Source organism: Acomys minous (assembly GCF_964271855.1).
Source record: "Acomys minous genome assembly, chromosome: 18".
NCBI lineage: Eukaryota > Metazoa > Chordata > Mammalia > Rodentia > Muridae > Acomys > Acomys minous.
The window spans coordinates 10,164,963-10,237,051 of record NC_140501.1 but is presented as its reverse complement, the minus strand read 5'-3'; the positions used below and the strand labels follow the sequence as shown (position 1 = coordinate 10,237,051).

The following is a 72,089-nucleotide window of genomic DNA, read 5'->3' as shown; positions in this document are numbered from 1 at the left end:
TCAGATAAAGCGAATCAGTCAATGCTATAAGAACAGAAGATATGAAAGTTTGAAATTGTTCATGCAGCAAAGACATAAGATCCGAAGTCTTTGGCTGGATGATAGCACCACCTTGAGAAACACCTATTCTCTTTTGACTTTTGCTTTAGTTTGCTTTAGTAAATATCCTACATGGCAAAGGTTATAGTGAGTTTTCTCAACTTTCAACCTTTATGGATACTGCAGAGATCTCTTTATTTACATATTTATATAAAATGTGTTTCTATTTCGTGCTGCAATCTAAACATAATATTACATGAAATCAGGATAAATTTACATGCAGCATAATAAAGTTCATTAAGATACATTTTTGAAATATTAAAATAAGAATAATATATCTGATTCTTAAGGAAAATAAAATGAAGCCTTGCTGAAGATTTTCAACTGCCCTTTCTGAAGCTTGCATCTTGATATAGAACAGAGGTAAAAATCAAGCTATAACAACAAAATTGTTTTGCCCTCAAAGATCACCTTTCCCTGTAGGTTTTCTCTAAAGCTATTTCTTATTTTAAGTAGGCACCTAGCTCTGCTACTTCTACTTCTCCGGGGAAGAAAGATGCACCATCCTGATAAATTTAACATTCCTTTCTGAGAATGTCTCCCAGGAGACACAACCACTAGCAGCATCAGATACCCAATCCTAGTAAACATCCTGTGAAATCAGCTATTATAGGAAAGCAAAGGATCAGCATAAGCTACTTCCTCTCCTCTAAAGCCTGTATTTGACTTCCAGCACTCCAGCCTCCTAAGGGCTGCAGAGGATTTATTTGCCAGTATAGATCAGTTTGCAAATGTTAATCGAGCCATTCATGATAAAACTTTTGATGGTTCTTGTTTACTTTGTTGTTGGCAAAACGCGACTTTTCAGGATCCTGCTGGAACTACCTGGGAACCATATGTAGGGATGGCCCTACATACAGAATCAGCTCATTCAGAAAAGTCCCCCTCCCTTTTTAGAAACTCCCTTGGAAAAGACAGTCTGAAATTTTGTTATAAACAAAAAATTATTAAGTATCAGAGTGCTTATAATTCACCTAAATAAAATATCGAATAAGGAAATTTACAATGTCAAGATGCTGCTCAAAGTAGGATGCAGGAACTCCTCATATCTTAACATCAAATAGTTGTGCTGACTCAGCACAGATTAAAATTGTTATCACTGAAAATGTTCAGAAACAGAGTGACTGAATTGCATTTCTGCTCCTTTCAAGGGATAACTGAAAGCAGTGAAATTTAGAAGGTATTAAGTAACTCTGTTTTTCTTTTTTCCATATTCACACACAATCACACACATATATGTATTTGCATATCCATATTTCTAATGAAAAATAGACTTGTCGTAAGTCTCCATAAGAATCACAGAAAAGATTAGCAATGTTTCACTAACTACATAAATATCTATCCATGTCCCAAGTGAAGGATATTTTCAAACAGCCATTATCAGATGAGTGTGTTAGGCTTCTGCCTCAGTCTTCCTAGCAACCTGTGATGTCATTGCCTACCTGCTCCTAGGCATAGCCCTAGGACAAACCCACCTACCTTTCTTTCTTTCTTGTTTCCCTCCTCTGCTTCTGTCTCCTGTTTCTCTCTCTGTCTTCCTTCTCTCCTCAGGCTCAATAAATAAACTTCTTAATATAATATCTGTTGTGTGGTGCAGTTTTCATATTTTATATTATATTTAATATCTCATATTTCCTTGCTATTTTAAAAAGTGAAAGTTTCTCACTCTGTGCATGCAATATAAACATTTATATTATTTCTAGAGTTATTTCAGTAAAATGACTCTCATTAATTCAAGAAGTTGACTATATTCATGATATCTAGTTAAAGTGGTGTCATTGATCAATCTCTACACTGTCAATTATCTGACACCATAAAATAAAATCTTTGCTCTAGACCAATGGTCATACCATTGAATTTTCATGTGGATACATACCTACTTAGTGTAATGATTTATTCTGCCAAAAATCCATGATCTGTGTGAGATTTTTAAAAAATTATATTAAAAAATTCCATCATGTTATAGAAAAACTATTATTTAATTTTAAATATTTAAGATTTATAACTTTAAAGACACTACTATGTTCTAAAACATAGATTAATGATAAAGTAAACTCATATTTTAAGTTGAACTCTAAAAATAATGTTTTATTTAAGTACTTTTATTGGAGTATAGAAAGACAAAAACTTAACCTTCTGTAAAAATGTTTGGTTAAAAAATAGGTATCACCAGATACTACAGATGAGACCAGATAGGCTGAGGTCAGATGTTAGGGGAGGAGGGCTCCTTTTTTTGAGGACTAGGGGAAGGAGGGAGAGGGAATGAAGGAGGGAGGGGGTTTGGGAGTCAATGAGGAAGGGTGCTACAATTGGGGTGTGGAGAATTCAAACTGCAGAACAAACAGATAATTTATATTGCTAATCCCACTATATGGAAATAGCTCTGAGACTGATTGAGACATGAATGTCTAGGCATAGACAAGGCTTCTTGTTGGTTACCAAATACCTGCTATTTAGTTAGATAAGGTCTTCAAAACTTCAGAGACTTACACAGTATGGCATTTAAAGAGGATTTTGTTATTTTAAAGATTCTTTGACAACAACACAGGTTAATTCTTGGCAACACTCAGTCTACCTTAAAAAAGAAGATAAACATCAAAGAACCTCTTTAAGGAGATGGTTTCAAATGTGGCAAACCAGCCATTGGGAAAAATGTCTTCGTTTCTGTTACAGACAGAATTGTGCCTAAAAATGGGCAAGCTTGGATGCAGGCAGAGTCAATGGCCAAACTACCAAGACAAAGTAAACAAATCCTCAATAATAGTTCCTTCCTCACAAATATCTCTGCCGGATATATTGGGCCAGAAGTCTGAAGATGATGCTCCAACATTATAGAGAGTTTCGGGTGATTATTCAGACAGCAAACTGTTTCTGTCATTTTGTCATTTTCTCATTTTGGAAGCTGCTAACCTGCACTTCTGACTCACTGAGGTAATCAAGTTTATTCCTTCTTAAGTCTCTGATGATGCTGAAGACTAAATAGTTTAGTTTTACAAGGAAGCTTAGATGTGTAGGAGTTAATATGTTTTTAGGTCTAGATGGATGTTTTAAGTTTACAATGATGAAATATGATAGATATTTATTTACATTCGCTATTTGAGACTCACCAAGATAGGAAATATATTTTATTCAAGGTTGCCAAATACAAATAGCCAAAACACTATGGATGTAACATTTACATAATTTCCTGATGATTTCCTGGTTCTTCTTGCTGTAGGCAGTTTATTATATATGTGTGTGTAATAATATAATTTTATATGTAAATATTAATAAAAATTTAAAAAGTGTCATTCATACTTATTGAAGAAGTCTATACCAAAAATGTAACAATGAACTAAAATTGCTTGACTACTTCATCCCTGTATATATTAAGAAAAATCTTTAATTTATTTGATAAAGTAGAATAATTACAGTTAATTCATATACTGAATTACACATACACACACCACCACCACCACCACCACCACCACACGACAACCATAAAGTCAGCAAACATTCTTCATTGATATCCCTTAGTATCAACAGTCTCAATTGCCTAAAAGAGATGGACACACTTACAGAAAAGATGGAAAACAGGATCCATCCTTCTGCTGCACCCATGAAACTCACCTTAACATCTAAGACTGGCATCACTCCAGGGCAAAAGGATGGGAAAAGATATCCTAAGCTAATAGATTTAACATGCAACCTGATGTAGCCATTGTAACAACTGACAAGATAGACTTTAAAGCAAAACTAATCAGAATAGATAGGGAAGGACACTAAATTATCATCAAAGGAAAAAATCCACTAAGTGGGCATTGCAATTGTTGATATGTGTGCACAAATACAGAGTCACACAATTTCAAAAAGAAATATTATCACAGGGTCACAAAAGAACCCTAACATACTGATAATGGGAGTTTTATTACCCCAGGTCAACAATAGGCAGGTCACTTAGCCAAAAATACACAGATAAATCCTAGAGCTAACCGATGTTATAAACCAAACAGACCTAACTTATTATCAGAACATATTTTCTAAAGCAAGTTTCAACTCATATAAGAAAATTGAAATAACACCCAGCATCAGAGCTGACCAAAACAGGTAAAGATCAATATAAGAAAAGCAAGCAAGCAAACAAACAAACTAACAAAAGGAAAAGCGAACAAAAACCAGAAACAACAGAAAGCTACAACATCAAGGAAACTGAACAGGTCAATGTAGAATAAAAAATAAACTAAAACAGGAATTAAGACATTAAAAACATTATAGTACTTAATGAAAATGGATACACAAGATAACCCAAATATTTTTATTGGTATTTTAAGTCAGGACTTCTCTGTGTAGCCTTGGCTATCTGGACAGCTAATCTTTGAGTAAATCAGTAAGATTGAAAACTCATCTCTTAGATTAGCTAAAAAGCAGAGAGAGAACACCCATATTAACAAAATTTTAAAAATGAAAATGAGGACAAAATAATAGGCGTTGAGGATATCCAAAAAGTCATAGGGATATTCTTTAAAAGCCTGACTCCATCAAAGTGCAAAATCAAAAAACATTGATAGTTTCTTTTTACATATAACATACCAAATTTAAATCATTATTGGGTAAGTAATTTACCTTGCCTATAACCTCTAGTGAAATAGAAGCAGTAATTAAAAATCTTCCAATCAAAAAATCCCAGGACAAGATTGCAAAAGAGCAAAAAGGGAATACAGGAAGATCCATCTAAAATTAAGGGTTATTTGATGCTTAGTATGGAAACCTAATACAGTAGAAGAATTCTAAATTACATGCATGCTTCAAGGAGATCTAAATGAAATTGTCAAGTACTGGGGAAGGCAGAGTCCCAACTGCATATCACTTGTCACCAAATGAAGCTCTAAGTGCTGAAATTGTATAACATCTAATTGAGTTGTTGGCCAAAGGGGTCTCATGGGAATCCCAAACCAACTTCGGCTGTGTAAGGACTATATAGGATGCTTTCCACAAACTGACAGAGAAACACCATTACTGAAGACCATCTATACAGTTCAGTGAAATGGAGAACTTGACCTGTACCTAGAGCCTTCATCTCTTCAGTTTTGGGTCTTTAGAACAGGAAGCTACTCTGTAGATCACTAAAAGAGAAATGTAACCTCCAACCCAGCTGCAAATCTTTGATGTACAAAACCTGCAAGGTGTGCTCTTGTAGTGCTGGCACAAAGCTGTGGGAGTAATCAAGCAACCCCTGCTTTGTTTTAAGAACCACTCACCAGTATGTAACCCATATCCAACACTCTGTAGGTGACCAAGAACCAGAGCTTAGATAGCCCAGAAATGACGTGTCTAGAGATGCTGTATGGCAGGGATTTCACTAGCACACTTCTACGTAAGACTATAGCTCTCTAAATTTAAAGAAAACATTGAAACCAGCCAATGTTGCCTATTTCACTGCTTTTCCATTTAATTTCATATTTCTTACCACAAGCACGGAGCGTGAGTTTGTGAAATTAAACTCTATTTTTATATTCTGCCAGAAATATCTTCCAGGAGTAGGAATTTGTGATAACACCTATTACTCCATCTTGGCAGTAATTTTTCTATTTTATATATTTTGCCCACTGGCATATTCATTGCCCTAGTATGATATAGGCAATTTTAATCTATAATTATTCCTTGTTATCCAGTGCCCTTTAGACCCTTCCACCATTGTTTCCAGCAGTTCAATGTAGCTAATTCCCTCAAGAAACAGGATCTATCTTCAATATTTTATTCTGTTTCTCTTCTGTTAATTCACATTTAGGATTGTTAAATAAAGTTGTAGCTACTGATCCTTTTCAGCAGCCTTTCAGGGCATAGCTGCACACTGGAACAATTCCTAGGCACTTGGAGCTGTAACCACCATGTCTCTTACAGGAGAAAGAATGGCAATTATGACTGGAAATTAAATTAGTGTGAGTGAGTTTTAGTTACATAATAGATAATTGAAGCAGCCTTCTTGTCAAATCTTAAAAAGTAAGTACCTCACTGAAATATTTTTAAATGTTGCTTGTTATAAAAGTTTTATTTTCTTATTTTATATTCCCATTAATAAAATCTTTCATCAACATTTACTTTTTCTTATTCCCTGGTTTAATAAGCTGCCTCATTTTAAAGTGAAATAAGATCATTTTGTATCCTAATCATAATGAATCACAATGGCATCAGAAAAATAAAAAACTATGATATGGTATTTTTTCTTAACCAAATTATAATTTATTGGACTCTTGAAACTAGATTTCCTGAGTGCCCACTCATTGCTCTATGGCTTGCAGTATGGACTTAGGTACAAGGTGTTTATTAAGATATCAACAAATGAAAATATAGGTCAATCAATTCAATTAGCAGAAAGTAGTCAATAAGAATGTTAAAAACATCACTTACTACAGATCCTTAGGAATTTTCTGCTATGTTGCAGTCCACTTGAATTATTGAAAGTTGTTGGGCTAGTACATTTTTTCTCTAGCATTTTGTTTGTTCATATTTATTAGGTAACTTTAAGATTTATTGTTCAAACTACACATTTCTGTTAAAGAAATGGATTCTTACAATAATTACACCATAGAATATGAATTGTCATCAAAAACTTCTGGCCAAACTAAATGCATCAATAACTTATAAATGTGAAGTTTCTCAAAGTCCTACAATATGTGTTTCATCTTCAAGATAGATTAAGACAATCACTCACCAGGTTCTGTCATGAAAATGTATAATGAAGCCAGTTAAGCTCTTGTACATGGATAAAGGAGAAAAAGTGCAAAGCCAGTAACATGAAGATAAAGCCAGCAAAACACAGCATAACAGAAGCAAGAGGAACAAAAACAGGTGCTGTCAAATTGCTCCTAACTTTCTAGTGAGTATTGCCTGCTTCCTTTAGCTTGGTTCTTCAAAATTAATTGTTTTTGAATTAAAAAAAAATAACTTTACCTATTTATAGAGAACAGTGTAAATTTTAGGATTACAATTTCTTAGCCGAAAACATCATTCACAAAAGGAAAAGCAGAATAAAAGAAAACTTCTGAAAGAAGACATTTTTTAAACATGAGGACAAATCTATGAATGAATCCAAAATTGTTCAATAAAATTTCCTAAACTCGCTCTGTAAAGGATAACCATCACACCAGGAGGGACATATAGTTCACATGTGAATGAGATGGGTAAACTATTGATACCTTCCTTCTCAGCACTCAGTATTGGCCTTCTGACATAGTCGAACCCAGATAGTAAGGACACAGTTTCTACATCAGCTTCACCTGTAGTTTCTGCCTGACATCCAATGTATTGCTATGAACCAGTTCTGATGGGCAAACAGAAAGATACAAATGAGCCTGGTTTGTTTTGGAAGCATCTGGGATATTTGTGGCCAACAATCATAGGAGCTGTCTTTTTTTAAAAATAGCCCATGTCTGTAATACAACACTGTTCACCTAGGCAGACTACTATCATTGTATCTAGCTCCTATGTTGACTTCAGTTACAAAGCCATAGGATTACACATAACTTTTCCAAACATTTTCCAATCACTTTCCATTTGAGTAAACAGTTATATTTCTAATCCCATCCTATTTAAGCCAACCTTTCATTGTTTCTTGATATTTAGTTTTGATTATCTTACTGCAAAGAAATAGATCAGTTTGTTACTTTACTATTTATTTGATATTACATTGTTTGAGATTCATTTGTCATTTGCAAACAACATGTATTTAAGTAAAAACAGAGTTAAATTATTTATGTATTGCTTATTCTATTTTCTTGATTTACAAAGTCACAAAATAAGAACTCAATAGACTTAGAATCTCTTATATTCTGAAGGACAAACTAAGAACAGAGAATGATCTCGAACTATGTGATACTTAAATACTAAGCATAAAATATTTAAGCCCTTTCCTGTGGCCTCTTGCCCATGAATTCTCGTTTTTAATATAGTTACATTTTAGTAACTATTTTCCTGTACCCTAGAGGATGAAAAATATGGCCTGAAATGTCTTGGTCGGAGAAATATTGAGTCATTTGATAACCAGTTCATAATTTGATCCATGGCTTGAATCAATGTCATGAATTCTTAATTCATCCCAGCAGAAATAAAGTTGGTATTAGGATAATTCTTATGGCATAAAGCACATCACTGCTGAAGAGATTTTTCAAATGCCACATCACTAAATCCATCAGAGTCACTTTTTTTTTTTACATGATGAGAACTCTGCGTTGAGAATTATTTCTTCTGTCAGCATTTTTTCTTTTATCACAGGAGAGGGTTAAGTCAGATACATCCAACTCTAAAAATAAAGCATGTCTTTACCCTCAGATGGGAAGGTTGCAAAAAAATCAATAATATTTACAATCAGATATAAGTAACCAATAAAAATATATTCTGTGGGGATTAAAATATGAAGGTTAAGGGTAATATGCCCCTCACATGTCATGTCTTTTCATGTTCTCTTAAAAACTCTAAGCCAATATAAAGATAAATACATTTAAGAGAGAGGAGACTTTCAGTAAACTTCATATAAATTCCTAGGAAGGAGTTTTTCTATATATATAAATTCTTATAGTACAACAATCTCCCACATTATATCAGAATTTCAATAAGGGAGTTGTTATTGCTAAATAGAAAGATCATTTACTCTACTTACATAAATCGTCTATGGACAAATACTTTTATATATATTGGGTTTCCATAATATTTGATTTTTAAAGACTTATTTTTAAAAATTCATGACCAAATGCAATATTAGTAAAGTAATTTTAATTTAAAGTGACTCACTCTTATGTAAGAAGCATCTTTTGGGTAAAAGGAGGAAATTAGAATGTTAAATAATATATCTTATTTTATTAAACATTTTTTATTTTTAGATATACATTTACATTATAACACATATAAACAATAAACTACCGATAGAAAAAAGAACCATGGCACAATCAGGAATTATATAAATGTTACATTATTAGTGTTTGGCTATTTGCATTTGACAGCCTCGAAGAAAATTTCTTTCCTATCTTGGTACATCTAAAATCTGAATGTAAATCAATATCTATCATATCTCAACATTATTGATTTAAACATCTACCTAGACCTAAAAATAACTTAACCCCTAAACAACAAAGCATAATTTTAAAACTAAACTATCTGGTTTTCAATCTCTTCAGAGACTTAAGGAATAAACTTGATTACCTGAGTATACCTAGAGTGCATGTTAGTAGCTTTCCAAATGAGATGACACAGATATGTTGCAACCTCATTATTCACCCCAAACTCTCTATATTGTTGGAGCATCTTCTTCAGCCTTCTGTCCCAATATATCTGACAGACATATTTGTGAGGTGGGAACTACTGAGGACTTGCTTACCTTGTCTTGGCAGAGTTTGGCCATTGACTCTTCCTGCATCCAAGCTTACCCTTTTTTAGGCAAAATACTGTCTGTGTTACAAACAAGGACATTTTGCCCAGTGGCTTGTTTGACACATTTGAAGCAATCTCCATAAGGAGTTTCTTTGATATTCATCATCCTCTTAGAGATAGGCTGGGTATTGCCAGGAATTAAGCTGTCTCACTGTCAGTGAATACTTAAAATAAGAACATTTTAAGGTTTTTGAAGACCTTGTCATTCTATAGAATCATATCTATCTGTCATGCCTAGGTTGTATGTTCTTGTGATAAAAATAGACTAGAAATTGTTATGACCATGATTTGATCAGGTAATAATTAACCTGTATAACTTATTTATCCTAAACAGCCTGCATTAGCACTATCCAAGTATTGGAAATAAAGTTTGTATTATAATTGAGTTATATGGTACAATACCTCATATTAGGGTAGAAATATATCTAATATATGTGAAGAATAATAATGCTACATTTGAGTTCTATACCACTGTATCTAAAATTAAACCTATTTTGCATCTATATATAAAAAATTCAATACCAGTGAATTAAAAATAACCTTGTGAGTGACAATTGAAGCATTAAGTTGAGGAGTAGATTAACTTATCTACTTTTTTTCTATCATATATATATTTTCCTTTCTTTTCAACACCTATCTCAGAACCTAAGAATGGGAGATAAAGGAAAAGAAAGACATCCCTGAGTCTAACCTTGTTTTCTCTCTAAATAAGACCAATAATAACTTATCACCAACTCCCCTTGACAATAACCCTTGATAGCCCAAGAAAGCAACCAAAAACCTACCCAACCCACCTTAAAGGAAATGGGGTGTCATTCTCTTCTGGCTATTTGGGACAAATCATACCTTTGTACAAGCCCAGATAAAATTGGGGGAAATGTCAAAGAAGCTAGTAATAGCATTTGTATTCCAGTTTGTAAATGTTGAGAAATTCCAGGCTTAATTTGAGTCCTGTGTGGGATAGTCTGAAATGCTGTATCAACTGGGATTGGAAGCCTTCTTCCAAGCTGTCCTGGGAACTGTCCTGTTTTAGGGAGGAACAGCAACTGAAGCACTTGGTGCTGGGAATCAGACCACTGGTGTATTGGAGCTCTCAGTTTGGTCTTTAGGTCGCTACGCAATCCTGGTTGTCCTGCTAATCAGACTTAGTGTGTGATTGGCACCGCCATATTGGATCCCCCATAATATATCTTCTTAATGCAGGTATTTACATATTTAATTAGGATAAGAAGGGAGATCACATTCAATATTCAGCCATTAATAACAATTTAGTTACTGGATTGTGAATCCTTGTATCATACCATACATGTAATTTGAGTTCAATAATTACTGTATATTAATGCTAAATGAAAGTGATACAGGAATATGATGGTCAGTGGTTTTGAAGCTTGTGAAGCACAATTACTGGGAGAATTTGGATAAGGTATCATTGAGCAAAAGGTAATTTCAAAGGTGTTTCAGTGGTCTGGCAAGAATAGTCCTGATATTTTAATAGACCTGAATGATTCTAACTTCCATGCTCTGTTATGGCCCACCATTTAGAAGTCTGGAATTTGAAAGAATATTAACCTGTGCTTTCTTTTCAAATATGGTTTTTATATACCAAAATCAAATAAGCACTTTAAGACAAATTTTCTTGACAAAAAATGGCAATTATGTGGTAAAATTTTTTTTAACTGCCAAGAAATACCTATAAACCTCTTCTTTGTTAGCTTCCTCCCAAACTAATCTTCTCCACACTCTCATAGGAAAGTTGAATGTTAATGTGATATCTGTCATCTGTATCTCTCTGTCCTCAAACCCAAATTCTCTCACAGTCTTTTCCCTTATGTGTAGATTAGCCACATAATTAATTAGCACTATCATACAGTTCAAATTTGCCAGTACCACATAAGACACAAAGAATCATAATGAAATTACATGCTGATGAAGTGGAAACATACACTTTTAGACTTGGAGGATGTACCTTTCCGATCATTACAAAGAATGGCCATCATGTCAAGCCAAAGAAGAAAATATGAGTTAATAAAGCATGAGATCGCAAGCCGGCCTCCTTAGCTTTTCATTGTTCACGCTCTGTGGTGAGCTATGAAGCTATATTCACTTTCACTGGGAAAACAAGATCTCAGTGGACTATGAAGTCAGAACTCTCTGATGTTACTGCTCTTAAGGATCATCAGAAGAAGCTTCCAAGATGGAGCAAGGTCTTTTCTAGGAAGTAAAAGAACAGCAAATGAAGTGAACTGTCTGTTTTTCCTCTGGTCCTCTGAAAATTACAATAACAAGCATCTTTGTACATTATTCAGTAAGTAGCCTTCATTTGTAAGAGCGGGTCATATACAGTTGTCTTCTGAAAGCAATTTCATCAAACTCATCTCCCCAAAAAAACCAATAATTCTTTTGTACAGCCCCACATCTCTTGAGGAGACAAAGTACTAAGAAAAAAATGTAAAGCCACCTAAACACCATTGTAAAATAAAAATGTTGGTTATTAAATGTGTTCCAAAGCACAAATTTCTTTGAACATAAAAAAATAAACACTAAAATGTAATTGTGTTGACTTCAGAATAGAATTTAATGCATTCTTTCTATTATATGTGTAGTTCAACAGCACATTCTATGACATGTATTCCAAGTAACCAGGACACTTCATTTCTACATGAAGCCTTATAGATACAATGATTGATCGAATCTCATACTCCTTTTTCTTTACTGTTACTGAATTTTTCACTTCCATACACTTTTGAGTTTATCTTTCTGACCAGACTGTGTTTTTTTTAAAGTAGGAATATTTACTAAGTTTTAGAAAGCAATTTTATCTTAATTTTTACACATTTATACATATTCAAGCATAACAATTAATTGATATAATGAGCTTTTCACAGTTTCTCTATGAAATCGTCTGAATAATGTAATAATATTACCACTACAAACAAACAATGCAAAAATGGTTGGTACCTAAGAAACCTGAAATATTTAAGGAAACCTAAAAATACAGAACATTTTTCCAGAGTTTTGGTTCAACAAACTTATTTGTGGAGAACTCATAGAAATCACAATTGGAAAACTTAATTTATATTTAAAACTCTATGTTGATGACACTTAAAATAGAAGCTTTTAGTTCTGTTCAGACTTTTAAACTGTAGAGTTGTGTTGAAGAAGGAAATTACATAAGCTTATAAAGAAAGTACTATAAACAAGATTGATATTGCCTTATTCATAATTTAAAATTCAAATTTTTATGTTACCATCTTTTTGAGTGTGTGCTTAAAATGAGAATGGCCTCATAGGCTCATTTGTTTGGGAACTTGGTCCCCAGTTTGTGGAACTATCTGAAAACAACTAGAGCATGTGGCCTTTCCCAAGTTGAGTCACAGGTCGTGGGTTTTGAGGTTTCAAAAGACTCACACTGTACTCAGTGTTCTGCTTCTGACTCCTACTTCTGAATCAAGATGTGAGATTTCAGCTTTTCAGATCATCGTGCCTTTTGTGTTTTCTCTTCAAAGTTGCATTGATCATGATGTTCTGTCAGAATTTTACAAAAGGAACTGATACAGGAGTTAGTAGCAAGAAGCATACTTTTGCTGTGCACAGCTAATTCTGTTTTTTTTTCCCCCGTTGGAGTGCGTGAGTGGAATGTTGAAGACTTTAGGACTTTGGTCTTGAAAAACAGTTGAATGCAAGATGGTAGTGGATGGTGGTGGCAAAATCCTTTAATCCCAGCCCTTGGTGGGCAGAAACAGGTCGATTTCTGAGGTCCAGGCAATCCTAGGAAACAAGGTAAGTCTTGGGCAGTTAGGGATACAAAGAGAAATGCTGACTTGAAACCCAAACCAAAACCAAAAACCTAAAAAACAAAAACAAAAACAAAAAGCAGTTGAACACTGTAAACAGAGTGCAACAGGCCATCCTAGTAGCAGCTTGCAAGACAGTAGTGCTGAGAATAACATGGATTGTGGAGGCCTAGACCAAGAGGTTTCTTAGTCAACAGTACCATGAGATGTTCACATTTATTCAAGTGGAAAACGTCAGAATTAGAAGGGAATGTTAGGACTGACAGAGTGAATTCAGGAACACTAACAATGAGAAACAAAGAAGCATGCCACTTGAGACTGAAGCAGCCAAGAGGACCTGAAAAGACAACAGGGTCTCTAAGAACCAGGATCAATGTCAGTGGCCTATCTGGGAAATCTCCATGCAAGTCCCTGGGAAATATGGGTGGGATAATTTTAGGTTTCTCTTTGTTTGGTTGGCTTTACATATTTTTGCTCCTGAAGCAGATAATTTATACCCAGGATGGCTTCTAAAATGGCAGCTGCCACTTTATATAACAGACACTAGAATCTTCCATAGACAAGGAGAACTAAGAACACTGCAGCTAGTACTTCACGGCACATCACCCTGGAAGGTGATAGGCAGCAACATCACCTAGTGAATATATGTAAGCAGATAGTCATGGCCAACAGTTAATGAATCTGGATTCAGAGATACAAAAGATGGTGCTTAAACACCTTTGGCAGGGTGAGAGCCTGCAGAAAGAAGATGACTCTCTGGTTGGAGCAGGAGAGCCTGGTTTTAGGAAGTAAAGTGTTCTAAATGGCTGATAATTACCATACTCTTCTGTCTCAACTCCATATGAAGCTTCAGAATTATTTTATTCTGGCAAGCAATTCAGGTCTATCCTCACTAGTGATGAAGGTTTTACTTTATTTTTTTAAATAAATGTTTGTATCTCAGTACCTTTATTATTTTTCCTTAATTTCCTTTTTTCTATAATCCTCATTAATAAGTACTACATTTACTTTACCCAGTTTAGTAAACACTGGTGGCTTTAGTCTTTATGGCTGTGACAATAAACTGACTCAGTGTCCAAGATAGACCAGTTTCTAACTCTTGGCATAAGAAAGTGACTCTTCCCATGACATGGTGTAATCTTTTCTAGAACCTTAAAGGCTTGCTAAAGAATAGTGAATGAAATTCAGAAAGCAAAAACTGACTCAACAATTCCAAAGTCTACAACTGAATCACTAAACTATGTTATTCATAGTGTGGCCCACTATGAAGTCAGGCTTTGTTTTACACAAAGCACCTCAACTTTCTAAGCAATTATCATAAGCCATGCATGAATCTTAACAGTGGAAAGGTATAAGAATCCTAAGGTGGCCAAATGCCTCACTGAGGCTCAAGATGTTCTTAACAAGTTTCATAATTATTTTGTTAATAGCTAATTTTTTGATTAGGAATTTTGATTATTCTTTTGGTCAAAGATCTTTCTTCATGATGCACTGCCTCTTAGACCATAATTCCATTTTCCTATCACATTTATGATACAAGGAGCTCAGTAATCAGCTCAGTAGTTCTAAAAAACATTGGGAGATTGTTGCCATTTATCCTGTTATTAATACTGATATAGCAATGGGAAACTCGGAAATTGTTGTAGTTGCAAATAAGAGGTAACCAACATATACAAACCTTGACTTTGATTAATCAAAAATATATAACTAAATAAGAGTCAGATGTCACCGGCACACCAAGAATTGAAATATTATACCCACCACCAAAATGGTATTTCAATGATTAAAGTGAGCAAAATTCCAAGTAATATAAAAGTTGATTCTGTCTCTTTCTGTCTGTGTGTGTGTGTGTCTGTTTGTGTGTCTCTCAGTCTGTCTTGCTCTCTGTCTTGAAAATAATTCTCTGAAAAACAATAGAATTATAATTGCAGCTTAACAAATACATTTACTAAAAAGAAGCGGGTGTCACCACTCTGGATAAGAGATTGATAGGAAGATTCATTAACAAAAGTGGATGTAATAGGATCCTTCTCCAAAAAATAATTAATTGTCATTTATGTTGTTCTCACAAATGTTACAGAACCACTATTGTTCATTTCATTTTTACTATCATGACCTTCATATTGATGTAGAATGCATAATGATTTCATATTATAATGGACACATATATGACTATTTTCTCAAAGTCCAGCATATTTTCTGAAACTACAATGTACCTTATTCAAAAAAGTCTTTCATTAGCCCCTTGCATTTGTGATGCTATATAGACATTTTGAATGACATAGATGCTACTTCTTTATTATGTAGATAGGTGTCCATTAAATCCATGTCATTCTTGGAAAAAGAAAGTACATTCACTAGACATTTTCCTTTGTCTGCTTTCTAATGCTTTGGGGTTAAATGACTAGGTTGATACTTTCATAACTGTCCTAAAGTGAATGGAATGTTAAAGGCCACGGTAGAAGGCTCATAATTAATAAAAACATGGTTAAAATCAGAGTGCCTTATATGCCTATTTTGTTCCTTGTTTCTGTAATGAGATAAATAAGAGAAAGTTTATTCATGGAGCCTAAACCGTTAATTCAGATACTATCTCCAGATAAAAAATTCATCTTAAACTCTGGAAGATATAAATGGCTTCAAAGACAGTGATCTTTATTCCAAAGTATGAAACATGAGAGATATTAAATCAATGAAAATTAGATAAGAAGTAAACTCATGCAGTTATATAGGATGATTAAATTGCATAGAAAATTTGAAATTTAAGTAGCTAACCTTTCCATTAATAAAGATATCATGAAGAATTGTATCCTTGGAATTACACGGGGCTCAACATAGGTCTAGCATCTCGAGAGTCACTATCTTCAGGAGCACTATATGCATCAATCTATCATCTTCCTGTGTGGTAATAAAGGAAGGAGATGACTATGTTGAAACTAAAATGAACTTTGGAGACTTCTAAAGATCAAGTAAACACTAAACATAGGAACAAAATTTGGAGTAGAATACAAACTCTGCTTATCATTTAAAATTGATTTTTGAACTTTTCTTTAAAAAAAAATCTGACTTGAGCAGGCTTTTTTTGCCTTCCTGGAAACCGGATGTGCATTTAATTCTTGGCCAAAATGCTTCCTGGGATTGTGCCAGTTACATCACCTTAGTGAAGTTCAAAACATTTTCCACCAATTACTATGGAATTGATAAAATCATAAGTTTTTCTATTAAATATATTCAATTTTACATTATGATGAATCGCAAATGTGTCAAATACATTAGAAATCAAGTGATACATACTATCTATGGGCACATCATTCCCTTGTTCACTGTCTTTAGCCCACTCATAGCACTCTAAGCTAAATAATATATGTTACATAAAAGGAGAAACTTTATTGAAAGATATTTTGGTTATATTGTAAAGGAAACTTTAAGAACAAAATTTGACATAAATACTCTTTGGTCCATTCAGTCTCCAAGCCAGAAAACAAGCCTACCCATAGGGCTGTGTTTGAGTTGTAAAGGCACAGTATAAGCTGGGTAACTAAGACCGTGCAGGGATTGCTCATGTTTACAAGTCATACAATTGCAGCACGTATTTGTGTGTGTAGTGTCTGTAAGTGTGTATGGAGGTACATTACCAGGTGCATTTAAAGTCAGAAATTAACTTCTATTTTCATACCTCATCACTCTTTACCTGGTCTCTATGAGCCAGAGTGTCTAAATAAACCTGGATGTGGGAGTTTTATTGCTCCAGAGATGACTTCTAGGTGTTACCCAGTTCCATCATGGCTCCCATGCTCATGACAATCTGTCTTGCATTTTATGTACGTTCTAATGAACTGAACTCAGATCCTCATGTGTGTGCAGCAATATTTTTGGCACATTTAGCCATTTCCTCATCTCTATACCATAACCATGATACTTTCTTGTTCACTCGTCTATAAATGAAAATATCTTAGCCTAAATCACATATTTAGGACTGATCAACTGACTCATTACCAGGAGACACCTTCGTGGCTAAGACCTCTTGATACGTAAGTATTTGGATCTGAGACTGAAGTCCTAGAAAAACCCATGTAAAAAGGCAGGAGCTACCATATGCCTGTAACCCAGAATTGAGGCAGGTAGTTGTCTACATTCATAAACAAATACAATATATACAGATAATTCATGCCTACCCATATGCACACACATTTTTGTTAACTCTTGTTTTGGGAATAAGAATAAATCCAGACAATTCAGATTAGCTGCCATGCTGAAAAGGTCTGTGTGACACCCAATCAGCTTTTGGCTTGGATCTCTCTCTCTGCCCACCTGCTTCTTACTGGCCCGGCCCATTTAGGACACAGAAAACTAACAAGCAAAGGTGAGACTGTACAAGCCATAACACACATTAGTTGCTATACAGAAAAGCCCTATGGTATGCTTAGGCAGCTTTGGGCTTGGATCTCTCTGCCTATTGCTTCTTTCATGCCTGGACTGTCTGGGACACAGAGAGCAAACAGACAAAGCTGAGTCAGGTGTGGGCCACAACCCACATTAACTTCCAGCCTGAGCAGGCCTCAGGACTCCTCAGCAGCTTTGGCCTGGATTTCTCTCTGCCCATGGTTTACTGGCCTGGCCCTTCTGGGTCACAGAAAATGAACCAGCATAGATAAGTTGGTCTCTGGCCACAAACTACATTATTCACCATATCAAGGCCTCCTGAGGAGGCCTCTGGGAAGCCCTATAGACAGCTTTCTGCTTAGAGCTCTCTTTGCTTGCTCTGGACATACCTGGCCCATGTGAAACACAGACAGTGACCCCAATGGAGAAACTTCTAGGCCTATTAACACCAGAGACAAGATGGATAAAGGCTTGATCAGGAAAATAAGCAACAAAACTCAAAGCCATATGATGCCACTGAAAAGCAGTGATTGTATCACAGCAAGCTCTCAAGATACATTAACCCACAAAGCAAAGAAGATTTCAAATCTGAGTCAGTGAAAATGATAGAAGCCTTTAAGGAGGAAAATAAATCTCTCAAAGAAATACAGGATAAAATATTCAAACAGAAGAAGGAATTGAATAAATCATTAAGAATTACAGAAAAAATCAATCAAATGGGAGAAAGAAATGAAAGAAATGTATAAAAGTATTCAAGTCCTAAAAAGAGAATTAGAAACAACAAAGAAAACACAATCTGAGGCAATCTTGGAGATGGAAAATCTATGGAAGAGAACAGGAATTGCAGATACAAGCAATACCAACAAAATACAATGGATGGAACATAGAATCTCAAGTGGAAAAGGTAAAGATACAATTGATATTATCAATACATCAGTCAAAAAATAATAAAAGTAAAAAGGCTACAGAACTCCAAATAGATTCAAACAGAAAAAAAAAAAATAGTCCTGCCACATAGAAATCAAAATACTAAATGTACAAAACAAAGAAAGAATATTAAAAGCTGCAAGAGAAAAAGGCCAAACCACATATAAAGGCAAACCAATCATAATTACATCTGACTTCTCAACAGAGACTATGAAAACCAGAAGGACCAGAATAGATGTCATGCAGACACTGAGAGACAATGGATAGCAACCCAGACTATATACCCAGCAAAATATTCAATCAACATAGAAGGAAAAAACAAGATATTCCATAAAATAACCAAATTTAAATAGTACCAAGCCAAAATTCAGCCCTGCAGAACAAAATTCCAAACTTGGAGGCTAACTATACCAAAGAAAACAAAGCAAGTAAATAACTCCACCTCCACAAAACATAAAGAAAAGAAACACACACACACACACACACACACACACACACACGCTACCATCACCAGCAACCACTGGGTCACTAATCTTTCTCGACATCAATGGCCTCAGGCTAACATGAAGGATGTGAAAACAGGGTGCATCATTCTGCTGAATACAAGAAACACACCTCAGCAACAGATAGACAAAACCTCAGAGTAAAGGGCTGAGGCAAGGCATTCTAAGGAAATGGGCCTCAGAAGGAAAGTGGAGTGGCCATTCTAGTATCTAGTAAAATAGACTTTCAACCAAACCTAATAAATGACATGAGTGGACACACTACGTACTCATCAAGGAAAAAATGTACCAAGAAGACATCTCAATCTTTAGTGCCTCAGATACAGGAACAATCACATTCATAAAGGAAACATTACTAAAGCTTAAATCACATATCAAACCCCACACATCAGTAGTGGGAGACTTCAGCACCCCAATCTCACCAATAGATAGATCATCAAGCAGAAACTAAATAGAGAAATAATGAAACTAATAGATGTCATGAGTCAAATGGACCTAAGAGATATCTACAGGACATTTCACCCAAACACAAAAGAATTTACCTTCTTTATAGCACTTCATAGAACCTTCTCCAATGTGACCATATACTTAGTCACAAAGCAAACCTCAACAGATACAAGACGATTGAAAATAACCCCTTGCAACATATCAGACCATCATGTATTAAAACAGGAACTCAACCACAGCAGAAACAACAGAAAGCCTACAATCTCATGGAAATGGAAGAACTCCCTACTCATTGACCTCTAGTTCAGGGACAAAGTTAAAAAAAAAAAAAAGAAATTAGAGACATCATATAATTCAATTAAAATGAAGACACAACTTACCAAAACTTATGGGACACAATGAAAGAAGTGCTAAGAGGAAAGTTCATAGCACTAAGCACCCTCACTAAGATATTAGAGATTTCTCATACCAGCAACTTAACAGCACACTTGAAAGCTCTAGGAAAAAAAAGAAGCAGACACACCCAAGAGGAGTATTGCTGGAAATCATCAAACTCAGGGCTGAAATCAATAAATTAGAGGCAAAGAAAACAATTCAAAAATCAACAAAACCGAGAACTGGTTCTTTGAGAAAATCAACAGGATAGACAAACCCTCAGCCAAATTAACTAAAAGGCAGAGGGAGAGTATTCAAATCAAGAAAATCAGAAATGAAAAGGGAGACATAAAAACAGACACCAAGGAAATCCAAAGAATCATTAGGTCGTACTTCAAAAAGCCTATATGCCACAAAATTTGAAAATATACTTGAAATGGAAAATATTCTTGATAGCTACCTATCACCAAAATTGAATCAAGATAAGGTAAACAAATAAATAGCCCTATAACACCTAAGGAAATCAAGGCAGTCATCAAAAGTGTACCAACCACAAAAAATGCCTAGGACCAGATGGACTTAGGGCAGAATTCTACCACACCTTCAGAGAAGATCTAATAGCAATTCACTTCAACTATTCCTCAAAATAGAATTAGAAGGAATATTACCCAACTCATTTCATGAGGCTGTAGTCATCTTGATATCTAGACCATAGAAAGACTCAACAACAAAAGATAATTCCAGACCAATTTCTCTATGAACATTGAAACAAAAATACTCAATAAAATACTCAATAAAACCGAATTAAAAAACACTTCAAAACTATCATTCACCATGACCAAGGAGACTTCATCCCAGGCACACAGAGGTGGTTCAATATATGGAAGTCCAGCAATGTAATTCATCATAGAAACAAACTGAAAGAAAAAAAGCACATGATCATCTCCTTAGATGCCAAAAAAAGCATTCAACAAAATCCAACACCCATTCATGTTAAAATCCCTGGAGAGATTGGAGATATAAGGCATATAACTACATATAGTCAACATCAAACTAAATGGAGAGAAATTTAAATCAATTCCCTTGAAACTAAGGACAGGAAAAGGCTGTCTGCTGCTAGTTTCTTCAAGATTTTTTATATGAAGAATGCTGCAATAGTCAAGGGTCTTTTCTGTATCTGCTAAGAAGATTATGTTATTTCTGAATTTATTCAGGCTATATAATGTAGAACCTTTATACTTACTGTCTGTAACATCATACTTAAATTCCTATAATGAGACTCCCTAGTTTATAGTGAATAAACTTTGTTGTGTGTTGTTGGACCTGTTTCTAAATTGTTTTTTAAATATTTATTTATTATTTATACAGTTTTCTGCCCACACGTGTGCCTGCCTACCACAAGAAGACACCACATCTCATTACAGGTGGTTGTAAGCCACCATGTGGTTGCTGGGAATTGAACTCAGGATGTTTGGAAGAGCAGTCGGTGCTCTTAACCTCTGAGCCATCTCTCCAGCCCTTAAATTGTTTTACTGAAAACTTTTAGCTCCATATTCATCAGTGAGATTGATTAATAAATTTTTCTCGTCCCTTTATCTGCTTTAATTATAAGGGTAATATTGCCTTGTTTGATGCTTTTAGCATCAGCATCAGTCCGATTCCTTTATTATTTAATTGCCTAAGAAGCAGTGATGCTCATTCAAAGGTATAGTAGAAATAAACATGATTATACTTTAACATGAACTGCTTTGATCTGGGAAACTTTATTACTATAGTCTCATAGTTTTGTAACTCTAAAGTTATTTATGCCACCATATTTTGCCATGTCATATGTGTTTTAATTTATTTTGCACTTTCTAATAATTGGAATATAAATTTGCAAAGAATTCTATGCTGCTGCTCGGAATTTCATTGCTTTTTCTTATTGAAAAAAATAATACTCTTAACAGCAAAGGAAATGATCCATATTTTAAATCTGAATCTTTCACTGCACACTTCTTAAGCTTCCTGGCCTCTAGAACTATGAATAATGCATATTGAAGTTTGTAAACTCTGTATTATATGCTGCCTTTTCAAGTCAACCTTAGTAACATGGCACTTGGAAACGTTCTCAGATCCCTCATACACCAAATCTCTTTCATTTGATTGTTCCTTCATTGATTCCTACATAGCAAGCCAGTAATTGTAAATAAAGTACTCTGCCAAATTATAGAAGCTGTCCTAACAAATTATCAAACCAGAGGAGAATGATAAAACAATAACTGATTGGCAGGTAAGGCCATCAGAGATGTGGGAAACTCTGGGAGCCGTTAATTTCAACAGGTGTGGGAAATAAAATCTGGCACCGTCCTTGAAACCGGGTTTCTCAGCTAAAATTGGGCACTTGGTTTCATAACTAAATTAACCTGTGCAAAATCAATTAGCTTCTATAGAGAACTGAATAGTTTGGCATTTAAAGCTTACAAATTTGATTTACTGGTGTGAATGTAAAAGGTTTTTTAAAAAGTTTCTTCTGATGGTGATAAATAACTGCATTTAGTTGTATATATATGTTTCTTTGATTTTAAAAGAACTTTTAGCTGCATATGGTTTCCTAATTTGACAATTTCCTATTTATTTTTCTTCTCTTTTATTTTTTTCCCCTCAGTACATTTAAAGGGTTCATCTATTCACAAGCAATATTGTTTCTCTTGTTTGTGGTGGTGACATTTTTTCTTCTGCTGTTAGTTAGACTTCCTCGTAGTCAAAGTTATCTTTAAGCTCCTTGTCCTTCTACTTCCATCTTTAAAGACATGAGATTATATCAAAACCTCACCCCACTTGGCGGCTTATTAGTGTATGTTCTCTTTCTTTCTTTCTTTCTTTCTTTCTTTCTTTCTTTCTTTCTTCCTATTTTTAATGAGAAACTTAATTCTCACTTTAGTTCTGAAGGTTTACTTGCATATTGATTTTAGAATTTCTGTGCCTGTCTATAGTGGTGCTGAATCTGGAGTACAAAATACCCAGCGCTTAATGGTCAGTTTCATATCATGTTAATGAAAGGTCCTCTTTCCTCCCAATCTGGGCTTTGGAATCAGGTAACATTTCCTATTCGCTTTCTTACTTTTCCATGTGAAGAGTTTCTCCCAGATATATGTAGATTTTTTCCCCACTCTGTCCATGCTTACAAGATGCTGAGTTAGTATCCTTCTGCTCAACTACGCTGTTGGTATAAAGAAAGAATATCTCAATTGTTCAATTTTACCAATGAAGAATCAGGAGTCAGATACTGTTCTGAAAACCTAAGAGCTCAGAGGGGCAGAGAAAGCACACACCTGACCTTCTTACTCAGCTCACCTCCCAAAGGACAAAGGCAAGAACCAAAAGCTAAAATGCAAAAGCTTGTTAGCCCAGGAGGAAAAAGACCAAGCTAAATGACAAAAAGCTCCCTTTTCTCCATGCTGTCTTAAACGCCCTGCTCTCAATGTCTCTCCTTTCTGTTTAATCCAATTCATCTAGTTACTTGCTTCAACTTCTGACCTAGGGTTAACTTTATTAAATCCCACTTACAGAAAGCTTTTGAATTAAAGGTAAGTGCTAGAGCTGAACCAAAATCACAAGTACTTGTTTATAGTAAACAGAATGTTCTTGGGTTAAAACTGTGTGTTAAGGCTGAGCCAGTCAACAGCTAGAAGCAGGTTTTCTGTTTTGTTTGTTTGGTTTTTTTTTGTTGTTGTTGTTGTTGTTGGCTGGATACAGGATTCATTTTTAAAAATTAGTATACAAATGACAAACAAGCTGAGAAAGAAATTAGGGAGACTACACCCTTCACAATAGCTACAAATAACACAAAGTATATTGGTATAACTTTAAGCAAGCAAGTCAAAAACCTGTATGACAAGAACTTTAACTTTCTGAAGACAGAAATTAAATAATATATCAGAATGTGGGAAAATGCCCCATCCTCGTGGATTTGTAGTATTTACATAGCAAAAATATCCCTCAGACGAAAAGCAATTTATAGATTCAATGCTATCCCCATTAAATTACCTACATATTTATTTACAGACCTTGAAGAAACAGTTCTGAACTTCATATGGAAAAACAAAACACACAGAAGAGCTCAAACAATCTTAAACAATGATAGAATGTATGGAGGTATCTCCATTCCTATCTTCAAGCTGTACTATAAAGCAACAGTAATAAAAAGAATCATAGTACTGGCAGAGAAATAGACTGGTTGAATATTGAATCAAAGACAAAGAAATAAACCGACACACTCACAGAAACTTGATTTTTGACAAGTTGCTAAAACCATACAATGGGAAAAGAACATAGTATCTTCAACGAATGGTGCTGGTCTTGATTTTTGAAATTATTCTCTTTTTTCTTTACTTAAGAGATAATATTTTCTTACATTTATTTATTTTTAAATGTGCATCTGCATGTAAGCATGCCTGTAACACAGCACTTGTGTGGAGATCAGAGGTGAACTATGGGAGGACACATCTATTTTCTACCCTGTGAGCCTCAGAGATTAAACTCAAGTTGTCAAGCTTGGCTATGGGAGCCTTTAGTCAGTAATCTACCTTTGGAATCAGATTAATAGCATTTTGTCATGATACAAGAAAAGATTTTTTAACTATTATGTGACAAACACTCAACAAAAGCAACTTATGGCAAGGATGGCTTTAGGAACCTGTCCTTCATGCTGGCAAGGACATGGCAGCAGGAGCAAAGGTGACTGGTCACATAGCGTCTGGAGAGACGAATTCTGACCTGCAAGTTCCTTGTTCCTCTTGTTTTAATTCCACTGAAATCTAGTCTATTTATATGGTGCTGCCTTCATGCAGGTTATTTGGTTTTCCTTCATCTGTTAAATGTTCCTAGAGACACTTTACTAAACACATTCACGAATTTTGCATTTAATATTAAATTAAATTAAATTAAATTTAAAGTTAATTTTCAAACAAACCTATGTGAATCTGTTCTGCTGTGTTCACACTCATGCATTTGTTCTGTGTTCACACTCATGCATTTGTTCTGATCATCACTCTTCATTCTGTAGTATAACATTAACAGTTACACCAATTGAAATGTTAACCTAACTTAAATTCAAATATAATCTTATCTGTGGAAAAAACCCATTGGTCACAAATATATGCATCAAAATCAATAACACTCAAGTTTTCTCTGATGTGTTCTATATAGTGAATTACATGCCTTTAATAGCCATAGTAAATATGTGCCAGTAACCCAAATGGAATCCTAGACATCACTGAATGCATTCTACTTTACTGTAGGCCATGCATGTTTTAAAAATAATCATATATTTCTCAGAGCACTATTCTTAAATAAACAATAATTAAGCCAATTTTCATAATCTAAGCATGACAAGGGTATAACAATACACTCATTCTCTTAAATTTGGATATAGCAAAATATTATTTGGTGAGTGATTCTTTGAAAGTTTTCTTCATGTTCCATATAAACAGGAGAGAGAGAGAGAGAGAGAGAGAGAGAGAGAGAGAGAGAGAGAGAGAGAGAGAGAGAGAGAGAAATAATTTAGTGTGTTCACTGTTAAGCCTGTTTTAAAAATGTATTTGACCTAAGGTCCTATGTAACCTCCTGTGTCCCCTAACTCTAATGACCGTAAGTAATTCATTCACAGGCAAACTTCCTTAGCTTGCACAGGGTTGAGACAAGTGGCAGGCACTATGTATTACTGAGAAAATAACAGAAAACAAAACAGAGAGTTCCTTCTCTTGACCTCCTTTTGGCCTTTGGCAACATGAACAGAAACTGAGCAGTGAAATAACAGGGGAGAAACAATTTTATAAATATAGTGAATTCAGCATCTTTGCTGAAGTGGGTCATCAAATTTCTGCTTAGAAGGGATTCAAAGATATAGCAATATTCTCCTTGGTAATCAAAACAACAGGTGTGAGAAGAAACATAATATACAGTCATTATAACCTCATGAAATTGCCAATTTTACCATAATCTCATTTTGAACAACTTTCCAAACATGGAAACAAACACTCTAACTTTTCGAAGCAGTCAATTACAGTCTTTAAACATAGCAAACTTACTTTCACCCCACTGAGTTGCTTCCTTAGTAAAATGAAAAACTTTGACTTAGTTAAGTTACTACAGCAATGAGAGTATTGGGGAAGAGAAATGATTTGTTTCAGCGTGTCAGATTTTACATCCGTCAACACAGTTCTTGCTAAATTTAAAAAGACTAATAATTAAATTTTTAAAAATATAGGTAACCTGAAATATTCCTCAAAGTTTGTTTTGTCACCTAGATTACACCACCTCATCACTTTCTTCAGAGTTCTTTGTTATATTTCAAATAAGGCAATATTGATATAGGAATCCCAGATTCTAAGAGTCCATCAAAATTTCATTACTTTCCTCGACTTGCTTTTATATTAATCTAAAATTATATCTGACTTGAAATCCAATAGTTATAGAAAATAAAGTTAATCGTTTGTTATTCATCCTTCTACCAAAAAATTACAAAGCAATGGACTGAATTGATGGAAGTGAGATGTAGGTTAGATAAAAATCAGTTTCTTTTTAACTGAGGAGACATCCATTGTTACATAAGAGGTAAACACTGTGGTGTCATTATTAGTTTAGGAATTGCTTACCTGAAAATCGATCAGGAATGTCACATATCTAACCTGTGAGAGTAGCTGAATTCTGCAAGGAAGTCAGAGGCATGTTGCTAACTTCAATGACGTCATGGATTTGCAGTCTCTATATTCTAAACTGAAAGGTAGTTTACTTGCTTAGGATAGATTTTCACTACTTTTCTCAAGCCACCTGCCACATCCTAAGATATTCATCAACAATAACCCTTATATAATTCATTAAAGATAGATAACTATTTAGATAAATTAATTAATAGTTTAAATAATAATCTCTATCATCATTAATAATTAAAATTTTTACATATAGTAATTATGTATTTATTTATTTTAATATATTTAATTATATATTTTAAAGATGGTTTTGCAATTAGATATTAAAAAGAATGTTTTTAAAAACCATTCTTCAGATAACCGATTTCATTCTGCATGATTTAGACAAATTTAATAGCATGTTTTAGAAACCTACATTTTTATGCTGATCTTACATTTAAAATATATTCCTTATTTTTCATCATATACAATTACACACATTTTTAAAAGTCCACTAGTTAACAACATAATTATGCATGCTCACGTATAATATTATGAGAAATTGGTGTTTGCCATTTCAGTTTTGATCCATGTAAATTTAGTTTATGCCAAATAAAATCCTGAAATAATTTAAAAGCATTGTCTTCAATATGCATGTTTACAAATCGTACATATGCAGATAGGAATTCCTCCGGTTATAATGAAATTTTAGGGAATTTAACATCATAATTCCACTAATTCTTTATCCAAACCTTGTTGTTTGCGGCTAATGAAAAACTTGATTAAAATATAGGTGTGTAAATTTCTCTATTCAAGTGCTCTTTGAGGAATTAATTGGACATAATGAGTCAGAAAAGATTATTGTGGCTAATCAGTAATTTAAGGATTTTTGGATACTGATAAACTTTATTAAGGAAATTAAAAGTACACAAAAATGATATGACACTCAGGGAAATCTTCAACAAGACACTGACATATAATGAAAGAAGGAATTTGAGGTTTTGGCCATATATCATTGGAGGGAAGTTGACGTGCATGAAATTTGTTGAGCTGATCAGTTCAGTGTAAGCAATGTGAAGGTGAAGCTGAATGTTGGCGTGAGGTGTTAGGAAATGACAACTGTATAATGAGGGCATTGAGAACTGTGAGTCATTTCATATTTTTCTAAATATATTTAACTCAAGTAAATACCATTCCTTCCATAAGGATTTACAAGGCTATTATTTAAAGTTGTTCTTATTTAAATTTAATTATTCACTTAAATCCCAATGGTAGCCCCCTCTGTCATCTCTTCCTGGTCCCACCTTGTAGCCTTTTCCTCTCTTTTCTCGAGTCTTCAGAGAGGGGGATCCCTTCTCTATTTTTTAAAAAAACTAATGTTGATGTCTGAGATAAAGTCTATATATTTTAATTGATATTTATAATGAATAACATATATAATCAACAGTGTTTAGAAATTACAAAAATTGAGTAGCAAAATGGTTAAAGGGATACTGTATAAACATTTGCCAAGGATTCTTCCCAAGTGAGTGTGGTAACACTGATTCACTTACTCTCAAAGCTCCTCTGTTCCTGTTGCAACCTTTGAATTTCTCACGCCTACAGGTTAGTAGAATAAATTATTAAAGAATGATTTCTCATATCTATTTGTCAAAATTATAAGAGGCTGATTCATAACCTGCAATAAAAATAGCTTCTGCTCGGCTTAAAATTGTTTTTCATGAAATCGATTCTTATTTCTTTTCTACATTTTATATTACTGTCACCATTGAACTGCAATTTCTTTATGCCACCATAAAAATGGAAATCTCATTGTAAAAACACAAATTGTACAATAATCAATAGACAGATATACACTGGCCTGAAATGGGACATAAATATATATATTTATTCAACATTAGACTTTATACCCAACAGGTATTAGTGGACACAACAGGAGTTTATTAAACCAGAAACAAAATGTCACAGTCTTACAGGAATATTTGAAAGAGTTAAAAGCTTACTATCAATGTGAGAACACAATTGAAAAATTAACATAAGACAATCAACTTTACTCAAATAAGATAGTTAAACTGGCACTATAATGCTATTGTCATTAAAACAGTAGATTAGAAAGTTAGCAAGGACACAGACACAAAACAAGAATAAATCACTATTGTAGGGAGTTAAAGAATTAGATTTTCCTAACATGAGTCAATCAAGTTCAGCACGTGTGATTAAGCAAATATTTCGACTCAGTTTTATTCAGAGATGAACAGCCTCAGAAGGTAGACCAATAACTAACACAAAACAGTAACCACACCAACAGTATTGGTATTTTATTTTCATCAGTTGTGACAGTGAGTTGAGGTACAAAGTAAACTGGAAAGAATTCAGGTACATATTATAACACATGAAATAAAGTATCATAAAAAGACAATACATAAAGAGTTTGTTTACATGAACGTATTTATTTTCAAATAACTTTTTGAAAAATTTTTTAAAAAGATTTATTTATTACTGTGTATACAGTGCTCTGCAGGCCAGAAGAGGGCATCAGATCACATTATAAATGGTTGTGAGCCACCATGTGGTTGCTGGGAATTGAACTCAGGACCTCCAGAGGAGCAGTCAGGGCCCTTAACCTCTGAGCCATCTCTCCAGCTCAACTTTTTTGAAATTTTTAATGAAAAATGAATTAATTTTTGATTGCTACATACTTGGATAAAATACACTTTGATCATATCCATCCCTTATTTCAACCCTTCTATTCCTCCCTACCTCACCTATATAGCCTTCCCAAATTCCTGTCTTATTTTGTTCACTTTTAGTTTTATGACCACAGAATTGAATTGGCCTCTTCTGTATGCCAATGAGTAAAGGGACATTTAATGGAGTATGATTTACTAAGCAGGGAGACCCACACAGAGCACTCGGATTCTTTTCCTTAGCAACAATCACGTGCAAATATCTCCTGATTAAGTGATGGGGCCTCAGGAACACCTTCCCCATTCATGTGCAATGTTGACTATTGTCATTACGTAAAACTTTTGTTGTTTGTGTGTTTGTGTTTTTCTCCAGGCAACCACTCCTGCTGTGAAGTCATGTGAACAGCAGCTCTTTCACATTTGGAAAGTACTACTTTATAGCAGTTTATGCTGCCCTCAGGGTCTCATAGTCTTTCTTCCTGTACATCCATGGTGTTCACTGAGTTTTAGGGGTGAGTATGTGAAATAGATATTCCAATATTTGAGCAGTCCACAACCACTTAGTCTCTTCACCAAAACTAGTTATGGGTCTCTTCAGTTAACTCTGCTCACTGAGAGAAAAAGAAATAAGTTCCTCTGATGAGAGGTAAGAGTTGAACTAACCAATGAGTATATTGTAAATATTTACAGCATAGTTTAATGCCATGTCGGTTTAAGCAAACTAGTAGTTGAAGGTTGCCTCCCAGCAATGGCTTCTTGGTAATAATTACACTACCAGCCATGATTTTTCTCATGTATGGCAGGCCTAATTTCAAATTAAAATATAATTAATTTGTTTATTAGCTTCATAACACTATTGACCAATGGGTATATCTTACCATGCCAGGCATTATTATAACTATGAGGGTACATACTTGGATGAGACATTTGAAGACTTTTTTCCTTTCCTATCCTGCATGGGATCTTCTGGAATTGTGAAAGCTACATAACCTTATTCTCACTTTGCATATACCAAAATTACTCATCATTTCTCATTTATAGTAAATTACTAGGGAATGATTTAAATTTGTCTCTATATACTAAGACCTGAAATAAAGATAATTTATACTATGGTTGAAGAAAACTCATAACAAGCAGAAATATAATTACTATATAGTAATCGTTTACAGCTTTTTAATCATTACCATAGAATATATCTGTTCTTGGAAAACAATACTATAGTAGATAAAATGGATGTATGAGTCAACATTCTGAAAAAGTTCCCTTTATTTCTGTGTCCATAAGTCTGATGTTAATATTACATAAAATCACCACCATGACACTGAGTTTCTGACTTCCAGAATAATTAAAATTACCTTCTCAGAATTGATTGAATTCAATAACATTGTTTGTTGATCAACATATTGTTTTTCAAAAGTTATCATTTGTGATTTAGAATATATATTCTATGTTTTTCTAGGCATTCAAAAATAGTGCATTTTATTCTTCCCTTGTTTGTCTGAGTTCTTATCCTTTAACCTTAACTGGTAGAATGTTTTGTTGTTCTTGTTGTTGTTATTGAAATAAAAGGCTTATATGATAAATTATTTAAAAACTGCACTTGAGTTTTAGACAAGATGTTATATTCTTTGAGCATAGAAAGAATAGGAGTATTAATGATGTACACTGCTAATTTTTCCACACCTGGCCTGTTTTTCACATAATATGCAGGCCAAAATATCATTCATCTTACTATGTTGAGGCAATTTGGGAACATGGTGAAAAATATTTCTGTAAATATACTTTTTCCTCAGGTTAGGACTTTTTTTTTAGGTTTTATGCTTGAAAATACCCTTTGAAATGAATTTTAGCACATTTGGAATAATAGTCGTCATTAATTTATTTGTTGTTTATGTCCAATGTACTCAATTTATCCTTCATATTTACTCCTATTTAATTTATAATACATTCCTGCTCACTTGTGACAAGTAAACCTTTTGAGGAAACTTGAAGATCTAGATATTAGAAGACATCTAAATATACTCAATTTGATTTCTTACTTGTACCGTGATGCTGAAACATAAATCTTCATGGCTATTCACAGAAATTGGTGCTTGGAAATGATATGGATTTGTTGTCTCCTTGTTTGTATGTTTGCTTATTTAGCAGAGATTTTGAGATAGTGTCTCATCTCCAGCTTGGGCAAGAGCTCACTATATAGTCAATATTGTCCCCAAACTCACAATAATACCCCCTTCTCCACATTCAGCTTCCCAAATATAGGAAAAACAAAATATACCAGAATTGAGTTTCTTCTCTACCACTGAATAACTAGTGGGTTCTCTCAATTTATGTGTTGTTTATATAATATTACCATCAAATGATACTTAGAGATGCTCATGCATTGACTATATCTTGAACATCTTAAAAGTTGAATTCTTCTTTATTAATTATTATTTATCACAACATACATTTGAAAATTCTGTATCTTCTTCTGACCCAAATCTATACACTGACACCCACATTGTACCTTTTTTCCTATATTCTCTGCTAACATAACTCTCAGGGTTCATAGTCATTACTCAGGAAAAATACCACTTTTTAGGAAATTAGAAGATTGGCATATTGGAAGAAGATGATTAAATATTTTCAGATTTTATCACTTGATAGTGACTTCATGTACCACGGTGTTAAAACATGAATCCTCAAGGCTCGAGGCTTGGAAATCATACAGATTTTTTTTACCTCTATCTTTATGGGTTTCCTAGGGAGTTGTTCTTCCTCACCATTTCATTTTTAAAGCAGTCTTTAAATTCTATTTACTCACTTGCCTCCTTGAAGATGAGAGTGTGGTTGGAATTCCCTTGTATTTAAATACTAACATGGAGTGTTTAAAAACACTCCATAGCACAGTGGTTCTCATAATTCCAAAACTAATATAAAGTTAAGATAGTGGTTTCTCTCTAAACTATTTCATCATTCATCACTTTAATCTTATAATTACATGTGTAGCATTCATAAATGTGCAACCAACATAGCATCTAGTTATTTAAATCTTTGAGATCTTTGTTTTAAAATGTAAGAAAAAAAAGGTCAAGAAGTATATCTTGTCTTTTGTCTGAGGCTTAGGGATACATAGGAATTCATAACTTTTATCAAATGAGAACATTAATATTTTAGGTGTTTAATAAAACAAAAATTGAAAATACTATCATATTAAGACAAACCGTGGAGAGTAGGCTAGATGTTGAGTTGCACAATCTTTATATTGAAGTTCATCACTGCACAGCCTTGTCTGTGCAGTAACATGTGAAAGGATAACTTCCAGAATCCTGAAAATTGATTTCTTTCACAGGGATAAATCGGACTGATTTCACAAGAAAGATTGATGCATGGGTGATCTTGATGGAATTCCCCTCTGCTTTACAGTGAGTAATAAAACATTATTTTTCTCTGAACAATTCATACAAAACAGGAAATGTTTTAGCCAATTGCAGTGCAGAGAACACATTACTTCATGAAAGGTCATTTACAGGAAAAATTGTGTGGGAAGGAAACACATGAGCCCGGGTCATTTTTAGAAAGATTATAAGTCCTCGGATGATGGTATGAATAAAAACTGGTTTAGGTCACAGGTCCTTTCAGTTAATGGGATTGGGGATTTTGAGGAGGTTCATGTATTTAGTAAATCAGGCTTTAAGTAGAATTATAAAGGCTGAATTAGAGCAGAAAAAGCACCTGAAATTTGTAAAGTCAATTATCATACTTAGGCAAGAATCTAAATGATTGGAAAGGCTGATTGGGGATTGTAACAAGAAAGGAGGAGTAGAAATTAAAAATCCAGTAGTTTAACAACTTATTCAACATAGCCACAGAAGATAGAGTTACAAGTGTTTCATTTTTATTAGTTATTTGACATCTGATACATGTTTTCATCCTATTCAACCAACCACCCAACCTTTCCAAAGTCTATCCAGCTCCCTTACTCACTCAACTTTTTATCTTATTTTATCAGTTCTTCTAGGTCTATTTTTTTGTTGCTCATATATTCTTGAGTATACTGTCTTCTGGTAAAGAATAATCAGTTTCCAGTGGCAGCACTCTTAAGAGAAAACTTTGTCTCTCACTTTCTTTCTGCAGCTAGAGGGATAGAGAGGTCACACATATCCAACTGCCCTCTCCATAACTGGGTTTCTTTTTCTGAAAGAAGATGATGGCATAGTGGGCTTGGAAGAGAGATTCAAGAGTGCTCGACAGAGTGGAGGGAGAAAAAACAATGGTTGGAATATATTGTACAAAAGAAGAATATATCTTAGAAATTAAAGAGAAAAATAAAAAATAAATTTGTGTGTGTTTGTATTCTGTGACATATATGTCTTTGCTAGGATTAAGATTCTGATGTGTTTGCCTTTAAAATAAAATCTACTCTCCTCCAAGTAGTGCTTTAGAATTGCCCAATCGCAAACAGGTTTTGAAGGGTCAAAAACGTCCAGATATAATTTGGTTGCAGCAAATCCAAGAGTCCCAGTTCCACTCATGCTAAAGTGCCAAAATGAAGCTACAGAATACTACATCTTTCTTTATTGCCCACATTTGTAATACAAGAAGGAAGTGCAACACATTCTCTGTATTCTGGGAATAAAATTAGAAATAGACCATAGATACATCTCTACAAGATGACAGCTACTGAAAGATGAAGTTTCTTTCATAATATATAAAATTAATAATAACAATAATTATGAACATTTATAGGAGAAAGTCACTAAATAGGTAACCATCTAGCAAATTGTTTTCTTTCACTTGAAATACAAAAATAAGTCTCATATTTTGATGAACACCATATTAGTTTATGAAATGTATATTTCAATTAAATATATATTTACTGTTACTGCTATGAATGAAAAATGAAAAAAATGGTCAAATATCGTTCTTGTTTTGGGGATCACACATGCAAGATAACTCTACGTATGTTATAGGAAGTCTACAATACTTTTAAAAGTACATATGTTTTTAAATATTTGAGAACATTGTGTTCCTTTTAATGTCTTACAATGCCTATATGCATACATGTATTTTAATCAAATCTACTTGCCAATCTCTTTGTTTCTGACTCCTCCCACTTTTAAAATGCTCTGAGATCACTGAGAACTTTCAGTCTCTACAGCAATAGAAAGCCATCTGCTGCAGCACTTATGATGTTTCTAATCCCTCTTTTCACCTTAGTTCTTAAATTTTTTGTCACCTCTTTCGTGGTGGTTTCTGAGCATTGGCAGATGGAGTTGTGATATAAATGCCTTAAATTTGATTATTCCATTGACACTTACTTTCTGAACATTTATAGCTTTTGAGTCTATGTATAAATCTTCATCTATTGCAATAAAAGTATTTTTATGAGAGATGAGATATGCATTAATCTATTGATATGAAGAAAAGAAATTGGAAGGCAATTGAGTGTAACACCCATCTAGTAAGAATAAGTGTGCTACTGGACCCAGTGGCCTTCCAAACCATTGCTTCTGGACCAGTTTACAATGCCAGGTATGAATGAGTTCTAAGTTATGCAGTGGACCGTAAATTAAATTAAAAAGTTGTGGGTCACCCTAATAACATTTGTGATAAATATTTAGCCATGGGCATACCTTGTCAGTCTAGTCAGTGTTAGAGAACATGGGGGTCCCAATTAAGACTTTTGATCGCTCCCCATTTCACTATTCTGCCTAGCACTTTCAGAAATGGGAAAACTTATCAGTAGAGATGAAGCTTTCAGGTCAGAAGCAGCTGTTTTTCTCTGTGTACTATGACTAAAGTATGTGGGGTCTTCAGCAATGATATTTAAGCATCAGCTTTTGAGGAGAGCCCAATGGCAGTATTCAGTAATTTTTTTTGTAGTTGGTGGTCTATGAGAAGTCACTGAACAGCAGCACCATGAAAGTTATTCCTCACTTGGCTTATCTGATAAAGGCATCTTTTCCCCATCACAGGGTAACTACTTTTAGTGTATACATGTATTTTTTTCCCTAGGAAACTTTTGAAATAAAAGGTTTCTATATGGTGTTTTGTTTTGTTATTTTATTTTATGTTTATTTGTATGAAGGTGGCAGAATCTCTGGAACCAGAATGACAGACAGTTGTAAACTGCTATGTGGGTGCTTGGAATTTAACCCAGGTCACTTGAAAGAGCAGACGATGCTTTTAATAGACAGTCCCCCTCTTCAGCCCCTCTATATGGTGTTTTCAAAAGTAATTAATATCACTTATTACATCTCATATATACCCTCTCCCCTACCTCATTCCTTTTAACCCTTTCTGTACCTTGTCTCCTTTGGCTCCTTTTTATGCCCTCAGGTCTATACCACTTTTTAAAATCTTCCCACTATGACCCTTTTGTTTTCTTCCTTCTATGGGTACTCAAATTTAAATACCAATATCTAAAGACTCAAAACTAGGATCAATATGCAAAACAGAACATGTGGAGTATTTGTGTGGGGGGGTAGTATGTTACTTCACTCTGAATGACTATTCACATACATTCTTTGACCTGAAAATTCCATATTTTCTCTTCCTATAAATATAAAAATTAATTTTCTATAATTCTAAATCTTGGGATATATCAATATAATGAGATTATGTTCATTATAACTAAACAGTATATATTTACATCCATGCATAAATAAGTAATATTTACTCATATTAACACAAACCAGTCAACAGATAGATGCTTAATTTTCAAAGCACATTTCTAGATTTTTTAAATTAAGAGAGAACAAAGTGAAGAAAACATATCTGTTAGTAGATAATAGATAATACTGGTAATAAGTAAATACACTGCATAGAAAACTAAAGAATCCCTCACATATTATAAGAAATTCTAAAGTAAGGCAAATTTTATTGTGGAAAATATTGCAATTTAGATAAAAATAAAAAGTATTCTTTGGGAAAATTATAATGGAACAACTCTTTGTGTAATACTTGTCAGGAAAAGATGTTATACATGAATTAAACATCCTCAGAAATAAAATCATATTTGGGAATGTTCAGTAAACATATTAGGCTGCTAGCATTGAAGAAGACATGAGTATACATTTTGATGAAAGCATCTACTCTGTCTTTAGAATCCCCATAAGAAGAAACTTTAGTTACAATTTCTACTAGAGAAAGCAGAAATGTATTGCCTTACAAGTGATTGCATTCCCTTTAATGTGCCTATATATATATATGTATATATATATATATATAATGTTAATTGATTACAAATAGGTAATTAATATTCTGTTATTAAAGATATTAACTGAAGATAATATATATTCTTGCTTTAAAGAAACTTTCATGTTTCCCTGCTTAATTTTAATCATTTTATTTTTTTACTAAACCTCCAATATTTGAGCAAATAAACTAAACAATAAAAATAAATGAACACTGCAGTACTGAATAACCTTACTACTCAAACAGAAACATTACATCAAATTCAAGTCTCAAAACTCAATGTAAACTAACTCCAATATCAGAAGAAGTGTGTAAAGACCTACTAAAGCTATATGTGCAGGCATTCTGGAATGAGTATCCTAATCCTTAAGGCAATTAGTTGTTACTGATTAATTCAAGAGTGAGTCAAGTAGTTGGTCTAAGAAGCATACAGCTCAGTAGTGGGTGGATTTTATTGTAGATCTAAACCGTAGAGCTATAAAGCAACTGTACAAAGGATTTAAAAGAGGAGCTAGTATACAGCTAATGCTACATCAATCTCAGCATATATGGACAAATATTTTCAGAGTCCAGGTGGCTCATGTGGCCACTGTCCTCTGATTTTGTGATATCTTGCTGACATTGACTTACCATTCATACAATATAGAAATTACCAATTGTTGCCCTCAGCAGTCAAGGTGGTATATTATTTTTCACCAGAGACTAAATTTACTCTAACACATATGTGTGATGAGGTTCACAGTAGATTTTTGACAATTACATGTTCATTTTATTTCCTCAGCAACTAGTGGACAGTTCCCAAGCCCTTCCACCTTTGCTGATTTTCTCTATTTTTTTCTTGAGAATATGATTCTCATAATTTGTCCTCCTAAATTTCTTAACCCATTGAAATATAGTTGGTGGTGCCCATAAAGGGCACATAATTCCCAACATTTGCAACTTCTTAGGGATGCTTTGAGATGACAGATGCTATTTAAGAGCATTCATTTTTACAGAGGTCAATGTGGTATAAATATATTTTATACAATTCAATGGAGAGAATAACTTATCTGCTTTTTATAGACTCATCTGTTATATATAACATGGAATACAATTTTTAAAATATGTATGTAATATGTGTGTAATTATAAAAACAAATACATGATATTTACAAAATATATTTACTTTCTATGTTCAATTGAGTCTTTGATTCTCTAGAGCATCTTCCTCAGACTAACACTCGCAAATATGAAGTGAGTGTTGGTCTCACAACATATGCATATTTATATAGATTCTCATCCTCTCTCTCTATCTTTTCTCTTTCCCCAGAAAGCACTATACATTTCAATCTGACATTTTATAAATCAAATAAAGATATTAAAAAGCATAAAATAGCTTAACAAAGGGATATCGTACATAGTGTCAATTTTTTATGAGAAGAATGTAAAATACCAATATCATCTCTATATATGTGAAAGTGGAGCTAACCAATATAATTTGAAAATTCTACCTTAAAAGTATAATTTATCTTAGAAAACTTCATGTGTCTTGAGAATAAAATCAATGTTCTGAATGTAATAAAATCAATATATTTGAAAGTTAAATATAAACTGACCTTTATATTTGTAGCTACATATTATGTGTTATTGATTATTAAATATACTTAGTAGGAAAGTTTGTCAAGTGTTTTTGCTTCCTTTCCTGAGTAACAATGTCCATTATGATAAAGAATACTATAATATGTTAGCTATTGCTTGCCAATCTAGCTCCCATTTGATAATCCTGTCTTAAATGATACTCCTAATTTTAGTGAGAAAAAAATATTTTTTATCAAATTTTAATTGCATGACATTTTATAGATGATGGATTTTTGTTTGCTTGTTTTTATTTTTTCTCTCTGTATTCTTGGCTATCCTGCACTCATTTTGTGGAGCATGCTGGGCTCAAACTTCTAGAGATCCATCAGTTTCTGCATCCCCACGTGCTCGTACTACAGGTCTGTACCACATCACCCAGCTCTAGATGTGCTTTATGAAATATCTTACAATGTTAGCACTTCCTGAATTACATGAAGCAGAAGTTTTTCTGGGTAGTTTGTGACTAAAAATTAGTTCTAATGAGCATTTCTATTTTTATTATACCGTTTCTAGAAGAAATAAAAAATAGATGGCATTTAAAAAGGCTATTAAGGAACCTGTGCACTCACATTATTAGGTTCGGTTCTGCTACCAGACAGGAATATATTGAAAACTGTCTCCATCTGTTATTAACTTCACTCCTTTGAACCCTGGTTTCTTTATCTTTGAAATATACAGAGATAATGATACCTTACTTTAAAGACTGCTTCAAAGGAGGGAAGAATGGGAGGATATAAGGGAGGGGATAACCATTGAGATGTAACAAGAATAAATTAATAATAAAAAAAAGTTATAAAAGAAACGAGAGACTTAAAAAAAAGATTTAATGCAATAATGAAAGAAAACTTCTCATATCAGTAATTGGTTCGTGGAACTAAATAAAGTTGAATGAATAACATTTTGCTTACATGGTGTTGATTTTAAGAATCATATGAGTGCTGTCTTCCAAACCATCCGTTTGTTTTTCTTAGTGGCAAACAATTTTCCTACAAAATATAAAATTATTAACTGGTCCATTGTGTTCTCTTCCTAATTATTCCGTGTCCTAAGCATCATTGTTGAAACAGCTTGGGAAACGAAAGATCTTCACTAGGGGACTTTTTCCACTCCATCACTGTGGTGTAATGTTAGACCTAACTGAGAGCTGTGAGGCCCCCTCTCCAATGGAAAAGCTTACACATTCATTTCTTACTGAGATCATATGTAAAGACAGCAGAGGTTGTACCAGAAGAACTGTTAGGTAAGTAAAGCCAAACAGCACAGAGTTCCCAGAGAACGGTTCTCCTCAATGTCCACTGTGTTACCATTTCTACAGTTACATCCAGCACTCTCCGTGTCTAGTTCATCCTCTCTGGTGATTTGTGTTAGGAGCCTTGTATCTGATGTCTGAGTCACAAAGCATTTTCCTTGCAATAATGCAGATCTTTGAGTATTCACACCACGGCCTCAAGTATTTATGACTATTTTTCTTTCTTCAATCTTTGCCCAAGAAGAGAACAAGGCTTGATGAATATCAAGTAACTAAGAGACATGAATACCAAGTTGGTATGAGTGACATAGGAGCGGTGAATTATTGAACATAAATAGATCATGTCAGCAGAGAATCGTGACTAGAATGTGTAATATTTACTACACTTTTTCCTTTCTCAGTAATCAGAAATTGGAAAAACACTGATACAGTGTTTAAATTATACATTTATGGCAGAAGAAAAATTTATTTCAAACTCAATAAAATAAATACGTTTTGTGTATAGACAGAATAATTAAACTGTGATCTATCATTACATTTATATGTGATTTATTTTAAATTTTAAATAAATATTCTAATATTGATTTTATGACTAACAATATATTAAAACTCATAAGTAAATAAAATATTACGGATATAATTCATGGGATTTATGCTTATGCTTATAATATGCTATGTATAACACTAGAAAAATAAGTTTTTCTCCTAGAAACATATTACAGATATATGTATTCTAAATATATATGATTTCCCTATCCATTACAAGCTATGCTCAGTATATTTTCATTTATTCACTTGACAGTAGACAGATTTAATTGACTGGTAAATGTGTAATTCTTAGTGTTATTCTTCTTATGATACAATTTTTAGAACTCTAGCCCAATTTTGCTGAGTACTCCTTACACCTGCTGACTTACCTAGTGAGAGAAAAAATACAGAGATAAAAATGCTTAAATTTTGTTAACATTGAATAATCAGAAAATTCTGAGATAAAGTATAAGAACAGTCTTTCACCAAAATATCTTTCTTTTTTTATTTATTTTATTTATCTATATTTTTGTAGATCATGTTTCCTTTTTAATATGTACATTTATATTATTATATATGAATAAAATAAACTACATACAGCCACAAGAACCATGAGACAATCAAGAGTTACATAAATATTACTTTCATAGTGTTTTGGATGTTTGGATTTCGCAAACTTGAAGTAAACATCTTTCCTATCTTGTTGGGTCTAAATTTATGAATGAAAATCAATATCTATAATATCTCATCTCAATTAACTTAAATCACCTATCTTGATTTATAAACATCTTATCCCCTAACCAACTAAGCTTGATTATAAGACTGAACTATCTAGTCTTCAATCCCATCAGAGACTTGAGAAGGAATAAAACTTAAATACGTGAGTGACACGGAAGTACAGGTTAGCAGCTTCCAAAATGAAAAAATGACTGAGAAAGTTTATTGCCTGAACAGTCACCCAGTACTCTCTATAAAAACAAACAAAACAAAACAAAACAAAAAAACAATGGAGAATCATCTTTGGCTTTCTAGTCCAATATCTCTGCTAAAGATATTTGCAAAACAGGAATTATTGAGGACTTGCTTACCCTGTCTTGGCAGAGTTCTGCTGTCGACTCTGCCTGCATCTAAGCTTAGTTACTTTTAAACAGAATTCCAACTGTGGCAGAAACTATGACATTTTGCCCAGTGTCTGGCTTGCCACATTTGAAGCAAACTCCAGAAATATGTTGTTTGATGTTGATCATCTTCTTTGAGGTAAGCTAGATGTTGTCAGGAACTAACTTGTCTTGTTGTCAAAAATTATTTGGAATAACAAAAAACATCTTAAAGTGTCATATTCTGTAGGTATGTCTCTGAGGCTTTTAAAGATCTTATTTAACTATTTTATGTTGTATACCTATAGCATCGTATCTATAGGTTAGATCTAGAATGTATATTCTTGTAATAAAATTAGACTAGTATTTGATATGACCATGATTTGCATCAATATACAAAATCTATACCAATTAATTAAAAATAACATTATTTGTGTGTAACAATTAAGACCTTGAGATGAGGAGTAGATTCAATAATCTCCCTTTTGTTCTATCCTCCCTCTATCTTTATATCCACTTTCTTTTTTTCCAGCTCCTATCTCCTTACCTATGAAAGATAGATAAAGGAAAAGAGAAGCATCCCTGAGTCCAACCTAGATTTCTCTTTGTAGAAGACCAATAATAACTTATAACCACCTTCCAATGAAAATAACCATCTGCAGAGCAAGAGAGCAAACAGAAACCTACCCAACCGCCTTTAGAGGAAATGGAACTTCGTTCTCCTAAGGTTTCTTCCGGCTGATTTGGAGCAAATAATACCTTAGAAGGGGCCAGAAAAATTGGGGAAAATGCTTAACCAAGCCAGGGATTACATTTGTGGTGCAGTTTCTAAATGTTGAGAAATTCCAGGCTTACTAAGAGTCCTGTGTGGGACAGACTGAAGTGCTGGACCAATTGGGATCAGAAGCTTTCTACACTGCTGTCCTGTAAGCTGTCCTGCTGTGATGGTTAACAGCAATTAAGGCGCCTGGGGCTGGAACATGGAAGACGCAGGATGTCAGCATGCAGCATGCTGAGAAGAATGAATCCTGTCAGGTATGACCCAGTGTCAGTATCTTCTTTTGTTCTGAAAACATAATTTCTCACAGGCGTTATACAGTTGTAACATTGTAACTGTTTGAGGTGTGTGGGATGTACAGAGCACTTAAGGCTGATTCTCTGCTCATTGTATGAGCAGAACTAAGACATCTGCAAATCTTCCTTCATGCCATACTAAGAATGGCCCCCGGTAATAAGTCACAGAGAATCTATGACCAACATCAATCCTTGTCTATACATATGCATTCGTATCTATGCCAGTCTCAGAGCTATTCCCATGTATTGTGATTAGCAATATAAGTTCCCTGCTTGTTCTGCATTTTGAATTATTTATATCCTGATTGAACCCCCTCCCTCAACACTCCCGATCCCACCTCCTCTTTCATCCTCTCCTGATACCATCCTCTCCCTCATCCCCTTTCTCCTCTCCCCTAGTCCTTAGAAATGGTAGCCCTCCTCCCCTAACGTCTGAGCTTAACTTATCCAGTGTCCTCTGTACTACATGTAACCTCTTCCTCTGTGGCCTGCCAAGGCTACCCTGTCAGGGAGGAAGTGAGAAGCATTAGGAGGCCCAAGTCCATGTCAGGGGTAGTCCCTACTCACCATATTGTGGGACCCACAGGGAAACTGTACTGCTTATGTACTACAATTGAACTGAGTGTCTAGATCCTCACCTTGCATAGCCCTTGGTTTTATCTTTCTCTGCAGAGACCCTCTCCTCTGTTGAGAATTTTTAAATGTATATTTAATTTAGTATAATTTAATTACTTTCCCTTCCATTGTTAACCCTTCCCTCTCATCTTCACATTGTCACACTCCCTCCCTATTCTGCTTATTCCCCTCCTCTAGACTTCTGGGAACAACCTATCATCAGGGTAGTCTGCACCTCCTTCCTTTGTGTGCCCATTGTGACCATTAGGCTTTCTTTCCAAATAGCGGTGGCCAAGTTTTGGGTCACTGAGTGCATGGCAGAAGTTCAGAGCAGTTCCTCCTTCCCACTATGCTGATATTCCGGAGTTTATTAGCTACATCTGAAAAAGGGGTCTTGGTTCTTTGCATGTGTTGTCTTAACTGGACTATCAGTTTGTGGAGCAACCCCGCCCTCCCCCCCCCCCCCCCCGTTCCTCGACCAATAGACCTTGGTGGTCTCACTGTGGAGCTTTTGCTCCCTCTTGGACCTTTTTTTCCCCAACTCTTACCTACAGCTCTCAGCACTCTGCCCAGTGTCCAGCTTTGAGTCTTGGTAACTGTCCCTATGGATGGAGTCTCTCAGAGGACATCTATGTTGGGCTAAAACACAATTATAAGTGTATATATTCCATGTGTGTCTTTTTGGGTCTAGTTTATCTCACTTAGGATGATCATTTCTAGTTCCATAGATTTGCCTGCAAATTTCAAGACTTCCTTGTTTTTAATAGTATTCCATTGTATAGATGTACCACGGTTTCTTCATCCATTCTTCGGTTGAGGGATGTCTAGGTTGTTTCCCAGTTCTGGGTATTATGAAAGAAGCTGCTATGAACATAGTTGAGCAAATGTCTTTGTTGTATGGTGGACCATCTTTCAGATTTATGCCCAGGAGTGGTATCACTGGATCTTGGGGTAGAATTATTCCCAGTTTTCTGAGAAAGCACCTTATTGATTTCCAGAGTTGTTGTAGAAGTTTGTGCTCCCACCAGCAGTGGAGAAGTGTTCCCCTTTCTCCACATCCTCCCCAAAATGTGTTGTCACTTGAATTATTGATCTTTGCCATTTGTCTAGGTATAAAATGTATCTCAAGGTCACTTTTATTTGCATTTCCTGGATGAAATGCTGGACTTTTTTTTTAATGTGTTTCTCAGCCATTTGATATTCCTTTATTGAGAATTCCCTGTTTTGTTCTGTACCCTATTTTTAATTGCATTATTTGATTTGTTGGTGCTTATTTTCTTGGGTTCTTTATATATTTTAAATATTATCCCTTTGTTGGATGTAGGGTTTGTAAAGATTTTTCCCAATCTGTAGGCTGTATTTTGCCTTACAGAAGCTTTTCAGTTTCATGATGTCCCATTTATTAATTGTTGATCTTAGAGCCTGAGCTGTTAGTGTTCTGTTCAGTAAGTTGTTTCCAGTGCCAATGAGCTCTAGGTTCTTTCCCACTTTTTTTTTCTAACAGATTTAGTGTATTTTTTTTTTTAACAAATAGATATCACTTAGACCAGCATCATTTGTTGAAGATACTATCTTTTTATCATTGCGCGGTTTTGGTTTCTTTGTTGAAAATAAAGTGTCCATAGCTGTGTGGATTTGTTTCTGGGTCTTCAATTCTATTTCATTGGTCAACTGGCCTATTTCTATGCCAGTACCAATCCAATTTTATTACTGTTGCTCTATAGTACAACTTGACATGAGGAATGGCGATTCCTCTGGCAGATCTTTTAATGTACAGGATTGTTTTAGCTATCCTGGGTGTTTTTGTTTTTCCACATGAAGTTGAAGACTGATTTTTCCAGTTATGTAAAATATTTGTTGGTATTTTCACCAGAATTGCATTGAATCTGTAGATTGCTTTTTGTATGATAACAATTTTTACTATGTTGATTCTCCTAAACCATGAGCATGGGAGATCTTTCTATTTCTGATATCTTCTTCAGTTTACTTCTGCAGATACATGAAATTTTTCATATAGTGCTTTCTCTTGCTTGGTTAGATTTACACCAAGATACTTTATATTATTTGAGGTTATTGTAAAAGAGTGGTTTCCTTAATTTCTTTCTCAGCCAGTTTGTCATCTGTATACATGAGGGTTGCTGACTCCACTTCACTGAAGTTGTTTATCAGCCGTAGGTGTTCTTTGGTAGAAGTGTGAGGGTCATTGATGTATACTAAGTTATCATCTGCTAGTAGTGAAACTTTAACTTCTTCCTTTCCTACTTGTATCCCCATTTGTATTCCTATTGGTATCCTATTTGTTTTATTGCTCTAGCTAGGGCTTCAAGTACTATATTGATTTCAGTGGGATTGATTTAAGTTTCTCTCCATTTAGTTTGATGTTGGCTATAGGCTTGCTGTATATTACCTTTACTATGTTTAGTTATGTGCCTTGTATCCTCAATCACTCTAGGACTTTTAACATGAAAGAGTGTTGGATTTGTCCAATGCATTTTCATCATCTAAAGAGATGATCATGTGGGTTTTTTCCCTTCCCTTTGTTTATATTATTGATTACATTGATGCATTTCCATATATTGAACCATGCCTGCATGCCTGGTATGAAGCCTACTTGATCATGCTGGATGAGATTTTTGAAGTGATCTTGGATTTGGTTTGCTAGATTTTTACTGAGTATTTTTGCATCTATGTTCATAAGGGAAATTGGTCTGAAATTCTCTTTCTTTCTTGGGTCTTTGTGTGCCTTCACTTTCATTTACTTCTAGGAAGTGTTTGATTTCTTTCTTTATTTCATTCCTGACCTAGCTGTCATTGAGTAAAATATTATTCAGTTTCCATGTGTTTATAGTGATTTGTTAATTCTTTTGTTATTGATGTTCAGCTTTAGGCTATGGTTGTCTGACAAGATGCAGTGAATTATTTCAGTTTTTTGTCTCTATTGAGGCTTGTTTTATGACCAATTAGATGGTAATTTTGGAGAAGGTTCTGTGTGGATCAAGGAGAAGGTATATTCTTTTCTGTTTGGGTAAAAAGTTCTGTGGATATCTGCTAGGTCCATTTGATTTATGAATTCTGTTAACTTGATTATTTCTCTATTTATTTTTTTCCTTGAAGATTTGTTCTTTGGTGAGAGGGGGGTGCTGAGGTCTCCCACTATATTGTGTTAGGATTGATGTGTGATTTACAATTTAAAAGTATCTCTCTTACAAATGCTGGTGTCCTAGTATTTGGGGCACAGATATTCAGGATAGTAATGTCCTCTTGGTGGATTTTTCCTTTCATGAGAACAAAGTGTCCTTCTCTATCTTTCTTGATAAATTTTAATTGAAAGTGTACTTTATCAGATATTAGAATGGCTACTTTTACTTACTTACTGGTCTGTTTGCTTGGAAAACATTTTTCCAGCCCTTTACCCTCAGGTAATGTCTACCTTTGTTGCTGAGATGTATTTCTTAAATGCACCCTAACAATGGATCTTATTTTATGCACTCATTTTGATAGTCCTTTTTACTGGGAATTGTGGCCATTGATGTTAAGAGATATTAGTGAACATTAGCTATTGTATCTTTTTATTGTGCAGTTGGTTGTGATTGTGTGTGACAGTGTCTGTTTTGGTTTTGCTGTTGTGAGATTATCTATACTCTGCATTTTTGGGGTGTGGCTGACCTTGTTATGAAGTTTTCCTCCTACTATCTTCTGTAGAGCTGGGTTGGTGTTTAGATATTGTTTAAATTTGGTTTTGTCATGTAATATCTTGTTTTCTCCATCTATGGAGATTGAATGTTTTCCTGGATATAGTAGTCTGGGTTGGCATCTGTTCTCTTGGTGTCTGGGTAATCTCAGCCCAGGTCCTTCTGGTTTTCATGGTCTCCACTGAAAAGTCAATTGTAATTCTGATGTGTCTTGCTGTCTTTAATAACTTTTCTTTGTTCTGAAGATTTAGTGTTTTGATTATTATGTGACAGGAAGAATTTTTTTCTTGTCTAGCCTATTTGGTGTTCTGTAATCCTCTTGTATGTTTAAGGGTATCTCTTTCTTTAGGTTGGGGAAATTTTATTCTATGATTTTCTTGAAAAAATTTTCTCATCTTTGGGACTTTACATCTTCCTTTTCATTTACTCCTATAATCCTGAGGTTACACTTTCTCATGGTGTCCTTCATTTCTTGGATGCTTTGTGTCACAAATTTTTCTGTTTTAATATTTTCTTTGAGAGATGTATCAATTCCTTCTATTGTATCTTCAGCCCCTGAGATTTTCTTCTCCATCTGTTGGATTCTATTGGTTATACTTGTCTGTTGGATTACTGATTCCTTCTTTGATTTTTTTCATTTCGAGTGTTTTCTCAACTTGAGATTGGTTTTCAATTTGACATTTTTTTAAAATTCTGTCTAATTCTGTTTTCATGTCTTGAAATCTTTTACTCATTTCCTTCACCTGTTTGATTGTGGTTTCTTGTTTCTCCTGGATGGCCTCTTTTTGTTTGTTTGCTTTATCCTGAAATTTTTTGAAGGATCTACGCATTTCCTCTTTATAATTCTCAAATAACTGTATAAGCATAGTTTTTCGGTCATTTTCCTGAGGTTCAGCTATATAAGGGTATCTGTTGATGTCTGGGCTTTCTGGTGGAGGCATGCTGTCCTAGTTTTTGTTGTCTTCTCACTCTTTCCTCTAGGAATCTGCTGAGAGGGCTTGGGCTTTCTAAGCTCACAGTCAATGGGGTGAGTACCTTTGGAAAGCAGCTTCTTCCTATACTGGCTTGGCAGACACTGTCTTCATGTATCTATATTTGTCCAAGCTCTGATACCTAGAATCCATGATTTTGTAGGGTTCCTCTGACTACTTGTTCTCCTCAGAGGAGTCAGGCACAAAGGAGAACAGTGTCGCAGATGCCAGATGTTGTGTGGCTTCCACTGTTTTAATCCTTTGTTCTTCAGGGGGACTACATTGCTCTAATACTCAAAAGAGTGCAATGTCCTTGGAGCTTGTGATTCCCTACCCCGAGGGAAGTCCAGCCAAGGTGGGTGTGGGTGCGAGTGCGGGTGCGGGTGCGGGTGCGGGTGTGGGTGCCGGTGTGGGTGCGGGTGCGGGTGCGGGTGCGGGTGCGGGTGTGGGTGCGGGTGCGGGTGTGAGTGTGGGTGCTTCTTTTTATCCTCCTCACTTGTTTAGACTGAGAAGTCACCAGGTCTGTGCTTTGAATAGTGCCACTTTCCTTTGTTCACCTGTTTTGCTGTGCTAAGCGGCTGCCTCCTACTGCTCCTGCAGCCACTGCCTCAGACCTTCTGTTCCCCAGAGGATCTGTACTCTTTTCCCATATTCGGAGGACTGCACGGTGTTCGAAGTTTGTATCTTCTGAACTGTGAGTTTTCCAGCTGGGATGAGAGGAGAGCTTTGGTGTTTCCAATTAGTTCCCTTCAGTATGTTTCCCAGCCTCAGCAACTCTGCCTACTGTCCATGGTCCATACTGTGCGCCACTATCTTGTCCCCTCCAAAGATCTTTTAATAAAATACTCTCAGATGGAATTGAAGACCAGTTAGTTTAGTCTTATAATCAAGCTTAGTTGGTTAGGGGTTAAGATGGTTTTAGATTAAGATAGATGTCTTAAGTTAATACAGATGAGATATGATAGATATTGATTTTAATTCAGAAATTTAGACCTGACAAGATAGGAAAGATGCTTTCTTCAAGTTTGACAAATACAAATAGCCAAATCACTGTGAATGTAACATTTCTATAACTTCTGATTGTCTCATGATTCTTCCTGTTGTATGTAGTTTATTTTATTCATGTGTAATAATATAAATATATATGTTCTTGCTGTAGCACAATAAAAGTACATCTCCCCCGAAAAAAGAAATAATCTGTCCTCCTACACTCTATTGAAAATATTGCTGATAAAGCAATAGCATTTCTAGGATAAGATAGATGATAGATAGATAGATAGATGATAGATACAGGTGGATAGATAGATAAATGATAAACAGATGTTAGAAAGAGAGATGATAGGTAGATCAATTAAATTTGTCTTCACAACAAGCCTAAACTTTATTTCCAATTAGTTATATTTTTTTAGTCTTTTAGTAAGGAACATAGTATTAAATATTTTATTTCACTAAATGCACTCCTAATTAAAATCAATAGAAGTAAATCTATACTCAATAAAATTCTCGTAATGATTGCATCTGATAATACAAATACCACTAAAATTTAGTTCATTTGTTTTTTATTTACCTGCTTAATGAAATAAAAGCACACTCTTCTTTATTTATTACAGCCAATAAGTTTTGAAAATTACATTCAAATTTTTAATAAAATTTTAAATGATTAGTGAATAAATATGGCTTACAGAGTACTGAAATGAAGAATTGTATATTAACATTACATTTTATTTCAAAGAATTAATTAAATTCTCCTTTGAGCAGTCATTAGTTCATTTTTTTTCTTTGTCTAGATTTGGTATCTGTCAGTAATTTCCAGCTTTGATGTTGGCATTTCCGTTGCCATTGTCATTGTTCTGGCCTTGCCTGTGAAGCCACTTCTGGAAGGCTTTCTGGAATTCCACCTCTTACGAGTCCTGCACTGTCTTCTGTAAAAGTTCTTGAGCTGTAAAATGCAGAGGTAGAGATGTATCAGTGAAGCTGAGCTTCCCACAATCTGTTGATCTCTGTATACTGTGTACAGTTGTTACTTTATCTGTTGGATTCTATTTTCTTGAAAGAGAAGCTTTTTTAAAATATGAAAAGTATAAGTTACACTTATTTTGGTTTTAATGACAAGGTTTAGAATGTAATTAGGGAGTAGAAGAGTCTAGTAAAGTGGCAGTAGCAGACTCAATTTTAAAATCTATGATCTCACTAGCCTTGGGAAGCTGGCTAGGTTTCCAGTACTGAGTTGATTTTCCTCCTGTCAAGTAAGCTTTAAGTCCAATTACATAGTTATTGGTTGCCATTGATCTGTGAGATTATATCTTGCCATACTAGTAATTACTGTGATTCATAAATATTATACAAGAGTAGTAGTGTTTGATTGTTTCCCTCCCTGAGCATCATGAGTAGTATTTTCTGGAACCATGCAAGTTGGACTGCAGGAGAATGGTTTTCAAGTCAGGTCCACTACCAATTATCCAAATCCTGTGTCCTAGGTGTACAGTTTCTTTATTAGATAACCTCTTACCTCTGTGAGAATAATTAGGATTAATCCCCTTGCTTGTTGTCAAGCAAGCATACATACATGCAAACAACAAAAAGGACTCATGAAGTAATATTTTATATGTGCCTATGCTTACACTGTTTCCCCCCCCTCCCTGTGTGTGTGTGTGTGTGTGTGTGTGTGTGTGTGTGTGTGTGTGTGTACATGTTTTCTTGGAGCCCAGACAAACAGGATACTTTTCACTAGAGTCACATGGTATTGTGAGTTACCTGTTATGGGTGCTTAGAATTGAACTAGGGTCATCTGTCAGGGCAGGACATCTCTTAGCCACTAAACCATCTCTCTAGCCCCAACATTACAGCAAACTTGGAAGCCTGTAAAATAATTAATAAAAAGGTCATGCTGTGGTATGAGAAGAATGAGAACAGAATCCATGGCACATGAAATTATTCAGAATATTACTTTGAGAGCATTGCTTCTTGTGATTCTATGCTTTTCTCTGAGGAGCATCTGCTGTCTCTCAGTATCCAAGGACCAGGGATAATAATGCTTAAAGTGGAAACACATAAGATCAAGTAGAAAAATAGGAGCATTATACATGCTGTCATGATTATAAAGTGTGGGTAAGCATAGGTTTCATACGATGTAACATATGAAATAAATACATACCAATAACATTAGAAACATTTGCAATTAAAGAAACCACTACAAATGTATATTGAAAGAAAGCAATGCAGTAGCATCATATCACTATTATTAAGTGATATTTAGCTTTATGCATTCAAAATATAAGACTAAAAGGGGTAAGACTTTTTAGAAACATAGCTTATAATGAAAAACTATGCATCCTTCTATGGCTAAGTATTGTAGAAGATGGAGCAGAAATAGGATCAGAGCCAGACGTTAGGGAAGAAGATTCCTCGAAAATAGTATGTTCTGGACATGACAGCACTATTGCATTGACAAACTTAAGGAAGCTATAGTTGTAGCTACAAAACCTGTACAAAATTAAGCCAGTTATGGCTCTAGCATGGAGAGGAAAGGTGCTTAAGATTGCACCACATCTAGTCTTTACACTAAAGGCAGTTGATGGATATTGGGAAAGGGAGATTATGTTATTTTCATAGGTTTGTTCTATGTCTATCTTAGTTAGGATTGCTATGCTCTGATAAGGACAGTGACTAAAAGCAACTTGTGGTAGAAAAGGTTACACTTCCACATCATTGTTCATCACTGAAGGAAGTGAGAGGTGAACTTGGTGTAGGCGCTAATAAAGTCCAAGGAGAGAGGCTTCTTCCTTGGCTTGCTTTCTGATAGAACTTCTGGGACACCACCCAGTGATGGCAACACCCCCAATGGACTAGACTCTGTCCCATAAATTATTAACTAAGAAATTTCCCATTGAATTAAAAAATAACCTTATTTTTGAGTAACAATTATGGCCTTGAGATGAGGAGTGATCCAATAATCTACCTTTTGTTCTATCCTCCCTCTATATTTCTAAATCCCTTTTTCATTCTTTTCAGCTCCTATCTCCTTACCTACAAAAGGAAGATAAAGGAAAAGAGATACGTCCCAGAGTCAAACCTAGTTTCTTCTCTGTAAAAGACCAATAATACTTATAACCAACTCCCAATGAAAATAAACATCTGTAGACCAAAAGAGTAAACAGAAGAAACCTATCCAACCCCCTTTAGAGGAAATGGGACATTGTTTTCTTAAGATTTCTTTAGGCTGATTTAGAGTGAATAATTCCTTTGAAGCCCCCCAAAAAATATTGGGGGAAATGGTTAAGTAAGCCACGGATAACATTTTTGGTGCAGGTTAAAAAAATTTTTTTTAAATAATTAATTTCTTCAGATTACATGTCAATTGTTATGCCATATTTCTTATCCTCCCATTCCTCCCTCCCTCCCTCCCTCCCTCCCTCCCTCTCTCCCTCCCGCTTTCACCCTATTCCTCTCCCCTATTTCTGTGACTGAGGGGACCTCCTCCCTCACTATATTGTCAAAGACTATCAAGTCTCCTCTTGATAGCTTGCATATTCTTGTGAAATTCCAGGCGTAATAGGAGTCCTGCATGGGATAGTCTGAACTGGACCAATTGGGATCAGAAACTTTTTACAACACTGTCCTAGAAGCTATCCTGTCTGATGGGTAACAGCAACTTAGGTGCCTGGGGCTGGAACATGGAAGGTGCAGGATGTCAGCATGCAGCTTGCTAAGAGGAATGAATCCTGTCAGGACTGATCCAGTGTTGGTGTCCAGTTCTTTTGTTCTGAAAACATAATTTCTAAAAACATTATACAGTTCTACCATTGTGATTGGGTGAAGTGTGCAGGATGTGCAGAGCAACTAAGGCTGGTTCTTGGCTCATTGTATGAGCAGAAATTGTTCCTCACAAATAAAGTTATTTTTTAATTCAATGGTGTGTAATTTTGTATATTGATTAAAATCATGCTCATGTTGAAAACTAGCTAATTTTACTACAAGAATATATACTCTAGGCCTAATAGATATGATTATATAGATATATGAAGTAATATAGATAAATAAGGTCCTCAAAAACCTCAGATACCTGCAGAATATGACATTTAAATATATTTTTATTATTCTAAATATTCTTCAACAACAAAACAAGTTAACTCCTGGCAATGCCCAGCCTGCCTCAAAGAAGAAGATGAGCATCAAAGAACCTCCTTATTGAGTCGGCTTCAAATGTGGCAAACTAGCCACTGGGCAAAATGTCATTTCTTCCACAGACAGAATTCTGCCTAAAAATGAGCAAGCTTGGATGCAGGCAGTTGACTGTCAAACTCTGCCACGACAGGGTAAGCAAGTCCTCAATAGTTCCTGCCTTGCAAACATGTCTGGCAGATATATTAGGCCAGAAGGCTGAAGATGATGCTCCAATACTATAGTGTTGGGTCACTGTTCAGGCAGTAAACTGTCTCATTCTTTTTTTTTTTTTTTCATTTTGGAAGCTGCTAATGTGCACTCTGGGTTCTCTCAGGTATTTAAGTTTTATCCCTTTCTTAAGTCTCTGATGGATTTGAAGACCAGATAGTTTAGTCATTCAAAGAAGCTTAGTAGGTCAGGGGTTAAGATGTATTTAAATCAGGATATATACTTTAAGTTAATAGATATGAGATGTAAAAAATATTCATCTCCATTCAGAAATGTAGACCCAACAAGATAGGAAAGATGTTTACTTCAGGTTTGCCACATACAAATAGCCAAATCACTGTGAATGTAACATTTATACAATTCCTGATTGTCTAGTGGTTCTTCCTGCTGGATGTCGTTTATTTTACCCACATACAATAATATAAATGTATATGTTGAAAAAGAAACATAATAAAAAAAGAAAAAAATTCCCACAGGCTTGCCTAAAGTAGGCTTGCCTAAAGTAGGCTTGCCTAAAACTATATCATACTGAGCCATTTTCTTAATTGGTGTTATCACCTCTCAGATGTCTTTAGCTTTTTTCAAGCTGACATAAAACCATCCTGATTTGTGTCCATGTCAGACAGCTCAGGCTCCAGTGGCATGCTCCCTAGACACATCTACAGCTGGTTTCACTAACTGGACTCAGGCAGTTACATATTTTAAAAATGAGAAATCATGTACTTGCACTAAATTAAAATGATGTGACTTGGTGCATGAGACATAATCACCATTTATTTAACCACAGGAAGAGAAAAATAAGCTAGAATGACAACACTAATATTTAACCTTATGCTCATTCACAACAGATACCAGTGACATAGAAATAGCATCTCAGCCAATTGAAGTGGTTTGAAATGAAACAATGTCATAATCAAATCTAGCTATGAATTGCCTGTTTTGAAACCCTACAATGTACAAACAATACTGTCTCTCCTTTCACAGAAGCCTTGAACAAAGTGCAATGCTTCAGCTTCATTTTATTTTGTAATGAGTCTTTGAAGTAAACTAAAAATGTTTTATCTCTTTCCACTACTTTTATAACCCCACTGGATTATTTCCTATCTACAACTATCAATAAACCTACTGATAAGATGGAATGGAGTATTGCTACTTACAAACTATATTTACAGAGCTCTATATGTAGCCAAGAATAGAGACTGTGGAGAGAAAAGACTGACAACAAACATCCGACAACAGGGTCTATTAGTGAGCTGTGAGGGAGCAAAATTATTATCTATGTCATGTCTTAACAGAACCACCAAAAATTCAAATTTAGCTGTAATGTTAACCCGTGGCTTCATTATGGAGCTAATTAAAAAATATTTAAGCATCATGACATTAGAAAAAAGTGAGGGCAAGGTGTACAGTGCATTTTTATGTATTTGAGGGTAACCAACAGCATGTTAATAGCAAATATGGTATAAATTTTAAGTAATAATTCAAGACTGGGAAAGACCTGATATACATGAACTAAAACTGATTCTTAAGATAATCTTGCCTATGAGTTAACAAACTGTATATGCACAATTGGAGGCAAAATTTATTTAAATATACCTTAGGTTTTGACAAAGATTGGTATATAATATGTCACTGTGCAGAAGCACTCAGAATTACTCAATCTTAGCACTTTGATAAGTTTGGAGATTCTGCATTAACCACTGCAACATTCTAAATACATTTCAGTCAAGCATAAGAGGAACAAGAATCTATAAATATAAACACTAATATTTTAGAACAGCTGGAGGCTCAGGAAACATCACTGAAGGGGAAGTGCAAAGAACCACAAGATATGGAAAGTGTTGCGACATTTTCCAGACATGATAGGGATATTACATATATGAGCTTGAGCAGCTGTGGTTACTTTTATAATATTAAGCAGTTAAAATCCAGCATGGGTGGTTAAGGGGCTTCTGAGGCCTTACCCTTATCTGAGGAACAATTGGCAGTTTTGGATTTCTGAAGGTTTTTTGGGCTCACTTTTCTTTAGAGGTGTGGCGAGTGGTAGATAGCCCATGGCCCATGCTTCAATTGGTGGCCCAGTAGTCATGCACATTTGGGAAGCATTGGATAGCGTCTATAGGTTTTTAGATTTTTTTTAAACGAAAGGAAGTTGGAAGGGAAATATGAACATGTTACTAGGTCTTAAGTGCAGGTGCAAGGAATTTGTGTGGGGTGGTTATAATCAAAGTGATTTTATACTTGTGTGAAATTTTCAAATAAAAAATAACAAGTAGTAATTTTCATTCTGTCAGTATGTATAGGTGCATATAAAATATATAGTCTTAAACTGAATCAAGACAGTGTGATTACTAACAAATACCAAATATTCAAAATTTGAGAAAAATAAATGGCAAAAATAAATGAAAATGAATTTGATGATTAACTCCTCAAAGCTATCACTCTGTTCCCATATTAAGATGTGAATATTTTAATTCTTGATATGGCTTAAATCGACAGGTACATTTCCCATAAAAACCTGACAAAATAACATAGACTAATAGTCTATGTATTTCTTGCCTGGATTAGCATAATGTTTAATGTGATCACATGTATGTGTCAGGAGCTCTGAGGATAGCTCTTTGATCTCAAAATCTTGAAAGCAAGAAGATTCTGAAGCCTTTGTCAGCAATAGCAAAGGAGGAGCTGCCGTGGTATTTAATATCCCTTTGATATTTGACCTCCTTTTAGTGGTTTGTGTTGAAAATTCTTTCAGGGTCATGCATTGATGCACAACAGACAATATTTTTCTTAAAGCCCATGGAAATAGTTTGAAATTTAATATTGAATGACAGTCCTCAATTTTAAAGTATCAGAATCCTAGTATTACCTTAACTACTGCTTTTCTTGTATGCCTCAAAAAGTTTTAGGTTGATTCACTTTATTTAGAGTTCTTAAATCAGTTAACATTTTCCATTTCCCATATTTCTTTTTTTCTTACAAATACAGAAAAACTCCAAGGACTAGCAGTTTCCTCACCATGTTCAGTATCTAACTATTCCTTTACAAGCTGCTCAAGGGCCTGTAACTTTCTTAAGGCTTACTGCTACACTAACACAGGCTTACTAATTAACCACTTAAAAGGTAGGGTAATTGACATTCTAGAAGTTGCTCCTACTCCACATTCCTGCTTTGTCCTGCTACTGCAAAACCTGTATAGCCTGTTATTATCCTTCGTAACTCTTTCAAATACCATTTCCGGTAATGTATACATTTGCTTATTTGTTTGGCTTTTTTCGAGACAGAGTTTCTGTGTAGCCTTTCCCTCATGGACTCACTTTGTAGAGCAGGCTGGCCTTGAATTCACAGAGAGTGCTGGGATCATAGGCATGTGCTGCCTTGCCCAGCTTGTATCCCATTTTGAACATCACCCTATGAACTGTTTCTGAAAACCAAATTACTAATAATTTGAGTTCCCCGCATTTGTAACAAATATCTTCCCATAGGTTTATAGCTGTATCATATACATAAGATTTTAACTACCTACTTGAACTTCAGACTCTATTCACCTAACCCATTCTACACTTTATTTCACCTGAGATTATGTCCTAATATCTAAAACCTGAGTAGAGCTTCTTGCAAAAGCTTGTTGGTATTCTAAAATCCTTGAGAAATTATAGATACACCGGTTTGTTCCTGGGCCTCAAACTAGGCCCTTTATCCTCTCCACTTTCCCAACAGAAAAATTGCAGTGCACATCTATCCCTGATCTATATTCATTAATCCAACGTTTAGCTCTGCCACACCCCCTGCAAACTCCCGGGGGTTGAGGCTTCCTATTCTAGCCATTCTCCAAAGAATTATCCCTTAAAGCAATGAGATGATGGCAATCTTTCCTTAAATGTTCCAGCTTTGCCCAGTAAAGCATGTTGTATCTGAGACTGAAGCACTTAGCTAAAGCTTAGTCAAGGATCTAAAGCACCTCTTTAGGAAGGTATTGAGGAATGTTTTCCTGAGATCATAAAGACACCATCTCAGGTGTTTCCAGTTACTATGCATCAAATGCATGCAAATAACATATTCTCAGGGTTATGTTCTGATTAGTTGTAGACCTACAAAAATGATCAATCTGAGGCAATTTAAGGAAGCAATGGTGGCATATGGGATGCAATTACACTGTGTAAGACAGATTTTAAATGGTTAGGCTACTTAGTATCAAGTTACTCACAAGGTTGGAGGGACTTAATGGTAACTGTACTAAGGGGTAATCTTCAATGGCAATGGCTTAGCTGGAAGAGTGTGAAAGCATCAGACACGGAACAGTGTAATTGGATTAGAGGAAAAAAATATACTGAAGGATCAATTGTGTTGGCTGCAGGTGGTGGTGGTGACCTAAAGAAAACAGTTCAATGATGTCACTATAAAGCAATATAGTTTAATGACGTTAGGGACCTTTGATACGGTTGAAGAGCAGAGCAAAAGATCTATATCATTTGAAAAAAATTATACAAGGCCCAAGGGAAGACTACAATGATTTTTTTCAAAGATTAACTTTAATCTTGCATAGAATAATAGCAGATTCATATATGAGAGAATTAGTAATTAATACACTGGCTTTTAAGAATGCCAATACAGAATGTCAGAAAGGTCTATGAAGGATCAGGGAGCTCCTTTAGAGGAATGGATTAGAGATGCTGCTGACATTGGATCTTCTGCGTATAATGCTACTTTTAATTTACTTCTAATTTATTCACTCTACATTCTGTATGTATCTAACTCCTTCATCTCCTCTAGATCCCAGCATCTACCTCTTATTCCAGCTCCATCTTCCCCTAGTCCTCAGAAAGGGGGATCCCTCCTCCCCTATCATCTGACCCCAGCCAATCAGGTCCAATTTGGATTGCCTGCATCCTTTTCTTCTGTAGCCTGACAAGGCTGCCCTGCCAGGGGGAAGTTATCAACAAGTAGACAACAGAGGCCATGCCATAGATTGCCTCTACTCCTCATATTATGAGACCCACAAGGAGACAGTGCTACATGTTGACTATTTCTGAGCAAGGGGATTGGGACTTACCATGCGTGTCCTTGGTTGATTGCATGAGTCTGCAACTCCCCTGCCCCTGAGTTTATTATAACTCCAGGTATATAACAATTGTAGACCAAGGAAACAACATTTGTAGGTTTCTACCAAGTAAACAAAACAATTTAAATAAGACAACAGTAATGAAGCAATAAAATGGAATGACTAAGTGGTTACCGTCTTTTAGCTCTGTTTGCCTAATTCATGTATAACTGATAAAAGCTATGTGATTAAAAATTAGAAGTTCTTCACACACATATATATTTACACACTAAGATGAGGCTTTGTACCCATAAAACTCAAGTAGAATACAAGGTTTACTTCCAATACTTTGAAAGTGCTATCGCAGGCTGTTTAGGATAGCAAATTATACATGTTAATTCTTAATTAATCAAATCATGGTCATGTCAATTACTAGTCTATTTTTATCACAAGAATATACACTCTAGGTGCAACAGATAAGTATGATCTATCATCAGATAAGGTAAAATATAGATAAGGTCTTCAAAAACCTCAGATTCCTACAGAATATGGCATTTAAAGATGTTTTTATTGTTTTAAGGATTCTTTGACAATAAGACAGGTTAACTCCTGGCAACACCCAGCCTACCTCAAAGAAGATGATGAACATCAAAGAAACTCCTTATGTAGAGGACTTTTTAATGCAGCAAACAAGCCCCTGGGCAAAATGTCCTTGTTTCCACCACTGACAAATTCTGCCTAAAAATTGGAAAGTTTGGATGCAGGCAGAGTTCACCACCAAACTCTGCCAAGACAGGGTAAGCAATTACTCAATAGTTCCTGCCTTACAAATATGTATGTCAGATATACTGTACTAAAAGGCTGAATATGATGCTCCAATGTTATAGAGAGTTTTGGGTGAGTGTTCAGGCAGCAAAATGTCTCTGTCGTTTTTTTTTTTTTTTTTTTTTTTTTTTTTTTTTTTTTTTTCACTTTGGAAGTTGCTAACCTGCACTTTCTGTTTACTCAGATAATTAATTTTATTCCTTCTCAAGTCTGTGATGGGATTGTAGTCTAGATAGTTTAATTTTACAAGTAAGCTTAGTTGTTTAGGGGATAAGATGCTTTTTGGTCTAGATAGATGCTTTAAATTGATAGAAATGAGATATGATAGATATTGATTTACATTCTGAATTTTAGACTTACCAATGTAGGAAAATGTTTTCTTCAAGGTTATCAAATACAAATAGCCAAAACACTATGAAAGTAACATTAATATAACTCCTGATTGTTTCATGGTTCTTCTTGCTGTGTTTACTTTATTTTATATATATGTAATAATATAAATGTCTATATAAAAATTAAAAAATATTTTACAAATTAGAAATCACCATAAATAGTTTACTTAATTGTTCTCTCACAGTTATTACCTAAATGATCATTTCTTTGGGTAAATTGATTAAAAAGCACAGAATCACAAATGACTTAAATAAACGATCTTTTATTTTAACGAAGACCTTTTTTTTATTCAAGTGCAATCAAACTTATTGTAATGGCTTAAATGACAATGGGCAATATAGACCCAACATTTTGAATATTTGGCCCACAGTACATGAAACTGTTTTGGAAAAATTAGGAGGTGTGGCCTTTTTTGTAGAATGTATGTCACTAGAGTGGGCTCTGTAGCTTCAAAAGCCCACACCATTGCCAGTTACTTCTCTTTGTCACCTACATCATAATGTGAGATCTTTTTGAAATATATTTAATAATTTATTCATATTAAATCTAAATTGTTATCCCATCCCTTGTATCCTCCTGTTCCTTCCTCCCTTCTGCTTCCCCCCTATTCCCCTCCCCTATGACTGTGACTGAGGGGAACCTCCTCCCCCTGTATATGCTCATAGGGTATCAAGTCTCTTCTTGGTAGCCTGCTGTCCTAGGATAATGTGAGCTCCTAAGCCAGGAGGTTGTGGAGCATGCCTTTAATCTCAGCACTCAAGGAAGCAGAGACAGGTCAATCTCTGTACATTTGTGGCCAGTCTGGTCTACAGAGTGAGTTCCAGGATAGCAAAACCATACAGAAAAACTCTGTTTTAAAACAAAACAAAACAAAGGAAAAAAAGGTATGCTCTAAGCTATCTCTTAACACCATGCCTGCCTGCCTACTGCCATGTTCTCTGAATTATTTCTTCTATGAGTTACCTTTGTCATGCATCTTATCACAGTCATAAAATGGAGATAAGAAACTTACGTTAGCATTTATAAATACAGCAATAGTTACTAGATTTACCTTTACTGGGCATTAAGGCTTTAAACTTTTAAAGTTGACAAAATAGAATTCACATCCTTGTACATTTGAAAAACAGGATGGCCAAATAATTCTAAGATTTTCAACAAAGCATAGGAAAATTCTTTTTTTGAAATATATTATGTTTATATATTATATAACTATTTAAACATGATATAACATGTTGATATAATATACATTAATATATAATATATAACAAAATATCATCCAGACTTATACAAATACCACTCCTTTTAATAGTTCTGTATTAACTGTTGAACCTACAATCCCAGAAGACAGAAAGGTACATATTTAATGCCTTACTTGTCTATATAATGAGCTCTAGAACAGCCAAGGCTACAGGAGACTTTTTCTTAAGAAAAAAATAAAAGAAATAAAAAAGAGAAACCAACAGTAATAACAAGATCAAGCAAAAATGGCAATAGCTGTCCTATGTTCCCTTAATAATTTTACCTATCAAAAAGGCAACCACAAAATTTTATTGTACCTTGTTAGTATATTTATATTTTCTCAGTCTATGTATGTAACATTCCATATTATATTTCCCTTAAGTTGTCACCAAAAGTTTATATAAGTAGTTCAATTCTTATAGAAATGCTCTAAGAACCAAATATAATGGATGAGCCCATATTTTACAGTTTTGAAATAATATATCTGATTTTTATGTACTGTAGGTTGCCACTTTTAAGTGCTCATATTTTGTTCATGCATGTTTTAGTTTTTAGATATATAGCATATGCCTTCTCAGTTTGTGCCGTAATCAATGATTCCCACCTGGATGACTTTGACCAGTCATGTTCTGATGTGCTTGTTTATGTCAGCAAATGTCACTTGCAGAAGCAAAAGCTTACATTTTCAAAACACTGTCTTATCCTTAACTATACCTTCGATAATGCTTTATTTTTAGATTTTCTTTTCTTTTAATGTGTGTTCTACATTTCCTAAGCCACAGGGTATACTTAGATATATGTGGCAAATATCTATCAAATAGAAATGTAAAGATTTTATCAACAATGCTGTTTCATTTAATGAGGCTACAGGCTGATGTATGCAATATCACCTACTATACTGTAGGCGAATTTTCATCACTCAAGAAAAATGTTCCTATGGCCTCTCCATTTGATTATTCATCTTACACATTCCCACTCACATGTTAATTCATTAATACATTTTTCTATAAATATATTTAAATGATATTAATAAACTCAAATCGCATATACCGAAGATGGGGAGATGGATCTGCTATCAATGTGTTTGCTGCGAAAAAAATGAGGACCAGACTTTCAATTTCCTAATCAAGAGAAGGCCAGTACGATATCTCCCTCTCTCTCCATCCCCACCTCTACATCCATCCATCCACCACCAGCCCCGTGTGTGTGTGTGTGTGTGTGTGTGTGTGTGTGTGTGTGTGTGTATGTGTGTGTACGCGCCCGTGCGTGTGAGCACACACACGAGTTTGTTAAACTGTAGAAGAGGAAATGGACTGAGACAGGTTGCTACCAGGAATCCACTAACCAACCAGTCTAGCCAAAAAGATTAGCTCCAGCTTCAGTGATTATCCTTATGTCGAAGAATAAGGGGCAGAGTAGTAGAGGAAGAAACTCAATATCAACCTGTAGCCTCTACTCATTCGTTCACACTTGTACATGAACAGACACACAAGCAAATACCTCAAACAATCATGCATACATAAAGGATACCATGTGATGATACTCTGATGTGTACATACAATGTGTCATTCTAGTCTTCTACTAATTTTGTTAAATTGCTGCACTTTAGAAAAACTAAACCTGAACTCAGAGTATATGTATTTTTTTTACAATCTGAATTCCTTCATTTAATATATTTTAACTTATATCTATTGATTTGTTTCCCAGTAGTTTCTTCCTCATATAATATTGTTGCCTCACTTTTAAATATGACAGGATATTTCCATCATTTTGTTGTTGAATAATATCTCCTTGGGTTTTGGAGTTTTGTTATTTAATAAAAAAAAAAGGGCACTATCAAATCTTTCAAATTATAATTTTATTTCTATTGTTTAAGAAATGTCTAGGGTATAGACTGAATTCAAATTTATAGAAAATACAAGGATATATATATTATTTTGAACACAAAAAATGACAAATCAAAGTATATTGTTATGGAGAGAGTAATAATATAGGGAGTATAAGATGCTCACTTGAGTTTTCCCTTTAAATAGGGAATGAGATCATGAGATTCTCACACATTCATGCACATGCACACACACAAGCACATACGAAAATACAAATGCCTAGTGTGTACATTGTTCTCTGTCTCTTTGGGTCTGTCTAATCCAGGCTGTAAAAATCAAGAGTGTCATGTATGAGAAAGATAATAATCATAAAAGGAGAAGAAGAAGACCTTATGATCCCACAGGGCCTTTTAGGAAGTAATTCTAAGAGAGGCCTTTTGACAACTTATAAATCTAGGGCTTATAAATCACTTTAAAATGTTATAGAGAAAATAGGCATATTAAATAGTTTTTCCCGGAGAATGGCTAATAATATATTTGTTTCAATTTCTATCTTTTACCAATGATTTTTGAAAAGTAGTGTTATATAAATGGTCCACCCTTTTATTGCATCATTTATTGTCTGCAGCATTGGATCCATCAGTCTCTGTATAGCTTTTAAAATAATAACCTTAGTTCTAAATTTAGAACTTGGAAAACATTCTAAAGCATTATTTCATCTAAAATGTTCTTACTTGGTATGCTAGTCTAGTCTCAGGTTCTTCATTATTCTGCCCTATGTCTACACTCTCCTGATATTAACTCGGTTACTGTATCTTGATTTTTTTCCTATTAGATATTCTCTGTCATAGTATGAGAAATATAAGCTTTCAAGATTTGAGACATGTTTAGTTACATTACACTCACGCATGTGCTGGTTCCTGCTGAGATGGCTGTCTTATCTGAAGCATTTGATATAAACTTCAACATTCATATGTTTAAAGTTTTTTCCCCCTGAAATTATAGGATGTTTTCTGTTTAGGTTCTGCTGAAATCTAAGATGTCAAGAGCAATAATGACAAATATTATATTTTGACATAGGTCTACAAGTTCATTCAATTGGGGAAGTTAGCAAAATCAAACAGCAATTCTAGCTTCATAAACATTATGCTCTTTTCTTTCTCATAAAAGGGAAATCCACATTTTCCCAAATTTCTTATTTACATGAATTTATGCTTCCTGTGGCTGTGTCTTTTTTGGTACTGATGGTATGTGGCAAATACGCTCCCTGTCAGGTTTGCATTATTGAAGAAAAATGCCTGGAAAAAAATGAATGCTCAAAATAAGAAAACATCAAAATTCCCACATAAGCTGCAATTTTGAACATCTTTATCATTACAGACAAATTAAAATTATTTATACATAATCAAGAGTGAGTATTAATTTTTAGTCAAATGACTAGGTAAGTTTATAAACAGAAAACAGTCTGGATGTACAGTTAAGTTCTTTAGAAGATTTGCTAATATCTATTTATGGTCTTTCCATTTTCTGAAAAATGAAAATCTGAATTAGTCAATGATACATTTCAAAAGACTCTAGACAGTTTGATTATCAACCTAAACATTTTGATGTCTGACAAGGTTAATGCAAGCAAAAGATTAATATTTTTCATGAAATTTATATTTTCCTAGATTATTAGGACAGCCTTAATTTAGCTGCCTCCCCTACAAAGATGAAACTTTATGTTAACTTGTAGAATATGAAATAAAATAAGAAAAAACTTTATTGTTTTAAATTTTTTGTTTTTGTTTTTGTTTTTTGAGACAGGGTTTCTCTGTGTAGCCTTGGCTGTCCTGGCCTCACTTTGTAGACTAGGCTGGCCTCAAACTCACAGTGATATGTCTGCCTCTGTCTCTTGAGTGCTGGGATTAAAGGCGTGTGCCACCATGCCCAGCTACTGTTTTAAATCATAAAGTAAATTCTTTTTCTTGTAATTTTATTAATCTATCGTGACATAATATATTGATAGCTTTAAAAATTATAAAGAAGTTTAAAAAGCTCCACATTATGATAAAATAATCCTTGAGACAGCATTATAAGCATGTATGTTAGTTAACCCATATAAATGATAAATAATCTATTTTTAATGTTTTTGTTCTTATAATATACAGGGATCATACTATCGGGAGGCATATAATATTTTCTTGGCATTTTATATTTTATAGAGAAGAATAGATTTAATTGTTTATAACATGATTTTGATGCAAGCTACTAAAATGTAAGAGTCATTTATTTCTAAAGTACAAGGTCACAGTTTTATCGTGTCCTTTAGTTCATGACATCTTCCATCAACTTTTCTGGCTGAAGATTGATCTCTCCCTTCTGCCTGCCATCTAGATTGTCAGATATATAGTTTTATTAGGATTGACCTGTCAACCATGAGATGTTGTCAGCCACAGCCTAGAAAATAAAAATAGTTCATATTTTCCAGGACTCAATGATGTGCTCTGCTAAACTTTTAGAATGCGTGCCCCATCATAAGTTCCCGTAATGACGATTCGTTTTAGTTCAAGGCCAGCATCCTTACATTAAAAGCAATATATGTGATACATCATATTTGATAGGTAAATATATCTGTCGGTAGATATAAAAGACTTCTTCTAAAATATAGGATGCTATAGATCACTGTGAATAACTCATTCTAAGTGATAACAGTCCTATTGTAAGAATGATTACTCTTATATGCAAGGATAAATACTGTCTTACTTTTCTCCGTGTTTAGCTGGCTCGGATCTTTACAGAAATCACAGTTTGTGATGGTTTCAAACATATCTCCTTACTATATGCCCACGGATACAAACATCACCCTTCTCATAATATAATTACTTAGTATATAAAAGATGCTCCACACACATAACAGCATTAGAATTTATGAGAGGTAAATCATTGAAAATGAGGGTTTGGTATACAATTAAGTTAGGAGAGTGTTTATCTGGCCTTGATATTTTCCTAGATACAGTCTCAACTACTAGATAAAGAGGTGTGGTAATGTATGTCTGCATTCTTAGTACAAGGGATATGGAGACAGAACAATCAGAAATTTACTGTCATGGTCAGCTACGTAAAGAGTGCAAAGCGATCCTGAATGTAAGTTAAAAGCAAAAAGAAATATAGAATACAGTACAAATTGGAAGAAGATAGTGGGCTTCAGATTTAGGGTTTTACACCAGGATGCCCTTTCTAACTCTGTTTTGTGATCACTGGTATATCCAATGACACATAAATGACCTAGTGCCTACCATGGCTCATTTTCCTTTCTTTTTAACTCATAGTAACAAGAAAGTAGTATAGAATTCTCATGTTTCCTTCAAGTCAGAGCAAGCCCCACATCTCTGAACTGTTTTCATAACTATTAGTTCTGTTTTAATGCTCTCACTTACGTATCTCTTCTTTCATTATTTATTCTGCACAAATGAAAATAATGTTACAAAGAATTGCATTTTTTGTTTCTAGGTGTCCAGTACAACTGGGCAACTTAAAACAGGGCAATTCTCACAAGTGACTTCACCAATACATAAAAGTTCAGAAGTCAGGGTGGGCTTTCTTTGACTGACATATCAATACACTCAATTTGAGGAAGGGAGTGGCATCAGCCTCAGGTTGTCACTGTAGCTTATGACCTGGCTGCTTTTAAGCACCTTCCTCCAGTCCTTATTAACCTACTTGCTTTCTCAGACTAGTAAGTTGTTGACTCATCCCCACAAGTGTCATAGGGTCTCAAATTCTTCTGCATACACAGGTATTTGGACACCTACCTAGAATCGTTTCTTATTCTTTCAGCTAAAGATGTCCAAGTTATGCAGTAAACTTACATCAGCAATCATACACTCAATCAAGATATGTTGTTCAGTTTTATTCTGCTTAATGTACCTTCTGATACTTAACCATAATTTTAGCATTATTTACGTTTATAACAACGTCTTAATATATTTCTCTTTTAGTCTAATATTGGATCGATATGAAGGCAGAGATCACAATATGTTCAATAATCTAAGTGAATTAGGCAGTGTTTTGCAATTAAGATTTCACCCTAACATCAATCATTCAAAAACCCACTTCACTGTGTATCCCAACAGTAAAGCAGTAGAAGGATAAGAATTTTAATTTTGTTAAGAGATTGTACTTCCTTCGCAAATGAACTATTGCCAAGCTCATTCTCCAAATTTATCTTAAGTATTGCTTCCATTTTTAAAAAGACAATGATCTAGAAACTACCATTAGCAAAAGAAACAAGATTAAGAGTGCTGTCCAGGATGAAATGCATACAAACATTTCTTATTTGTAGAGGAATAAGCATTGGGATAGCCATTACAAAAAAATAATATGGTGAGTTCACAAACAATTAAAATTTGAAAAAATACATTATTCAATATTCTCACTATTTGATTTGTTCCCAATGTCTGGGCCAAGGTGTACACTCCCTCTTTTCTCAGAATTGTGGAATCAAAACAAAGATGAAGAATCAGTTGTGGAAGAAAATTTATTCTTTGGTCAAATGGCACAATGAAGCTGCTGCAGCTGCCGTCCTGATTAAATGATGCTCTTTAAAGACAAGTGGCGAAATGAAGTTTTGCTTATTATTAGCAGTGTCATTCAAGACTGGGTATAGGTTTTGGCGCATAAAACTAAATAGCCAAAATCAAAGTAAATAGTGAGATACTCAAGGAAATTCCTCTAAAATCAGAAACAAGTCAAGGCTGCCACCTCTCTCCATATCTCTTCAATATAGTACTCGAAGTTCTAGCCAGAGCAATAAGACAACAAAAGGAGATCAAGGGTATTCAAATGGGAATGGAGGAAGTCAAATTATCCCTATTTGCAGATGATATGATAGTCTACATAAGTGACACTCAAAATTCCACCAGAGAACTCCTACAGCTGATAAACACCTTCAGCAAATTGGCTGGATACAAAATTAACTCAAAAAAGTCTGTAGCCTTCCTATACACAAATGACAAGCTTGCAGAGGAAGAAATTAGGAAAACTACACCCTTCACATTAGCCACAAGCAATATAAAGTACTTAGGAGTTACTCTAACTAAGCAAGTGAAGGACTTGTTTGAAAAAAATTTCAAAACTCTAAAGAAAGAGATTGAAGATGACATGAGAAGATGGAAGGATCTTTCTTGCTCATGGATCGGGATAATTAACATAATAAAAATGGCCATCCTACCAAAAGCAATCTACAGATTCAATGCAATCCCTATCAAAATATTTACACAATTTTTTAAAGACATTGAAAGTTCAATTCTGAACTTTATATGGAAAAACAAAAAACCCAGAATAGCTAAAACAATCTTGTACAATAAAAGGTGTTCCGGAGGAGTCTCCATACCTGATCTCAAACTGTACTATAAAGCAATAGTAATTAAAACAGCATGGTACTGGCACAGCAACAGGCTGGTTGATCAGTGGAATCGAATCGAAGACCCAGATATGAATCCACACACATATGGTCATTTGATTTTCGACAAAGAAGCCAAATCCATTCGATGGAAAAGGGATAGCATCTTCAACAAATGGTGCTGGTCTAACTGGATGTCTATGTGTAAAAAAATGCAACTGGACCCATATTTGTCACCTTGTACAAAACTCAAATCTAAGTGGATTAAAGACCTCAACATAAAACCAGAGACACTAAGTCACTTAGAAGAAAAAATGGGAAAGAGCCTGGAACATATTGGCACAGGAGACAACTTCCTGAACAGAACACCAACAGCCCAGGCATTAATGTCAACAATTAATAAATGGGACCTCATGAGGCTGAGAAGCTTCTGTAAGGCAGGAGACACTGTCAAGAGAACAAAGCGACAGCCTACAGACTGGAAAAAGATCTTCACCAACCCTACATCTGACAAAGGTCTAATATCCAAAATATATAAAGAACTCAAGAAATTAAACACCATCAAACCAAATAACCCAATTGAGAAATGGGGCATGGAACTAAACAGAGAATTCTCAACAGAGGAATATCAAATGGCTGAGAAACACTTAAAGAAATGCTCAACCTCCTTAATCATCGGGGAAATGCAAATCAAAACAACTCTGAGATTCCATCTTACACCCATCAGAATGGCTAAGATCAAAAATTCAAGTGACACCACATGCTGGTGAGGATGTGGGGAGGGAGGAACACTCCTTCATTGCTGGTGGGAATGCAAACTAGTACAGCCACTTTGGAAATCTATCTGGTGCTATCTCAGACAAATGGGAATAGGGCTTCCTCAAGACCCAGCTATTCCACTCCTTGGAATATACCCAGAAGATGCTCCAGCACACAGCAAGAAAGCCCAATAGTTTAGTCTTTTAATTAAGCTTAGCTGTTTAGGGGATAAGATGTTTTTAGATCTAAACAGATGTTTTAGGTTAATAGAGATGAGATATGATAGATATTGATTTACATTCATAATTTCAGACTCCCCAAGATAGGAATGATGTTTTCTGCAAGCTTGCCAAATTCAATTAGCCAAAACACCGTGAACGTAACATTATATAATTCCTGGTTGTTTTGTGGTTCTTCTTGCTGTATGTAGTTTATTTATATGTAGTAGTATAAATTTATATGCCAAAATATTTAAAAAAAGAAAAAATACAATTACAAAATAAAAATAAACAAATAAAAAGAAAAATATTGAAAGAGTAACTTGAATGTCTAAAGATAATGTGTATAAAGTTTAATTTATTCCTAGGGAACACAATGAAGTGCTAGAGCACCTGCCTTTTTACCCCCAAGAGTATGCATTCAAATCCTACCATAACACTCACAGAAAATTCAACATTAGTATAAAATTCTATAGATAAAACCTTTGTTAGATATGTTTTTCCTTCTTATTAACTTTGGCTACACTCTTCTATCACCTCTTCTTCCCTGATGAACTCAGCTTGCTCCACCCAAAACCCTACTAGTCTCCTCACCCCCATGACATTTCTTTTTTTTTTTTATTTGTTTGGGGGTATGTTTACTGTAAACTGGGTCAAATATCTATTGAAACCTACAGTGGTCATTTGTGGGCACACAGCTGTGGTGGCTTGACAGAAAATGGCCTCCTAGGGACTTATGTTTCAATACTTGGTTTCCAATTGGTGGCTGTTTGGGGAAGGTGCGTATTCACTGCAAGACCTATGCCACTAGGGGTTGAATGTGAGGTTTCGAAAGACTCCCACGAGTCTAAGTTCACGCTCTCTGCTTTCGAATTGCAGATCAAGATAGGAGCTCTCGCTTCTCGATCTCACTTGCTTCTTGCTTGTTGCCCCACTGCCCTGCTCTGATGGACTCTCATGCCGCTGAAACAATAAGCCTAATTAAATAAATTTCAAAAGGTGTCTCAGTCATGTTTTTGTCACAGCAATAGAAATAGGACTGAAAATAGCATTTTTCCTACTTCCTTTGTTTGTCCTCTGTTTGTAAGGCCTTGTGAATCTCCCCTCCATCTGTGCCTGATACTGAAGGACCCATTAGGCCCCGTGCATGGATCTACAGATGCTGTGAGTCCAGACTTACAAAAGCTGTGTCTAGCACAGTTAATGGCACTTCCTCGTCCTTCTTCATATCTTCTTGCTCATGCATTCTTTCCACCCACTCTTCGGTATTGGTCCCCGAGCCTTCGATGGGATGCTATAACTGTTTTCTTTAGGGCTGAGCACATAACAACCATGCATTCTGAGCACCTGCTGTAGCCATGGGTTTCTGTATTCTTCCTCAATCATTGGAAAGCAAGATTTCTCTGGTTAAACTAAAGGAATAAACATAGATATTTTTAAGACAGCTTCACATTATGTCAGTTTAAGTAGTTTAAGTAAATAATAATATTCAGTTGCCAGTTGGGGCCATATATCTCCCTGCCTTGCTTCTTCTTTCTTTCTTTCTTTCTTTCTTTCTTTCTTTCTTTCTTTCCTTCCTTCCTTCCTTCCTTCCTTCTTTCATGTTTCTGGTACTTGTCATGAATTTCCTCCTGTCAATAGAATTTAAGGTTCAACCAAATTCTAGTTGTGCATGCCTGTCAACATAATGGCATTATTGCATAGGTGGGTACCACTTGCCTCTAAGGATGATCTCATATGTTGCTAGTTTCACAGCTGGGGAAAACCACTGATATCTTTCCCCCTTCAATTTTCATAAAACACTCCAAGAGTATAAGATATAGCTGGCAGGGTGGGTGCTTCCTGCTTAGTTCTAACTTAATTTCTCTTTGTTATGCATCCTAAGTGTGTGGTGAGTTCTTCAGTTGCCTTTTATCATCTATTTCTCATAGGCAGGTCAGAGGAAGAATACAATTCTGTATCATTTTAGTGATATCTGGGGCATCTTTGACCAAAAAATACATCAAATTTTATACCACCTGTCAGATGCACTTGTATAACTAATATTTTCTGGAAGCAGTTTTTCCCCAACAATGTAGAATATCTCTGTTCAAACACATTTACAAATATATTAACTGTATTTTTGTTAGGCTGTGATGTAGTAGTGGATTTCCATATGCCACTCCCCTTTTTCCCACCTTCTCCTTCTTAACTCTTTCACCTTAAGAATTATGCTATTACATATGTCCAACATTCATCTATTCCCATACCCTTTAAGGATTTTCCTGCAAATATCCAATGCCTACTTTCTTAATATCTATATGGATTCTACATTGAATATACAAAATTAGACTTATATTTATTTTGGGCTTACACACAAAATTACAGAAATTTTTCATGTTAATGAATTTCCATGTGGTATTGTTAAAAGGTGCACCACTGTGTAATAAGATTAAATAAGGCTATTCCAAATATTTAATCTACCTCATGGCAAAATCAATTAAAATAATTTTCTACTTTCTAAAGGTATACATCCAATGATTATTATCTATAGTGCTCCTGCAGGCAAAGAACACCTACTTGTTTAATTCCTATTTAAACCAAACTAAGTCTCCATTGATCAAATATTCCACTCTTCTCTCCTACTCCCCTCAGCTAATTCTGTGAGAACAAACTATAGTAAAGCATGCTTCCAGATGTTTGTTCTATTTTTGTTTCTGTCACTGTGATGAAGTAGTCTGACAAAATGCAATTCAATGTAGAAAGTGCTTTATTTAATCTTAACATTCTAGATTATATTCTGACATTTTAGGGAAGTTGAGGCAGGAACTTAAGCTAGTCACATCACATCTACTGGCAGTCAGGAACAAAGGAAAATGAATGCATACATGCTGTTTGCCTAATTGCTTCCTTGTCATACAGAATTTTGTACTTTTATATAGTTCATGACCAATGCTTAGGGGATAATGTCTTCCTCACAGGGCTAGATACTTCCACATTACTTAATTATTAAGAAAGTCTTCTACAGGCAGCCCAATGTACACAAACTCTCGCTGAGAATCTTCGCAGGTGATTCTAATGCTGTCAACTTGACAATTTAAGATAACTATAACAACGATTATGAATTTAATTTAAATCTGTTGTAATCATCTTGGTGTTTGTGAATTTGTCTGATAATTCATAAGTTTTCAATTGTGAAAAATAAACATTAACATTTTGTAAATATGTAGTATCCAGAAAATAGTGCAAATTCACTTATTATGGTATCAGTATCTTAATGACATATTGTGATGGACTGTGCTGACTCCATCAGTTGTAAAGTATTACATAGTTTACAAATAGGATGCCATTGTTATTGGAGAACAGAGTTGAAGCGTCATTCAGACAATAAGGGACACAATGCTTTCTGACTGATTTCTTGGTGACCCTTTCTAGAGATATCTTTACATAATGAGTGTGTGTGTGTGTGTGTGTGTGTTTTTAAAAGAAAACAGCATTCATTTATTCTATTATAAGTGTGTATCATGACGTTTATGAATACTTTATAAAACAGAACTGGTATAATTTTCAATTTGCAAAGAGGTGATCAAATCCACCATAGTATTTCTGTATTTGAAAGAGAATTTAACTAAGTGTTTTAAGTCGGCCTGTGCTTGTCAAAGACCTTAGAAGATTGAAGGCAATTCCAGACCAATAAGTAAGAACAGTAGTTAATAAATCTCC

The 72,089-nt window shown here is 34.7% G+C and overlaps 1 long non-coding RNA gene across 1 annotated transcript; it reads right to left on the bottom strand.

Moving 5' to 3' along the window:
* Positions 1-50,066: 50,066 nt before the first annotated feature.
* On the bottom strand, positions 50,067-69,842 carry LOC311589350. The gene is made up of 3 exons (XR_014776513.1): positions 69,568-69,842; positions 57,757-57,866; positions 50,067-50,171 (listed from the first exon to the last, which is right to left on the bottom strand). It is a non-coding gene; the product is annotated as an uncharacterized lncRNA (long non-coding RNA).
* Positions 69,843-72,089: the final 2,247 nt, after the last annotated feature.